Source organism: Chanos chanos, chromosome 7 (genome assembly GCF_902362185.1).
Source record: "Chanos chanos chromosome 7, fChaCha1.1, whole genome shotgun sequence".
NCBI classification, from domain to species: domain Eukaryota; kingdom Metazoa; phylum Chordata; class Actinopteri; order Gonorynchiformes; family Chanidae; genus Chanos; species Chanos chanos.
In genome coordinates this window covers 37,607,530-37,679,618 of record NC_044501.1, presented here as the reverse complement: position 1 = coordinate 37,679,618, position 72,089 = coordinate 37,607,530, and the positions used below count along the sequence as shown (strand labels likewise).

Here is a 72,089-nt window from a genome sequence, read left to right as displayed (position 1 = left end):
ATAAGCTTCATTTCCAGAGCACCAGAAGTCTGTCAGACACACTTCAGCGCCTTCAGGGCTGGGTGGACGGGTGGTCCAGAACTTTATCACAGGGCCACAGCCCAACTGTCTACAGACCACAGAGGCTTCAGGAAGACCAAAAGAGTCCAACAGAACTCTCCTCCAGGCTTGACGGATATAAACCTCAATTTCTCCCTCACACTCTTTCTCTCCAATCAACCGTAGCAATCCATGCTGAATGGACTTAGTGGAATCTAAAGAAGAGAACTTAAAATTATCAAAAGGACCCAATGGATTTATGTCTCATAATAGTATTAATTTAATTAAAGCTTCTAAATCATGCATCTATTAAATCTTCATAGTAGACAAATCATCCCTCTCAAAACTATGTAAGCTCACCAGAGCAGACAACTCCAACATCTTGTTCATGAGAACATAAAGCTCGACTCCAAGAGGAGATGACACATTCTGACAGGTGGGTCTCATTCCCCTGGCAATCAAACACATCAGACCTGATTTGGCCACTCCCCTGTCCAAAATGATCCAACCCCACGACGGCCAGAGCACTCCCACAATTCAGCTGTCTACAGAGGACACTGGCGGCTCTCATGTCCCATGATGCATCACACACTGTGCCCCACTCATCCAGGTACCGCAGCTCAACTCGACCGGCACAGGCGTAAGGGCCTCCAACCAGTTTGAACTCTGTGTAAGCTGTGCATGAAAAGTCATCCATTAGGGTCACAGACACATTCACTCTACATGTAAGAGAATGTATTAGTGAAGGTTTGACATTCTATCAAATAAAAATACAATACACTTGTCAAATATTCTTCTAAGTAATCATTAAATTAATTAATGATGAATAAAATATTGCATAGAAGAAAACCAATATGATTATTCTACACATTCATTGCAGTCATATTAAAGTAAATGTTTTTTGCATTGCAGTTGTGAGTGTATGGTTGTACAAAGTTTTTAAAGGAAATGTTTTATTTTCAGACATAATGATTTACTGAAAGGTGAGAATAAAAAAAGAAAGAGACAAAAACAGAAAGTTTACCGGTGCATGTAAGTCCCACATCATTATCGTGAGAGCAATTTTGTTTTTGTGAAGGTGATTTTGGACAAAGGAAAATCTCAGATTCATTTCCTCCACACTGAAACTCATCTGACAACACATGGCCCTCCCCTCTGCCAAAAGCTGCTCCTCCCAGAATTTCTCCAGGAGCCCCACAGCCCAGCTCTCCACACACAACCTCTGCATCCTGCTGGTCAAAGGCAGCATCACACACTGTGCCCCACTGGTTTCCACATAGAAGCTCTAGTCTCCCAGAACACAAGTTAAATCCATCAACTAGTCTGGTCACACGACCTGTCAATTTAAGACAATGTCTTCATTTTCCAAATGTAATTAGAGGAAATTGCCTCCACATTTAATGAACAGGTTTGAATAACTAAAGCAATAACTAAAACGCAACCAATAATAATGGCATGTAAACATATCATACTTTAAATAATAACAGGAAAGTGGTTCTCAGAAAATTGAAACCCGTTCTAGAGATGATGTTTTCATGTGTTATATGCAGTGGCATTTGGCTGATAATACACAGGGAGAACTCAGCACAACATAATACCTATTTGGGACATCTTCAGGACTAGCAATGTTTTTAAGCGTTTTCTGGATGTTAATACAGTCCAGAAAAAAACATTTAGAAGACGGTGTGCCAGAAATCTTAAAAATAAGTTGTAGGTATGAAAACTTGTTGGTAGGAAAGCGGGGGGGGGGGGGGGGGGGGGGGGGGCTCTCCTCCAAGGCCTGTGATGTAACCACTGAGCAGGTGCAAAACCCTGACTGACACTCCACACTGAGGAAGCCCCTCTGCTGCCATGCTACTGAACTTTTTAACTGAACCATAGAGACATCATCTAGTTCTATCTTCCACATTACTGACACTGTGTCTGCTTCCTGTCATTTTTTTTCTTTTTAATACAGACTCCATATATCTGTTATGACAATTTAATAAACATTAGTTCAACATGCAAATAAGACTAATACTCATTATTAAAACTCATATGACAGTTTGCTCCCCTACATACTTGCTTCCTTATATATTGTATAATGTATATTGTATATCATATACTGTATACGCAGACACACACAGACACACACACACACATTTTTTTTTAAAATAAATAAGTGTGATATTCATCCCGAACAGAACAGGCAAATACTGTTCTATACGGCTGGAGTGTACAGCAGAGTCATATTTTACGTTGTAAATACAGTACCAGTCAAAGGCTTGGACACACCTCCTAATTCAGCGTTTTTTCTCCATTTTCATTGTTTTTATTTTCTACATTGTAGAACAATGCTGAACGCATCAAAACTATGAAATAACACATATGGAATTATTCATTCATTCATTCATTCATTCATTCATTCATTCATTCATTGTCTAAGCTGCTTATCCTAATTAGGGTCATGGGGGGAGCTGGAGCCTATCCCAGTGCTCATTGATCAAAAGGCAGTGAAACACTCTGGACAGGTCAGCAGTCCATTGCAGGGCAGACACACAGACAAACACATTCATGCAAACATACATACCTAAGGGCAATTTAGTATCTCCAGTTCCCCTGACCTGCATGTCTTTGTTCTGTGGGGGGAAACTGGAGCTCCCGGAAGAGACTCACACAGACACAGTGAGAACATGCAAACTCCACACAGAAAGGACCCTGGTCAAATTGAACCCAGGACCTTCGTGCAGTGAGGCAACAGTGCTACCCACTGCGCCTCCATGCCACCTTTAAGGAATTATGTCGTAAGCAAAAAAGTGTATACAAAGCACAATGTAGAAAATAGTAAAAATTTAAAAAAAAAAAACCTTGGATGAGTAGGTGCGTCCAAACTTTTGACTGGAACTGTATATCATTTACGGTCTGTGCGGAACGCTCTGAGGTTACCGAGATATTCACGATGACATCCATGGGCCACGAAAACGAATTTTGTGTGGTCCTCCACAAATGGCACAAGGACATTAATTGGTCATAGATGAGGAAGGCGGGAGATGATCGGTACCTTAGCCAGCTGACAGCTGAATACTTACACAACAGTTATAAATAAGTCAATGCTGTGAATAATATGCAGCTGGAAGTGCTCTTAGAGTTCATCATGAGTAACCAATAATTCAACACCTTTGCTCCTTATTTTTCATTACTGATGCTAAGAACCACCCGCCAGCATGCGGCAGCTCGACTTTTTTTAAATTTCAGAAAATAATAGTGATGAGAAAAAAGAGGGAAGACATTTTAATACTATTCATATGCTGATTTTCTTTCTTTTTTTTTTTTTTTTTGCATTTTATATATTTAGTTCTATCATTTGATATGCGATACAATAAAATCGGTCACTGCTGCTTAACGGGTCTTTTTCCTTTACAAACGTGTAAACAAAAAAACAAATGCGTACGATTATCTTTGTTTCACTGTTTGATCATCTGATCATTTATCTATGTTTTAATGAAAACGCTTTAGCTGTTGAACATGCCAAGTAGAGAGTGACTTCAGAACCCATATGCAAATGCACTTGTCTTATAAGTGAGCATGTCAGTATAGTCAAGTAATAATATGATGAAATTATGACCAGCCTACCTGAACAGATGACTCCAGCATCATCAGAATGAAGACAGTTATGTTTACCCCATTCTGTTGATTCACAGTTCTTCAGTGTAGACTCTGACCCACTACAGCCAACATCGTCCATCCAGATTGGTCCTGATCCCTCTCCAAAAACAGCAGTAATCAACACCTCTACAGCCTCCCCACAGTCCAGCTCTCTACACACCACTGCAGCATCAGTCATATCCCAGAAATCAGCACACACTGTTCCCCACTGTCCCTCATGAAGAACCTCCACTCTCCCAGCACAGCGCTTACCACCATTCACCAGCCTCACACTGTCTGGAGCTGAGAGAGAGAGAGAGAGAGAGAGAGAGAGAGCGAGAGAGAGAGAGAGAGAGAGAGAGAGAGAGAGAGAGAGAGAGAGAGCGAGAGAGAGAGAGAGAGAGAGAGAGAGAGAGAGAGAGAGAGAGAGAGAGAGAGAGAGAGAGAAAGCGAGAGAGAGAAAGCGAGAGAGAGAGAGAGAGAGAGAGAGAGAGAGACAGAGAGAGACAGAGTACAAAGGGAGCAATTGGTAAAATTGCTTGCGACCTTTTGCATATATTTTAAAAGATCCTGTTTCAAACTGAATTAAGTGCATTTAAACGGTATGTAATTTGTGCGCAAGGAATTGTCTCAGTGTCATTTTCAAGTGATTTCCAGCCATGGATGATTTCAAAATAGACAAATATTTAAAATCTAAATATTGACCATCCATCTGTAAATTTACTGCTGTGAATGTCTCAACACTGTACAACATCTGCACATATTTTTATAAAACTCATTAAATGAATGAGTGGATTCGATCTCTCTCTTAATCACATCATTTATTACATCTTAGACATTTTTTCTTTAATTCTGTCTCTACACTATACAAACTCCATTTTAGTGACCGCTTGACCTTTTGACCATAAACCTGCACTTACCAGCTGTGATGACCTGAATGATGGAGAAGAGAAAAATGATCCACAGGCAGCTCTCCATCTCTCTCTCTCTCTCTGCCCCAGACAACACTCTGTTTGAACAGCTCAGCACAGAGAAGAACCTTCACCTCTGATCTCCCAGAGTGACTGAAGTATCTGTGCACTTTCAACCCCCCTAGAGACAGCACTTCCTGTCCATAAACCAACCAGTCGTCTCCTAAAATGTTCTCCAAGTCAGAATTTTAAATTGATCCGTTACTAAAAATACAGGAAGGTGTTATAAAAGTGAATTTTGTTGTGTTTTATCGAGGCCAAATGAGGCTCCTAGGAGTGATCATTTCTTACCCAGTAGAGGTCATAACAGGTCACAGACATTTAAGCTTTGCTCACCGTATATGCTACCCCCTAGTGGCCAGAAACAGCATCTGCAACATGAAAGAAAGGCAGGCAGACATGCAGACATGCAGACAGAGGCATAATAAGGGAACATTTACCTGTTAGACACATTATTGAACAGTGAAATATAAAAACACACACACATACGCGCACACACACACAGAGACACACACACAGTTATGGCCGAGTAAGCAATAATTTTCTACTTTTCAATTTTGTGCATTTGCTCTTGTGCTGTAGATATCAAAAAGAGATTAAAGATACTCTATATCCCTATGCCATCTATTCTGTATTAAACTGTTAACTGTTTTTCTCCACATTAGTCTACTGTGTCCTCTGCTGTTTGCAGCATAGTATGTAATAAATAAATCTTCCTGCAATGAATTAGATATCATTTCTCTGCTCCCCTTTATGAACTTACATGTGAGGATTTGAAAAAAAAAACAAAACAGGGGCATTCCTGTGTTAAGAAGACACTTTCTGGGGTGCAGTTCTCAAGCTCATATAACTGGGTACTTAAGTTCCCCCAAGTCCAAGTTGGCCTGGTTACATTAACAAACAGTTTATTTTGGTAGAAATGAAAGCTGAGGCAAAAAGAGTGTGTCTGGCTGAGATATGTTATCAGCACTGGCCCACCCATGTGTAAATGACTGCGTTTTAACTGTTGGCTTCACAAATATGAGTGCCCTCAGAAATACATCCCTTTATTTTGCTGCCCCTGTATGACAGGAGGAGAGTTCAAGATTCAGGATCAGTGACTAAAACTGAGAAAAGTATCATTAGCTTGGAAACCTCTGTATATTTTTATACGAAATGAAGTCCATTTTGGTTATTCTTCTGTTTCTTCAGGGAACTACACTGTCTAAAAGTGGTAAGTCTTCACAGGACATCTTAGAACTCTATGTATGTCTGAATGTGAGCACATATATGGGCTGTCTTTGAATAAATCTATGTTTGCTTATCTGGCCAAAGGTAAAGGATGTTAAAGATAACTGTCTAACTGATTTATCAGGTTGTATGAAAGATGCATTATTTTACTCTGTCTGTCTGATTCCAGATCAGTTTCAGGTTGTTGGTCCAGATGGTCCTCTTGTTATTGGGGCTGGTGAAGATGTGATTCTGCCCTCTTCTCTCCAACCCAACATCAGTGCTGTGGACATGACAGTGGAGTGGTTTAGACTCCATACATCAGACTCACTGGTGCATTTGTACAAAGATGGTGTTGACAGGAATGAAGATCAGATTCAGTCTTACAGAGGGAGGACATCACTGTTTAAAGATGAACTGCAGAAAGGCAACACGTCATTGAAATTATTCAAAGTGAAAGTCTCTGACGAAGGAGAGTATAAATGTTTGATCCGATCTGAAAGCTGGTATGATGATATTACTGTTCAAGTCAGTGTTGAAAGTAAGATTCATTCACATTTTCAAACATAATCCTTATAGCTTTTTTGTCTTTTTAGACTTAACTAACAATGTCTCTGCAATCTTTGCTCTTAATAGCTTTGGGAACCCAGCCAGTGATCTCATTGGAGGGCTACAGTAAAGGTGGGGGACTCAGTCTACTGTGTGAAACTAAAGGCTGGAGGCCTGAACCTGAAGTTGTGTGGCTGGACAGTAAAGGAACCAGACTACCTGCTGAAGATACAGAGACACTCAGAGACACAGAAAGTTTCTCTGTTAGACATCGCATCACAGTACAAGACAGTAACACCTACTACTGCAGAGTCATACTGGGCAACCACATGAAGGAGACAGAGATTGTCATCTCAAGTATGTCAGACAACATTTTGAATTAATTAGCTATTTTGGTGTCGTTTTATTTAATTCATTCATTTTCGCATCACGTACATGCTGATTATCCTCTCTGTTTCAGGCAATATTTTTCAAACCTGGAAAAATCATGTCATCTGGATTGCCATTTTATCCTCAGTTATTGGTGTGATATTAATAATAAGGATTAGGTACATGATAAGAAAGAAAGGTAATTCAGATTTTGCTTTTTAATAAAAAAAAATACTCTGTTTGCGCTGGATGAACTGATAGATTTAAGGTTGCATCAGTATAATCTTTGTTTGTTTGTTTGAGACTTTAATAATCCAAATATTTTACATTCTCTTCTTTCAGAGATTGAGAGGAGACAAAAACATAAAGGTGAGCTTTTGATTTGAAGGATTTTTTCTCTTATGATGAAAAGCATTTTTTTTTTCTTTTTCAGTTGTTAGTTGTTCAGTCTTTATGTTATAGTTTTACACAATATCTATCTACAGTTTGTTTTTTGTTTTTTTTGTTTTTTGTTACGTGTTTTTATCTAAAAGATTTTTGCAGAGGGTAATCAGACAAATAATGTTCTGATTTCTTGACTTATTCCAAAACCACAACACAGCTCTGATTCTTACTGGACGAGAATCTACAGGAAGCAGATTTGTGAGATGATGAAACATTTGTCTGGTATACCTCAAGGATAAAAAGGGATGTAAAGTGATGTATAAATGAACAATTCAGTGATTTAATATATTCAAATCAGTGAATTCAGTATATTTAAATCAGTTATTTATAATGTTTATGATGCCCAGGCACAATCATTTTAATGTTCACTTTAAAGCAACTCTTAGTAAATTAACTGGTATTTCTGTAGGACATGTTTACATTTGTCCTCTTCGTTTTCACAAAGATGAATCACATGACTACATGCTTCTGGCCTGGCTGACTCTACATCTCTTCACAAATGAGACAATGAAATTTTCATTGCTGCTGCCTGTTATTCAGTCTTTAAATTGAAATCCAAATTAACCAGCTATTATATTCTCTAAGGATGGCGCTGTGTATTTTGTTTTGTTTTTTTTTAATAATTTTTGAATATTACCACTTTTCAAACAATTTGACGTTGCTGCCATTCTGTACTGTCATCCACGTCATGATATTTTTCCATATGGCCAATAACAAGGCACATGTTAGATCAGCTGACCAATGGTTTTCACTTGTCCAGTTTATAAGCATCTCCAGGTGAACATACTGTGAAGGCATGCCATCAAATTTATGAGCAAGGGGAACCTTTCAAACCGAATTTCTCTGAAGGTCTCAGTTTCGTATCTTAGTTCACATTGTATTAATTAAATGTTTAAAACATTTTAAATGTCAAAATGTTTAAAGCATTAAAACAGTTGTAAAATATCCTTTTTATTGAATACATTCATGTCTTTCCAGAGTTTGCTAGGAGAAGAAAATATGACGGTAAGTCTGTGTTTGCTCCAGTGAGTACCACTATCTCAGTTTATATCACAAGACAATACTTTCACTGTTCTGCTCACACACACACACACACACACACACACACACACACACACACACACACAGACTTTTAAAGCAGTATTCTCTGCATTTTCCACAGTGGATGTGACTCTGGATCCTGAAACAGCTCATCATGAACTCGTCCTGTCTGATGACGGGAAACAAGTGACACATGGAGACAAACAACTGGATCTCCCTGACAACCCAGAGAGATTTGATTATTGGTTCAGTGTCCTGGGAAAGGAGGGGTTCTCCTCAGGGAGATTTTACTATGAGGTGGAAGTCACTGGGAAGACTGAATGGACATTAGGAGTTGTCAGAGAGTCCATTAAGAGGAAAGGGGAAAACGTACAGAATCCTAAACATGGAATGTGGACTATGTGGTTGAGGAATGGGAATGAGTATAAGGCTCTTGATGATTCCCCTGTCCCCCTCTCTCTGAAACAGAAACCCCAGAAGGTGGGGGTGTTTGTGGATTATGAAGAGGGTGTGGTCTCCTTTTATGATGTGGAGGCCAACTCCCATATCTACTCTTTCATAGGTCAGTTGTTTGGTGAGAAAATCTATCCATACTTCAATCCCTATTTTAATCGTAAAGGTGAAAATTCTGCTCCACTGGTCATCACTGCTGTCAGTCACACTATATGATTTTACAATTTCATTTTTATCTAAAACACTGGTCTAGGTCAGAAAAACAGATAGTAAATTGAAGAAAGATTCAAAAACTGTTTGACATGAGGACACAGGACGCCAAAGGCCGATGGCTTGCACTGCTCACACACAGTGAGGTTTGGAATAACAGCTTCAAGGTCCAACTGGATTGAGCGATTGTGTCCGTCTGTATTAGAAGGTGATCTCCATAGCCAAAAAAAAGCATAGACCCTCACAGACACTGCACACATTACTGCACTCAGAGTCAACCAACCCAACCTCAAAATATGATATATCATATATATGTTCAACTGTATAAACTGATATGAGGGCAGCATTGTGGTTCCTGTCCGTTGAGACGTTGCTGACCTGTCTTTGATGGAGAAGTGGTCACTGGGGAAGAAAGCTACAGGGTGGGAAAGCAAGTGACTGACTGGAGGAGCGACAGTATAAAAACGGTGAAATATCTTATTTGAATAGAAAACGTCACCATAGTAACCAGAAACTTATGAGAATGAGTGAGAGAGAGAAATCTGAGAAATCAAATAGAATATGGTTAACAAAAACAAATCTAATGGAGTAATGGGGGAATTATTAGGTCATTCATAAATCAAACATCACAGTCTCACTTTATTGCCTCAGTAGCTCCACCCACTGGGCAGTACAGCCAATCAGAGCCAAACCCCAGGTTCTGATACCTGTTAATGCCAGTGCAACTGTGTCTATAATAGTGACTTTTTACAAAGACACTGTGATTTACATCATCAAATGTTTATATGGTTTTATTTAAAATAAAACTCCTCAAACGGACAGACTTTATGAGGCAAAGGGCAGTTTCCTCTGAAATAATCACCCCTTTATGATAACATCTATTTAGAATTTTAAAAAAAAATGTACGGATGGCAACGAAAAATCTACCATCACCATCAAACCGCCACAAGTGTCACTATCAGAAATTAGATGAGACCTTTAAAATATGTGTAAATATGTTTAAACATGCGCATAATGGTAAATATGTGCTATAATAAACAACTCTGTTGAGAAACATCAGTTGTCTGATTGACAGATCAGTTGTCTGATTGACAGATCAGTTGTCTGATTGACAGATCGGCTGTATGATTGACAGATCTCTCCCCTGCCCTTTTCCTCTTCATCTCCTCCATTGTTCTCTTCTTTCCAGCGTTTACCTGAGTGCATTTGCTAGCAGTGTGTAAATGCCAGTTTTTCAGGTGTTTATCATTCTGAGCCTGCCCCTTGTGGAAATAAATGTAATGACAATCAAGGTCTTTAAGACACGCATGTGAACACACTCAACAACTGATGCCAGTTCAAATTTCTTTCTTTCTTTCTTTCTTTCTTTCTTTCTTTTTAGCAGTTTGAATACAGGCACATGCCAGGTATTTAGAAAACGCTGCATTAAAAAGTAATGAAAAATGTAATGTCTGAATGTTAGAGAGGAAACATGTCACTGTCACTACCTGCCTTTCCAGAAGAGGGAGGAGATGTTGTGACAGGTAGAGAGTGATCCAAACAGGGCTCTTTCTAATGGAGCTGGGAGAAACTGAATTTTTTAAGTCCTTACACATAACAGCAACTCTGTTCACACAGACTTACCGTGTAAACAAAATTTTGAGAGAGCAAATATTGAGTGGTTGTAGCTACACCACACTCTGTGTCCTGCTGAGACTGACAGAGAACCAGCCTGTGTCTTCCCCAGGCAGATTCTTGTCCATCTCATCAGTTCAGTATTTAACTGGACTTTCTAACAATGACATGGGTCTTATCTGCTTGGAAACCCTTTGTGTGAAGTATTTTCATAAAACAGTGAGGAATGTGTTGGTGAAGGCTTTGAGTTGGATGGCCGCTTCCACTGAAAAGAATAGCTTATTGAACCAAAGTGAAGATTTCATCTGACTTTATTCTGTTTTACTTGGCCCAAATATGCAACATTTATATAAACAACCAATTATTTCAGCATTGTCAGCAATTTCTCATAACTCTCATGTCTGAATAACAGGGACATCCCCATGCAAACTCTGTATTTAATTATATGCACTGACAAGCAGTTTATGTGTTTATACATGTATGTAAAGCAATGGCACAAAATCTTCCAATGTTATTTTTTTTATCTCTATATTAAGCTAAAAATTCCAAGTACCTGTAAATCATATAGTAATTCAGGTCACAGTAAGGAGAACAGTAAGGAATCAGCAAAAAATGAACAAATGCATACCATATTATCTGATATGATAAAAGTAGCAACATTAAAATAAAGATTAAAATCAGTCCCAAAGACGAGAGCTTCTACCCAAAAATGACCAAAATGGATATCAACCAAGGAACAAGGTTTAATTTTTTTTTTTTCTAACCAAGCTGTTTTTTTCCCCCTGAAAAGACGTGAAAAGGTTATAACATTACAGTCTATTAAAAGTTCATCATTACATTTCCTACACACTTTACACTTTCTTCTCTTTCTTCCAACAACGTTTTTTCTTTTGTCATGCATGAGTTGTCATAAACCGTCTTCTTTTTAACTTATTCACTCACTTTTGCCTCATTGACGTAAACTTCAGAGAGGTTCCTCTCTCTTTTTGGCGTCTTTTCCAGAACGCTGTCATATTCCAAGTCTAATGGAGCAGGGAGAAATACAGATTTTAAATTTCTTACACATAACAGCAGTTCTGTTCACACAGATTTACTGTGTAAACAGAATTTTAATCTCCCTGTCAATAAACCAGTCCGAAGAGTACACTGTGTTTTTTGGAAACTGGAAACACATCAGCCATTACTAAACTCATGACCAACAATGTCCCTTTTCTCATCATCAACTTTTTTTGTCTTTCTTTTTTTTAAACAGAGAAAACTGGCCATTTTTATTTCCTTGCCAGACACCAAGTAGTGGTTGGAGTAGCTCAGTGGTCTAAGGTCCTGTGATCAAGTTGCAGTCCCCCTTGGAGCTGTGGGTTTTTGAATCCAATATTACTCCATATCAAACTTGTCAAACCTATAAAAGGGCCAAATGTCTAAGACATTCAAATGCATTGCTAACAGAAAATATCAACTTGACATTTTCAATCTGTATTAAGATTTTTCATAACTTTTACATATTATCAATTACTTAAACTGATTTGACACAGCTATAAATACTATAAAAATTCTCTTGAACATGTTTTTAAGGCTAAGTGTTGAACATTTTCAGTGACAATCCACGCATTAAATTTACTCAGTGAAAATCCCCAAAAATCAGTGAATATGAGCTAGCTGAATATTGACTCAGCTGTGAAAATCATACTTTCCAAATCAAACTGTAACAAACTGACAGAACCAGAATGTAGAAATTTAAAATAATGGCAATTATAGCTCAACTGAAATACAAGTCTGGCAGTTTGAAGTAACTGATACAACAGTCTCATTTGTCAACAACAGCGAATTTCTCCTCTCAGATACTCTTGATTTTTGTCCAATGAAAATGCTCAGAGTTAAAGTCTCATTAAACAAGAATGATAGAAGTGCTCACTCACCAATCACACTGATCTCATTTGTCAAGATATGTTTTAAAACGTTAATGACAAAAAACACTTTTACAGACATCCAGAGTACTCACCCTGAACACTTTGCGGTATATCTCCAACAGAAATGACATCATCATAATCCTCTGGTGTAACCGCATTCTCACGTCCCTCTATGTTAAAATACAGAAAATTTCACCCCATTCACAACATGCACTCTTCTCTCAGGTCACCATTGGTTTTCTCATCATTATGTTGCTCTTGACCTTTTCCTCTATACGAACAGAGAAATCTAACTGAGAGACTACTGCATGAGAGGACAGCTCCCTTTCATATTTCTGCCTTTTCATTAACTCTTGTTAAAGTAGAAAAAAAACACAATCAGCCTGAAGTTTCATTTGCTCTTTCAAACAGTTAGGGGTGCACCTCGTTAATGTATCTGTTGATGCATCATTCTGTTATTGAACAGGTGTCCCATACTCATTCTCCTCAACTGTTTCCAGTGCTTCAGCATGAGTTTTAGTGACAGTGCAGAACTAATGACCCTAATTCTGTATCTTTTCCATTACCATTCTAGTTTCCTCAGTTTCAAATTCTGCCTCTCTCTCAGCATAGGGTGCACGAGCAGATGCAGTCTGTGCCCTGGTGTGGGCCTTAGCTATGACGCCAACATATGATGCCATCCTACATTTGCCCACAGAGTTGACTTGAGAGCAATCGTCATGCTCATCCATGATCCAGAAGTAAATTACAAAAAATGACTATATGCTGATTCACATAGATTCCACATATGGTAAAAATAGCAAATTTTCAACATATACAGGCAAAGCCTTGCATATAACCAGAACAAGGCAAACTATAACATTTGGATGCAAACTACAGCGTTACGATGTGCTGGCTGTCGTAAACCAGCTCAATGCCATCTACGATTTAAACCAACACAAACTCTGTTTAACAAAGTACATGGACATACATTCATATAACATCTCGCCAATGTAAACTATTACCCAGATCTATCGCTTTGATGGAACTTTAGACACAGGGAGAAGAATGAAAGGAGCTATAAGTTTTCACTACTGATTAAGGGTGAATTCTCTACCACTTCCTGTTTTAAAGAAACATGTACACTGGAAAACAATCATGTCATTTACTAATGTTGTAACATTAAAGCACATGTTTTATTGGCTGTGAAGGCGAGGGGATGATGTCACGCAGACCATTTTGGGGTGATTTTTGGAAGATCCACTTTTTTTCCACAAAGATATTTTGCGTTGAATGGTCTTTCTTTATTTCCCTGTTTTCGTGTTTGTGTACCTTTCTTGGACATGACTCGAAACTGAGACTAAGTTCAGATTCAGATCAAGAGAAGAATTTGGGGAACTGATTTAAGATCTGATGTTGGGTGCAGAAAGTTATTGGAGATGCTCTGGTCCTCATACCTGAGAGCAGATCTTCCCTCAGGTTTTCATAGCTTGAGTTCTGTCCTTCAGAGAGAGCTTGATCTGGTACAGGAGGACAGAAACATGAAAAAGAAGCTCCACACACACACACACACACACACACACACACACACACACAAAGGCATCCTCACCTACACACACAAACCACTCACACCACTCATTGTGTATTTTTCTCACTTTGTCCCCCACACACTCACACACATACATCATATGTGACTGTGTTTTATGCATTTTATGCAGACAATATTTACAGGAAGCATCACAGCAAACATTAATCATGAAACTTGTTAACACTTTATATCAACAACCTATACAATGTGTGTATTACACACACATTTCTATTTTCAAGGTGTTCATAACATACGTGAGGCTTCAGTTTAGTTTTGCCAGAAAGAAAAAGAAAAGTAAACTGAAATTGTAAAATATCAAGAAAATATGTAAACACACTATTGGACATCCCGACCACTCACCTTGAACATATCGTTGAATCTTTCCTACAGAAGCAACATCATCATAGCCCTCTTGTGTAATCTCTTCCTCTGTTTTCTCTATGTCAAAATACAGAACATTCCAACCCATTTACAACATACACTCATGCATTCGGCCACCAGAGATTTCCATATCATCATCACAATCATCTTTTGATCTTTAAAATATCCCTTTAAAATAAACTGAATGACTACTGTATGGGGTCCACACACCTTCCCCCTCTCTTCAGCCCATGACAGCATCATGACTTTGCTATTTAAAACACAGGGATTCTGGGTGTACATAGTTCAGAGTGAGAAGGGACAAGTGATAAGATTTCATATCACGGGTATAGTGGGAAAGGTCTTGAGCCCACCAAAATGTCAAGTCAGTGTTGGTCTGATGGTCAAGAAAAACTTTTGGATAAAAGGAGCTGACAGAAGATAAAAATGAGTTGTTCAGATGGATTTCATTCAGTGAACTAACAGCACAGAACACTGTGTGAGTGTTGCGTCAAAAAGGCTTATTAGAAGGCATATCTTTTCAAACCATATCATAGAAGAAGAAGAAGAGGAACAAGAACAAGAAAAGGAATTTGGGGTTTTTGATATCTGTAAATTGGCTTCAGGGTAACTTGCTTGAAATAAACTCTTCCTGCAGACCAGGGAAGGTGCTCTATATTTATGAGAGTCCCTCCTGGGGCGTATTCCAGATAGTTAGTTTAGTGAAAATTCTGAGTTGGCTAGCTTCCAGAAGTTAGCATCTTAGACAGTTAGCAGGTTAGCATCACAGCACATTATATTAGCATCTTACATACTTTATGATTGTTTTATACAGTACAGAATCACAGAAAACATCAAATGAATTACTTCTCTGTTTAGAAAAAAAAATATGACTAAGCATATGCCGCTAAGTACACGGTACCTAATGCCAGGTTCAGATGACACGAATTCAGCCTGATTTCGTCGCAGACAAACTTCCAGCATTGGGCCCGAATATGAACTTCAGGAACGAAAAAATGGGCATTGTTACCCCTTGTAGTGTGACATAATCTAAGAACAGCTATTTGGCATCTGGGACATGCCACGCCACCCAGACGAAAAGTCTAGCATGTCCGAATTTTTCATATTTTCCTGCTACTTTGGCATCTCCTACGACATATTCCGATTGACAACTGACAATTGACAATTTCTTGACCCACCTACCCGATGACCTTTGAACACATGCAAGATTGTGAAAGGCAGCATACGATGATTATTCGGGCTCATACTTGTAGTGTTGCCATTCTCCTGGCCAAGACTTTGCAAGAATTTATGGCACTGTAATTGCCTAATCTGACATGGTGACCGTCATGAAAGACAGCATGTAGTCTGATCGCGGCATAAGGTCGATATTTAATCTCTATCTGTTAACCTGATGACTTTATCCTCGTCCTTATCATATAAAATTATTTCGATGTGTTTGATTCACCAAGTTCATACCTCCCTGATAGAAGAAGTGAATGCCGAGTTATGAACAGTTAATAAACTCGCCCTTGTTATGCCGAGTTCCAAATGGCAAATTTTTGTGCCCAGGAGTACAAATTGACATCTGTACCAGCAGCGCAAATCCCAAAGAGACTACATTCCTCTGTTTACAATAGAAAGCTGTATTCTAAGCCTATCAGTGGACAGATTGAGGAAATCATTTGCCCCACCCATAGACATAAACCTCATTGAGGCCTATAAACAGGTTAGACAGGTTATAGCCAGATATTGATATCAAATGTCCAGTTTCCATGGGAGGTGAGGGGATTCAAGGAGACTTATATAACAAGAAGAGATTATCTTGCTTTGTGGTGATCCAGTTTTTCTAGGATAAGCCAGAGTCCTAAAGAGTTCCTATCACAGTTGGACATGCATTAAGAGGACCAATCAGTGAGTTCCCATCGTTAGAGAGGTGCAGCACACAGGTGTTTCACGTTCCAGAAACAACAAATAGGGGCTTGAAAACTTTCACTGCCTTCAGCTTTTAGACAGCCCCATTCTGGTCAGGTTGGAGATACTGTAACTTAACTCTTGTACAACCTTTACTCCAAGTACACAGATAAGCATAGCATCTTATTCCAGTGTGGCTAGTTCTCTGGGCCTGACCCAAAAGAGGATAAATTTAAGTACAATACACTTGCTACTTTAAGTTCTTCAGACTAAAGTGCTAGGGCAATACACAGGTTAATTACACATGTTCTTCATTTCATTGCTGAGCTGTGGACATTTCATGGTTATCCCACACAGCCACAGAATATAGGTTACATGTATTCTCAGTAAATTACAATAATATATGTAGCACTATATATCACAACATACACTACATCAATATATATTGTGATATTTTATTGTATCGTAATCTGTGTAATCCATAATAAACAGTGTAACACAAGGCCCTTGCCAATAAAAAAGTTTTGCTTATGAGGAAGGTTGGTTACTTCTGAATTAATTCATGTTATTTTACATGTACATGTATTCTACCAGTTTGCAGTATGGTTTGAATATGTGTTTGGAGAACAAATCATACATCCCCCACTTCAGCCTAACTCACCCCTCTGAACAGTGTTACTGGTTCTTTTAGTGATGAATCTGTCATTAATCTCCTCATAGACCACCTCAGTCACAGTCATGTTTTTCCTCTTGGAGATGACTGAGTGAGAGAAGACAAAAAACAATGGTTCATATTTTATATATCGACCAAATGAAGACATAGTGAGTGGTATATAATGGCAGAGATGAAGCAGAGGGCTTTTTGTTCGTGTTCTGTTTGTTCTTTTCTTAGTAATAAAAAATCTACAGAGACTTGATCTCTACAGTCTGACCTGAAAGTTTCTCCTACCTCTCCTCATTGCTCTATTCTGGTAAAACATCACAACCAGAAGCACCGTCAGCAGTAGGAGCAGTGTTCCTAGAACCAGGAACACCACCAAGGGAACAGAAAGACTAGGAGCTGGAGACTGAGTCTGAATATGTGATGGCATGGTCTGTCTGGGGACAACTGTAAGTGGCCAGAAAAAAAATTATTACCACAGCAGAATGAACCATAAAGATTTATTGTGTCATTTTAACAAGGCATCCCACCACTTTGTTTGCCAAAGTAAATTATTGGTCAAGAAAGTGTAATTCTTCTCATAGCCATTTTCAGTGCTTTAAACATGTAAAGTTTAAGGATTTACTAAACTTTGAGGACTCTACTCTTGGTGACCAAGAATAGAGTCAGGAAAACATATGGGTAATCACATTACCTGATGTCATTAAGGATGTAGTAGATGCCATTATTTTCCCTAGAAACACAACACACACAAGGGCACATGTGTAAAATTTAATCACAAAGAGAATGGATCATTATGCCACTACATGGATCATTATGCCTCTTGTGTATGGTACCATTTCTCTTAAATTTTTAGCCTATAATAATGATCTTTAAAAGGCAAACAAACAAAAAAACATACGACCCACCTGTGGTGCTTTGAGGTTGAGAAGATAGATCTGTAAAAAGAGAAAGTAGATCATCAATGCTGCACCTGAAATGAGCTGAGTTTCTTCAACTTTAATACCAAATGCATGTGATATTTATGGATGATGTACATGTTGTGTTATGTCGCAGCTAAAATGAATAGCACCATCCATAACAGAATGAAAATTAATGAAACAGTAGGAAACCCAATAAATGTTTAAAAGGTCAATGTAATATCTACACATGTACAAACATGATATATTTGACTATGTATAAGTAGATCGGGTTTTCTCTTTCAAACCTGTACAGGTGACCTTGGCGTGTCTCTCTTTGGAACAGTCAGTGTGGTTCTTCAGGGAGAGAGAGCAGTCCCACAGCTGGATCTCACTGCCTCTGCACTCCACTCTACTCAGCCACACAGTGTCCTCTCCATGACCAGAGACAACACTCCCATCAGCCCTCAGTGCCTGACCACAGCCCAGCTGCCTGCACACCACCTGAGCATCCCTCATGTCCCACAGATCATCACAGACTGAGCCCCAGGTACCGTTATGATAAACCTCCAGCCTCCCAGAGCACTGGCCCTCTCCTCCCATCAGTCTGAGGGGTAGACGGTCTACAAAACACGTGATAAGTGTCCCCATGACTTATTAGAATAATCAAAGACCCCATAATGTATTTGCATTTTCCTCACGGATGCATTGTGTTGTACCACAGATTAAGGCCTGACTTTGTGACTTTCCACCTGATATCCAGTTGAAAAAATTTGCTTCTTTGTTTCTTTCTTTGGGTTGGTGTATGCTGATTTGATCTTTAATCTGCTGTTCCATTGTATTTTTATGCTTTTTTATACTATTTTTATGGGCATATATTTTTTTTCTATAAATTAAGTAATGTATTTACTTTCTTGAACATCAGTCCAACTTGTGTTCACACGAGAGGGGTTTCTCATAGTGATTTCTGAACATCTGTCTTAACTGTCTGGCATTTCTAAACTGTTTGACTGTATAGCCTTTGCTGTTTTTTTCCCCCATACAGCACTTAAGCAGTTTCTTATTTTTCGTTTGTTTTAGCTTTTGAAACTCTCTAGAGCTTTGTGTTAAAATCATCAGTATCAGTATCATCTGTTTATATAATTATCATAAACACAAATACTTTTCTGGAATGTAGAATATTTTGTAATCTTCTCACAGAAATAAGGTAAATAGCAGGATTGCTAGGTTATATAATGAATTTCTTATGGGGAAGAGCAACCTGTCTGAAACATAAGAGAAACCTGAAAGAGGTATGGGAACATAACATAAAACATATCATATCATATCATATCATATCATATCACATCACAGCATATCATATCATAACATATCACAGCATAACATAGCACATAACACAACAAACAATGGTCCAATTTTCTTACTTGTACATGGTCTCCGGGTTGGAGATGCTGAGCAGGTCAAATGACTTCGTGGATTGAAACTTTTTTCTTCTTTATATAAAATAAGAGCAACATAATGCCACTGTCAGTTTATAATATGGTGAAACCATAATCATAAAATTATTTTTAAAGTAATAAAAGTACTCATAATTTTAAGAAAGAATCATTGTGTCCCATCATTTTCACAGCAGAGATGTTCGTGATCTTCACCACTGATACACGGACAGCATGTTTAAAAAAAATATATAGCAAAATGTAACTACAGGTAAGATTAAAATACCATGCTGTCTTACCTGAACAGGTAATTTGAGCCACTTCAACATCAGTGCATTCATTCTGACCCCAGGGTGAAGATGGACACTGCCACAGAGTGACGTCATGTGGTCTGCATTTCATTAAATCAAGCCAGTTTGGAGCTGAAGCCACTCTTGGTCTGGCCCAGTCAACACTGCCACTCTTTCCACAGTTCAGCTCTTGGCAGATTAAAGAGACTGTGTCTGAGTCCATCTGGTTCATGCAGACATTACCCCAGGTCCCATTATAAAATACCTCCAGGTTCCCTGAGCAGCCTTCAGTAAGTCTGACCTCTTTGAACTCTGAAAAAACAAAGTGTCATATTTAAGATTGAGTAATGGTGTTATGTCAGTCTAGTTGTCTGCAACTGACTTCTATGATGGAAAAAGTCACAATATTTATAAAAGAGGATCAGTCCCAGACATGAAAATCAGCACAGATTTCCAAGTGCATTTTTTTTCAGACTCATCAGTTCTACTTATAATCCAGTACAGTAATCACAACCATTGTTAAATTCTAATGCATTATCACTTGAAAATACAACCATTTGGTGAAAAGAATATATATTCACAATAACCTTAGTTGCTGATAAGCTATACATTCATGAACACAAACACAGAACATGGGATGTGTCGCAAGTTAACTGTTTGCTAGCACAGGCCTTAACATAGCATCAAACAGATGAGTAATTAAATGTACATTTACTAAGGTCTTTCTATGACAGAATACCTGAACACACCACTCCCACATCCTCACTGTGTCCACAGTCATGTTGTCCCCATCTCTTTGAAGAACAACTCAACAGGGACGTCTCATTCCCCAGGCACTCCACCTCATCCAGCCATATGGGTCCAGTTCCAGGACCAAACCAGGCTGGAACTGGGGCACTCAGGGCCTCTCCACACTGGAGCTGTCTGCACACGACCTGGGCATCCTCAATATCCCAGGAATCATCACATACTGTCCCCCATGAGTTTTTGTGGAAAATCTCCAGTCTCCCTGCACAGCCACTCCCAGAACCCACCAGCCTGAGGGACTTGTGACCTGAGTTTAGAAACAGACAATGGAATCAACCATAAGAGCAGAAAAAAAAATAACTAATAGTGAATAGTGAATCTAAATTTCAAGGCCAGTTTAGATCATCAAAATGTCTCACCAGAGCAGATGACTGATGGGTGTTCATTATGACTGCAGTTTGTACTATGTCTGATATTGCATTTTAATACATGAGCTTCATTTCCAGAGCACCAGAAATCTATCAGACACACTTCAGTGCCCTCAGGGCTGGACGGAGAGGAGCTCCAGAACTTTATCACAGAGCCACAGCCCAACTGTCTGCAGACCACAGAGGCTTCAGGAAGACCAAAAGAGTTCAACAGAACTTTACGCCAGGCCTGACGATAATAAACCACAATCTCCCCCTCACACTCTCTCTCTCCAATCAGCCGCAACAGTCCATTCTGAACAGACTTTGAGGAATCTAAAGAGAAGAGCTCATATTTATCAAAAGCACCCCCTACTTCAGTGGATTTATGTGTCATCTTAGTACTAATTTAATTAAAGTTCCTAAATCATATACCTATTAGACATTCAGTTGTAACCAGGTTTTCACTTTAAAATTACAGAAGCTCACCAGAGCAGATGACTCCAACATCCTGTTCATGAGAACATGAAGCTCGACTCCATGAGGAGATGACACATTCTGAGAGGTGAGTCTCATTCCCCTGGCAGTCAAACACATCAGACCAAATGTGGCCACTCCCCTCTCCAAAATGGTCCAACCCCACGACGGCCAGAGCACTCCCACAATTCAGCTGTCCACAGAGGACACTGGCGGCTCTCTTGTCCCATGATGCATCACACACTGTGCCCCACTCACTCAGGTACTGCAGCTCAACTCGACCAGCACAGGAGTCAGGGCCTCCCACTAGTTTGAACTCTGTGTAAGCTGTGTATGAAAAGTCATCCATTAGGGTCATAGAAACATTACTGTACACACAGGAGAATGTAGCAGTAAAGGTTCGACAGTTCTTTCCTAGTAAATATATATACAATACATATACAGTTAATGAGAGATAAAATATTGCATAGAGGAAAACCAAAATGATTATCCTACACATTCAATAAAGTCATATTAAAGTAATTGTTGTTGTACTGTAATTGTGTGTATAAAGATGTTCAAAGTTTCTTAATGTTTTTAAAGGAAATGTTATACTTTCAGACACTTGTGATGATTTACTCAAAGGTGAGGACAAAAACAGAAACTTTACCGGTGCATGTAAGTCCCACATCATTAGCATGGGAACAATTTAGTTTCTGAAACGGTGATTTTGGACAAAGGAATATCTCAGATTCATTTCCTCCACACTGAAACTCATCTGACAACACATGGCCCTCCCCTCTGCCAAAAGCTGCTCCTCCCAGAATTTCTCCAGGAGCCCCACAGCCCAGCTCTCGACACACAACCTCTGCATCCTGCTGGTCAAAGGCAGCATCACACACCGTGCCCCATTTGTTTCCACGTAGAAGCTCTAGTCTCCCAGAACACAAATTAAATCCATCAGCTAGTCTGGTCACATGACCTGTCAATTCAAAACACATTATAATTTCATTTTAGAAATGTAATTACAAGAAATCGCTTTCACATTTGATGAAGATGTTGAAATAACGCAACGTCTAAACTCTTACAATAGCATGGGAACACATCATACTTCAAATTATAACAGGAAACTGGTTCTCAACAGTGAAAGCACACACACATACACAAAGAGAGAGAGAGACAGAGAGAGACAGACAGGGAGAGAGAGGGGGAGAGAGAGGGGGGGGGGGAGCGAGCGAGTGGTGAGGGGTGCTTTTCTTCCAAGGCTTGTGGTTTGACCAAAGAACAGGTGCAAAAAACCGAAGGCCCCCTGCTGCCATGTTACTTAACCTTTTAACTAAACCATAGAGACATCATCTAGCTTTTTTCACTTTACTGATACTGTGTCTGCATCCTGTCCCAGAATTTTTATTTATTTATATTGGTTAAATACAGACCCTTGAGATGTCTGTTTTGACAATTTAATAAACATTAGTTAAGCATGCATACAACAATAATACATGATAAATAATAATAATAATACTCATGATAAAAATGTATATGACACTTGTAAATGAACTTATTACTGATCTCTGCATCTTATTCCTGAGGAAAATTTGGCCAGACAGACAAATTTCTAAAATTTCTAACTCTGCTTGAGCTTGCTCCCCTACCTACTGCGACAGGCTAAATTTTCTACCCTCTGTATCCTACCTAAGCATTTCTCGGAAAATTAAATGCAAGTTTAATGTATTCATAGTGCTTACTCGTGGTGTTCCAGACATGGTTTTCAATGAGAAATCCTGAGTTGTCATCCTGATTTCAAATGGGACTTCTTGTCCACCTAAATGACTAACCGTGTCCTTACTGTTGGAAATTTAACATCTAAAATGACGCTGACATTACCCCTATGAGGACAGAGGTGCTAATTGATTACCATGGCTTTGAGATTTTTTTTTTTTTTTTTTTGAAGAGTGGGGTGTTGTTTTGTACAACTTCAACTCTGTAACACTGAAAAATACCACCATGTTACTTTTAAAAATAAATAAATTTACAAAAACAAGTCTTATAATTATCCAGAACAGAATGATTGCCTCTGTTTCTGGTAGATCCAGTTCTTTTACGGCTGGAGTTTCCAGCGGAATTATACGGGAAATATATCATTCACGGTCTGTGCGGAGAGTGCGGAGCACAAAGAGATTACTGAGCTATTCGCGATTGCATCCATGAAGCCCGGAACTGAATTTTGCGAGGTGCTCCACAAATGTCAGGAGGACGCCAGCCGTTCACAGATGAGGAAGGCGAGAGACAATCGATACCTTCACCAGATGACTGCTGACGACTTACGCAATGATTATAAACACATCAGTACTACGACTGACATGCCGCTAGGAGTGCTCCGAGAGTAAATCAAGTATAACCGAAAATTCAACACATTTGCTCCTTATACTTCATTATTGTTACGACGGACCACCTACCGGCGTGTGCAGGCAGCTCGTTTTTTTTTAATTCTCAGAGAGTAATGGTCATGGAACAAAAAAGAAGACTTTTTTTTTTACTATTGATACTCTGATTTTCTTTTTCTTCCAGAGTTTTAAATTCGTAGTTCATCTACTCTGTTTATTTTTTATTCATTTGAAAAGCGATTTAATAAGATCAGTCACTGTTACCAAACGAGTCTTTTGTGTTTCCATTTGAGTACAATAAATCAAAACAAATGCATGCGTTTATCTTTGTTTCACCATTTGATCTGATCATGTATCTATATTTTAAGAAAAAGGAGCAAAAAGGTTCATGCTAACCCTTAATGTACTAATCTGATGAATGGGCAAGGATTGCCCGTGTAATAATATGATTTTTTATTCGTCAGATGTACGATGCAATAAGATAAGTCACTAGTGGTCTTTTTTGTTTACATTTGAATTTAATACAGAAAAAACAACACATCCGTGTATCCTTATTTCACCATTTGATCTTTTGACCATTTATTTGCAGTTTTAAAACTGTTTTAGCTGTTGAACATGCAAGTAGAAAGTAGTGTGTGTCTTCAGAAAACATTAGTCACAGGGACCAGTGAGCAAAAAAGTTAATGCTGAGCCTTAATGCGCCAATGAACTTGTCTGATAAATGAGTATGTCAGTATATCCATGTAATGATACAGAAAAATTGTGTCCAGTCTACCTGAGCAGATGACTCCAGCATCATCAGAATGAAGACAGTTATGTTTACCCCATTCTGTTGATTCACAGTTCTTCAGTGTAGACTCTGACCCACTACAGCCAACATCGTCCATCCAGATTGGTCCTGATCCCTCTCCAAAAACAGCAGTAATCAACACCTCTACAGCCTCCCCACAGCCCAGCTCTCTACACACCACTGCAGCATCAGTCTTATCCCAGAAATCAGCACACACTGTTCCCCACTGTCCCTCATGAAGAACCTCCACTCTCCCAGCACAGCGCTTACCACCATTCACCAGCCTCACACTGTCTGGAGCAGAGAGAGAGAGAGAGAGAGAGAGAGAAAGAGAGAGAGAGAGAGAGAGAAAGAGAGAGAGAGAGATAGCCAACAGACAGGAACTTTTATTCTATGTTGAAAAATTGCTTAATTTTTTCTTTTTGTTGTTGTTTAAAGCAATTTAAAATATCCTGTTTTAAAACGAATTAAGTGCATGTAAACACTATGTGAACTGTATGCAAGGAAATCCCTCAAGTGATTTCCAGCCCTGCATGATTTCAAAGTAGACAAATATTTAAAGTCTAAATATCAATCAACAATCTGTAAATTTACTGCTGTGAAAGTCTCAACACTGTACTATATCCGTACATATTTGTATAAAATTCATTACAGCCATTAAAAGGATTCTATCTCTCTTAATCACATCATTTATTACATCTTAAACATGTTTTCTTTTGTTCTCTCTCTACACCATACAAACTCTTTTTAAGTGACCGCTTGACCTTTTGACCATGAACCTGCACTTACCAGCTGTGACGACCTGAATGATGGAGAAGAGAAAAATGATCCACCTCTCCATCTCTCTCTCTCTCTCTGCCCCAGACAACACTCTGTTTGAACAGCTCAGCACAGAGAAGAACCTTCACCTCTGATCTCTCAGAGTGACTGAAGTATCTGTGCACTTTCAACCCCCCTAGAGACAGCACCCTCACCACAACCACCAATTACGCTCACTCTTACCTTATTAGAGAAACTACCACAAATCATCAAACAGCTACAGGGACAAATCAGAGACAGGCGTTTAGTTTTTCTCCAAATTGATCAAATCTATAAGATCAGTGCTGCTGAACAGGACTCCTCCTCTCAAGATCTGAAGACACGTCCATGTGAGGAGAGGAAATACACGACTGTATAGACGCAAACTGTGAGGGAAGAGACGGCCACCGCTAAACTCTCAACTTCAAAGATATTCGACATCTCTGCTTAATCTACACAGATCCTTTATATGGTCTAAAATGACATGAAGTATATGGATAAAGTATTTTTTAGGTAATACAGTATATGAGTTGCTTTTAAAAAAAAAATGTTATGTAATCTGTTTTAAATGTTTTTTGTATGGTGTCACTTTGTTACCAACACGAGAGACATGAACAGAAAGGAGGAATTCGCAGTACTGTTTCCACATACCCCCACATACTTAAACACATAGACAGACCGATGGATAATACAATAGATAAATAGATATGTACATACATACGTACATACATGCATAGATCACACGTAACTATTCACACAAACGGTTCATGCTTAGGAAATGAATGAATGAATGAATGATTGATATTGCAGTATGTATTTATCAGATATCTGATACCCCTATGTCTCTTTCTCTTTCTTGACATCAGAAAAACAGGGAGAGAGAGAGAGAGAGAGAGAGAGAGAGAGAAGGGGAGTTGTGATGTTCACATGGTGTGGTACCGTCCTCCTTCATCCTGTGCACCAGAAACAGCAGATACAGAAAAAAATTGCTTTAGTTTTCTCCTTTTAATTCATATTTTTAGTATATTGGGTTTTTTTTTTCATTTTTATTTCATCCTGTTAAAATTAACCCTACTAGATCTCTCTGAAAAGAAATATTGCTCTATGTCTCTTATTTACAGAAGACAAGTTTTGTAACTCTCTCTCTCTCTCTCTCTCTCTCTCTCTCATGCACACACACACACTCACAAAGCGAGTGAGCAAGAGAGAGAGAGAGACCCCACTTTTCTTCCAGGGCTGGTAGTCTAACCACAGAGCAGGTGCCAAACCCTGTCTGACACTCCGCACTGAGGGAGCCCTGCTGCTAAAATGTTACTGAACCTTTTAACTAAACCATAGAGACATCATCTAGTTTTTTCACACATTATTGACACTGTGTCTGCTTCCTGTCCCAGAGATATTAGACATCCAGGATTGGAAGCACCTGTTCTCAAAAGTCAAAAAAAAAAACCTGAGTGTAATCTACAGATAAAAGTAGTGCTGATGATAAAGTGTTATGTTTAGGTTACTTATTATAAGATCACTGACTCCAATGACACCCATTAGAATATTCAAAGTGTTTGTTTGGGTGTAATCAGAATTTAGATCTGATTCTGAACTATGGCAATTTGAGTTGAACATGTAACTGTCCTTTTCCCGACATATCAGATTATGACTGGTTCTCTTAATATTTCCTTAGTGAATAAATTATGTTTATCATCATTATTAATGCCTTATGCTTGTTCACTGAAAGTCTTTAGTGTGGTATCAGGTAAAGCAATTTTTCTGACAATGTCCTTTTTAAGCAAAGATGCGCACACATAAAACTGAACTGAACTGAATTTTCACCTCGGGAAGGATCACTGACCAATAATAGCAATCTCTGTGATTGCACACACACAGTGAACAGTGAGCAGTAAATTTGTCCTCTGCATTTAACCTATCCAACACACTGGTAGTGAACACACACACACCAGACACAGGAGCAGTGGGCAGCATTCCTTGTGCCCAGGGGGCACTGGGGCTAAAGTGCCTTGCCCAAGGGCACACAGCCATGGCTGTCAGTCCTAGGAGTCAAACTGGCAACCCTTCGGTCACAAGCCCAGTTCTCTAACTGCTAGACCACAGCAGCCCATGCTAGGCCATGGCTGCCCACTATAATAATAATAATAATAATAATAATAATAATAATAATAATAATAATAATAATAATTGGCTCATCATTAACTAGTCTTCTGGGTTTTTTTTTATTTTTTTAATTTAGTTTTAAATTTATCATATCAAGTAATTAGCAACTGTGGAAATGTGATTTCTGCTTAACCCAGTAGAGGTCTTGCGGTGCTGTCAGTATGGATACGCTTTGCACGAAATGGACACGTTATCCACACAAAAACAACTGGAAAAACAGAGTGAAGAAAGAGTCAGGGGCTACAATAAGACACTATACACTATACACTATACACTATACTCTATACAATGTACACTGTACACTATTCACTATACACTATACACGATACACTGTACACTGTACACTGCACATCATACACTATACACTATACACTATACACTATACACTGTACACTGTACACTATACACTATACACTATACACTATACACTATACACTATACACTGCACACTATACACTATACACTATACACTGCACACTATACACTATACACTATACACTATACACTGCACACTATACGCTATACACTGGCATCAGATCCAGGCAGAGGTTTCAAAAACACAAGGCAAACACAATGATCATGAAATTTGGCGAGATAATCGGGCAAGTGAGAGGAGATTCTAGTAATGGGAAGCTCGTTTCACTTTCTGAGAGCATACTTATTCGAAAAATTGTGTTGAAATTGCCATTTCCACGTGACTAATGACATCCGACGCTTCGTACGTCACTGAAACACCAGAAAGAATCTGACCGATTCCTACCCCATAACCTATTGGGGACGTGAACGGACCGGTCATGTATTTCGTAGTGAGCCAGCTACTAATACTAAGAGTCACAAAATGATCAGATTCTCGTACATTATGGGACTTTTGGCATTATTGCTTGTACATTGTGCAGAGGGCAAAAGTACTGAACAAACACGACAATTATCATACATCTGGCAACGCTGTATGGTTACCAAATGTAAAAACCCTAAAACATGATCCCAGAATTCTGTTTTGTATAGTGTGGTGGAAATGACAGTGAGCCCAAAGGAACAGGGGTTCTTTTTATAAAAATACAAGAAAATGTGAAGAAATATTACAATAAATAATATATTTCATTAAAATAGACATTAATGTCTAATTTGAATTCAACATTATTTCAGTATTAAATTCAAAACAAAGCAGAGTTGAAGGTCCAAAGTCTGGCTTAGGGACAAAGGCAATGTAGTAAATACCATATATAAAAGGCCTCTTAATATATAGTAAAATTAATGACTGAGCTATTTTTTTTTTTTTTTTAAAGTTCCTCTTTGTGTGAAGTAAGTGGGGCAACAATAAAAATGCAGAAGTGTTTTTGTTTGTTTGTTTCTTTTACTTATGTCTTCCAGGGACACAAAAATTACCTTAGTTGAAGACTCACCTGTGCATTCTTTGTCTGCAGTCTCGAGTTCATAGCTGCTATAATTTCTGCAAACCACCAGATGTCACTGTGCTGTCTGAAGCTGCTTCGAAGCTTCAGATCTTCTTTCGGCACAATCAGGAAGAAGCCTCAAAAGCTTCACAAGGCTTTGTCTGCCCATGCCTAGAAGGAAAATTGGCTGAACTGTGCATAATTTCAAAGTAAGAATAATATCCATCTGTAGAAACACTCGGTTGTACATAGGATACCATTCAGACTTATATCATAACCCCTGTGACCATCTTCACCACCTGCAGTAGAGTGAGTTAAATCCCCAAATATCACACAGTGTTTCATTACATTCGGTCCGTAATACATATATATGATACATAACTGTTCAGTGTACTATATATAATCCACAACATATCATATCTGTCTGTAGGAGATGTAGACCAACACTCTCCTCTAGTTTTCTCTCAGTGTGAGAATAGTGAACAAAGTTAATGAGCAGACGAAATATGCCCCCATCACAGAACTGTTGAACGTGTGTCAGTGTTTAGGTGTTTGTGAGTTTTTGCAGGTCACTCTGTCTGTGTGCTATCAAGTCGTAAATACTCCTTAGCACAATCTTTTATAGAGTTATAAACAAAGATTAAGGGCATTGATTCAGTGTTTGAAAAAAAAAAAAAAATCTGAAGTACTTCCTGTTGTTGCAGAGTTGATTGATTGAGTTTTATAATACGTTTAGGTGTGTGTGGCAGTTCAAAGGTGTCTGTGTGTTTCTGTGTGTGACTGAATCTGTTTACTAACAGGTTCTACAGGTTAAAAAAACATCATGAAAAGATGAAAATAAACTTTTCTCTCTGATGGTTCTATATCAATCTAGTATGAAATATAATCTGAAAATAAAAATTAAGATCACACGAATGTGATATGTAATTGCTCATATAATTTTACATATAAGAGATAGTCATATAACTGAACAAGAATGTCAAGTGCACCTTAATTTTGTACCTTAACTGTAATTAACTTTGCTTTCGCTAACAGATGTGAGTTGCGTCGTGCCTACAGAACATCTGATGATTCTGAAGTCAGTTAGAAAAGTAGGAGAGGTCTCTGTCAGCAGCAAGTTTTCTGAAATTTGGTTCAAATGTCAAACACTCTTTTATGAACGGCAGGTTCTGCATTAATGTATGAAACATCTAAACGGGGAAAATGAAAATGCTCCTCAGGACTCATGCGGCCCACGGGTTACCTATCAAATAACCTCTTCTTTAGACACTGACGTCATTAAGAGGCGGAGACAGAGGATCAAAGTAAAGTTAATAATATACTGTTTATGGGAGAGGAGCAGCAAAGTGATCACCATTAGCTATGTATGAAACAGAAAGTGCATTTGAGACTTCTCTTAACGCATCGCGAAGCTCTGAATTTTTAAGTTTGAGTTGTGAGGTTAATCGCTGTAAATGTCCTTAAGAATATGTGCTTCCAGTTGGGAATATAGTCTGTCATTACGAGATAATTGCATTACTTGGAGGCAGTAAAAAGGGTTTTAGTTTGGCAACTCGTACGTTCAGTTGCATTTTATAGAACCGTTTCTTTCAGGAATGAATTCACCTCTTGCAATCTTTCTCTTCCTTCACTGCATTCCTGTGTCCAAATCAGGTAAACCATTCATTTAATTTCTACATCTGTGTATGACGTTTTGTGTGTGTGTGTGTGTGTGTTTGTGTGTGTGTGTGTGTGTGTAACAAGACTGTGTGTGTTGGGTTGACATTACTGCCAAAGTGCCAAAGAGGTGGTTATGCTACCTTAATAGCTCATCACTTTGCATGAGGACTGTTTTTATTTCAACACTGTATGTGTGATTCCAGATCAGTTTCAGGTTGTTGGTCCAGATGGTCCTCTTGTTGTTGAAGTTGGTGAAGATCTGATTCTGCCCTGTTCTCTCAAATCCAACATCAGTGCTGTGGACATGAGGGTGGAGTGGTTTAGATTGTGTATGTCAAATTCACTGGTGCATTTATACAAAGATGGTGTTGACAGGAATGAAAATCAAATTCAGTCTTACAGAGGGAGGACATCACTGTTTAAAGATGAACTGCAGAAAGGCAACGCTTCATTAAAACTCTCCAGAGTGCAAATCTCTGATGAGGGAAAATATAAATGTCTAATCCAGTCCGGAAACTGGTATGATGACATGACTGCTGAAATTACAGTTCAAGGTGAGAAAAATGTTCATTCCAAACGTAATCTGACTGATTTATGTGATAATATCCTTCTTTTGTTGCTTACTGATGAAAGCATTACGCTGTAGAATCCTACTCCTTTGTAGTATCCTCAGTCATTCCTGTATCTGATTTTTGCAGTAGTGGGAACACACCCAGTGATCTCTATGGAGGGCTACAGTATTAATGGGGGACTCAGTCTACTGTGTGAAACTAAAGGCTGGAGGCCTGAACCTGAAGTTGTGTGGTTGGACAGTGAGGGAACCAGACTACCAGCTGAAGATACAGAGACACTCAGAGACACAGAAAGTTTCTCTGTTAGACATCGTATCACAGTACAAGACAGTAACACCTACTACTGCAGAGTCATACTGGGCAACCATATGAAGGAGATAGAGATTGCCATCTCAAGTATGTCATGTTTACTGTCTATCTATCTATCTATCTATCTATCTATCTATCTATCTATCTATCTATCTATCTATCTATTTATTTCAGCACGATTTAGACTTATCTTTATTTTCAATTTTGTTTTTCAGGTAGTATTTTCCAGTTCTGGAGGACTCGTAGCATTGGGATTGCTGTTTTAGGTTCTGTTCTTGGCATTGGATTAATTGCAATGATCTGCTATATTCTTTGGAAGAAAAGTAATTCATATATTTATGATCTTCATGGCTTTTTGTGATAAAACTGCAGTTTGAGTTAACTGTAGAATTACAGCTGCACTGGCATAATTACTTCTTGGACATGTATTGCATTGCAAAAAAAAAAGATTTTAATTAACTTGTAATATTTGACATTCTGCTCTTTCAGAAATTAAGAAGAAAAAAATGTATCAAGGTGAGTTCATATACATACATGTATATATTATGACAGATTGATAGATTGATTGATTGTCATATAAACGAATATGTCTACATATATGTATATTTATCTCCTTTCAAGTCGCCCTAAAGCTGTTAATTATAACCCTGCCAGTATTTGGTCACATGTAACACCATAAAAATAAAGAGAGATAAAAATTACTCTGTTTCCTGTTTTAGCTCAAATGCTGTACATAGATTAGAATATTCAGTCATACCCTCTGACCATTCACAAGGAGTAAATGTTCATATTTATTCATATGTTAGATATTTATTAACTTTCATTATAAATGCAACAAAATCAACTTGTGAATAATGCATCATGATTTGTGGTATTGTTTTAGATCCATACCTCTTTCTAGAGTTTGAGAAGACAAGGAGAAAATTCAAAGGTGAGTCTCTGTTCCTGTACCAGATCACATTACATTGTTATATTTTCACTCTTCTGTTCATGTGGACTTTTCAGAGCGCAGCTTGAAAACAAAAGGAGTAATATGTACAGATATATATATATATCAGGATTTTAGTTTAACTGAGTATGACCAGAATATAGATTTTCACAATTGTAGCCTTTACCACAACATGAATGAGGACCCAAATGAAGTATTTATCATATGTGGGACTCAACTAGCTCTCAGTCAGCAAGCTTAAAATGTCTTACTTATGAACACATACACACACACACACAGACACACACTAAAATCTGTGCTCTCATTGTTCTTCACAGTTGATGTGATTTTGGATCCTGAGACGGCTCATCCTGAACTCATCCTGTCTGCTGATGGGAAACAAGTGAAACATGGAGACACACGACAGGATCTCCCTGACAACCCAGAGAGGTTTAAAATCCTGTTCAGTGTCCTGGCAAAGAAGGGGTTCTCGTCAGGGAGATTTTACTTTGAGGTGCAGGTCAGTGGAAAGACTGACTGGTCTACAGGAGTGGTCAGAGAGTCTGTTATGAGGAAGGAATATACTCCACAGAATATTACAACTGGATTCTGGACTGTTTGTCTGAGGGATGGGAGTGAGTATAAGGCTCGAGCTGATACCGATGTCCCCCTCTCTCTGAAACAGAAACCCCAGAAGGTGGGGGTGTTTGTGGATTATGAGGAGGGTCTGGTCTCCTTTTATGATGTGGAGGCCAGGTCTCATGTCTACTCTTTCATTGGTCAGTCTTTCACTGAAAAACTCTATCCATACTTCAGTCCCTATTTTAGTCACAGAGGTAAAAACTCAACTCCACTGATCATCACTCCTGTCAATCCAACTGAAGTTAAACTTGAATCTTAAATCACCTAAATCTTATTTTCTTGAGTTATTTCAAAAACAGAAATTTGTGACACAAATGTGACGCAAATCCAAGGAACAACCTATATAATAAATATCATGTTATCATTCTTGATAACAGACCATCCACTTCATAATACAGTGACCAGGCCCCTTTAATAACTGCTGCACTCAATGTGCAGAAAGGAGAGATTCAGGAGGTCCTTTGTGCGTACCACTACCAGACTATCAGTGGTGGCTGCATAGCGAGCCACGTATATAAGCAGCTACATTAGTACTGAAACTGGTGTTATTTTATCTAAATTAGAGCTGATTTAGCACATCTGTCTCATCTGTTGCATGTTTTTTTCAAGCATTTAAGTATTATTTTTTATTTGTTCTCTATCTATTCACTTTAGCGTTTCCCTCTCTTAGTTGGTGTTTTTTTCCCCAATCAGCCTCTACCTGGTTTAAGAAAATCCCTAATATTTGCACTACCACTTTTGTCTCTGTGCCCTTTTCTTCACTTGTGCTTAACACTATTCAGTAATGAGTAAAATAGCACAGTCTCTGTACATTTCATCTCAACTGCAATATTTCTGCACTGTTCCCGGCTCCAACACTCTGCTATGAGTTTTCACTGTTTACTGTTGTGTATTGCATTGCACAGTTTTTAGCACTATACTGTGGAGTACTGTATTATAGTGCCCTGCACTGTACCGTGTATGCTGGTTGTATTGGAACACGTATGTGTTGTACAGCGTATGTTGTGGTCTACTGTGAAAAGAGAATATCAGTTGGTTTAATGTATATTGTACAGTGCATAGTGTACATTGGTGTGTATATTGTGTAGTGTATAGCATACAGCATATAGCATATGTTGTATAGTGTATTGTGTTGTCTGTTGTTTATTATTCACTCTGTTCTCTGTCTCTATGTTCATGCCTGTGTTATCTCTTTAAATCCGTTATGATGGGGATGTGATGATGGCGAGCATATGCACGTGCACGCACGCACACACACACACACACACACACACACACACACACATACACACACACACACGTAACGTGTAAGACAGTTTAAAATTACGAGTAATCTGTTCCCGATATATCTAAAGAATGTTAGCCAGCAGAAGTTAATCTCCAGGTATAAGACAGACAGTATGGTATGGTTGATCGAGAGCAGGGGTGGGCAAATCCAGTCCTGGAAGGCCGGTGTCCTGCCGGTTTTTGTTTTCACCTCTTAGCTACCTGTTGATTTTCACTTTGAAAACAGGTGTGCATGCTCTTCAGCCAATCAGAGACTGTATTTAGTTGGCCGACAAGAAAAACAGCAGGACCACGGCCCTCCAGGACCGGAGTTTGCCCAACCCTTGGTCTAGAGTGTACCCCTCTGGTGATGACGATAGAGAGCTGCGTCACGAGTGTCCTTATTGAAGCGCTCCACCAGGCCGTTGCTTTGTGGGTGCTGAGAGGAGTAGAAAAGGTGAGGAGTAGAAAATTCTGCACCTGAAGACAGCAGCAGGTCTCTTCCATCACAACTGCCTCAAAGTTTCACTGTGTGGCCCCTGTGGTGTACTGTACTGGTAGAATCTCTCCTCCACCAGTCTCTCCACTATTATAACCAATTAAACAATCATTCTCTACTTTTCAGTTTTGTACATTTGCTCCCAAGCCATAGATATTAAAAAGAGATTAAAGACAATCTGTATTTCTGTGACATCTAGTCCACTGCATGTTAATGTTTATGTAATGTAATAAACAAATTTTCCTGCCTTGAATTAAATCATTTCTCTGCTCCTCTGTACAAACTTATGTGTGTGGATATGAAAAAAGGGGGGTATTTTCTGTTAAGAAGACACTTTTTGGGGTGCAGTTCCCAAGGTCATGTAGCTGGGTACCCAAGTTACCCCATGTCCAAGTTGGCCTGGTTATGCTAACATTTAGTTTATTTGGTAGAACTGAAACTGATGCAGAATAGAGTGTGTCTAGCTAAGATGTGTTATCAGCACTGGCCCACCCATGTGTAGACGACTGCGTTTTAACTGTTGGCTTTACAAATATGAATGCCCTCAGAAATACATCCCTTTATTTTGCTGCCCCTGTATGACAGGAGTAGAGTTTATTTAACTGAAACTAAGACAAAAAAAACCCTTAAATTTCTTTGGAAACCTCCATGTATTTTTTATTAGAAATGAAGTCCATTTTGGTTATTCTTCTGTTTCTTCAGGGCACTACACTGTCTAAAAATGGTAAGTCTTCACAGGACATTTTAGACCTCTATGTATGTCTGGATCTGTTTGTGTAGGAATGTGAGCACATGTGGGCTTTCTTTGAATGCCAGTAAATCTCTATTTGCTTCTCTGGCCAAAAGTCAAGTATGTTGAAGATAACTGACTCACTGACTTATCATGTTGTATGAAAGATGAATTATTTTACATGTCTGATTCCAGATCAGTTTCAGGTTGTTGGTCCAGATTTTACTATGAGGTGGAAGTCACTGGGAAGACAGACTGGACATTAGGAGTTGTCAGAGAGTCCATTAAGAGGAAGGAGGAAAACATACAGAATCCTAAACATGGAATATGGACTGTGTGGCTGAGGAATGGGAATGAGTATAAGGCTCTTGATGATCCTGATGTCCTCCTCTCTCTGAAACAGAAACCCCAGAAGGCTGGGGTGTTTGTGGATTATGTGGAGGGTCTGGTCTCTTTTTATAATGCGGAGGCCAGGTCTCATATCTACTCTTTCACTGATCAGTCTTTCACTGAAAAACTCTATCCATACTTCAGTCCCTATTTTAATCATAGAGGTAAAAACTCAGCTCCACTAGTCATCAGTCCTGTTTGTCACACTGGATGAATTCACAGTTTATTTTTCTCCTTAGTCTAAAACACTGGTCTGTGTGAGAAGAAATAGAGTAGATTGAAGCAAGATTCAAACCCTGTTTGACATGAGGACACAGGAGGCCACAGAGTGAGAGATCTGCTTTCCGCGACAGCCACATCGGCAGCTGGTCTCACCTTCAGTCTTAAGTGAAGCAGTGGTCCAGTTGTACAGCTACACCATATTCTGTGTCCAGCTGAGGTTGTCAGAGAACCAGCCTGTGTCTTCCTCAAGCACATTCTTGTTCATCTCATCAGTTCAATATTTAACTGGACTTTCTAACAATGAAATGGATCTTATCTGCTTGGAAACCCTTTGTGTGAAGAGCGTAGCTTATTAAAGCAAAGTGAGGATTTCATCTGGCTTTATTCTGTTTTACTTGGCCCAAGAGCAAGAGGCCAGATTACCTCCAGGTGTTCCTTGAAAAGTATCTGTAGGCCTATTCAAGATGCATACTCTGATTCCCTCACATTATTCACACTCCCTCTGAAATGAATTCCAGGAGGCTTTTGAAATTGTTAATTGTAATTTGAGCTGTGTACACTTACTTTGTTTATGTTTCACCTCCAAAATATGCAATATTTAATACAGACCAAGTACTTCACTCATCAACTTTTTTCCATAAAAATTTCACATTTTCAATTACAATTTGAAATTGAATTGTCATTCATTACTGGTCGTGCAACTGCTGCTTTCTTGGTCTGGTCTAAATTGAAACTGAGATTAAGTTAAGATTAAGATAAGGAAAAGGAATTGGGAAACTGATATTACCTGAAATTGAATATTAGGAATGGTCTTGAACCCAGACAAAATGTTCAGTCAGTGGTCATCCAATGGTCAAGAAATGTTACCTATGAAAGAGGCCAGGGGAAGCTGACATGACCCATGCATGGACCACAGTCAGTAAAGTAACTGCACACTGTGTGCCAGAAATGGTTTATTAAAAGGCGAATCTTGACAAGCCATGCCCAAGACGGGGTGTGGAAGCCAACAGCCTAATCGTCAACCGAGTCAGACTAACTAAGTCATCCACCCTGTGTCAAATCTAGTCACATAAGATTCCATTTAACATGCATTTTATCATACTCATCTGAGTTTATTCAGCAATACAGGTCTGCTCGCATATTCGTTTCACGTTCTGTGAGACGACAGCTCGATTTCATATTAGTGTGTCCTTTTCAAGTCTTATAAAAATTGGCAACGTCTGCAATCAAACCTCGTACTTTAAATTTTGAGCCCACAGTTTAATAAGGGGAACGCTAGGCTGCTCTTCAATACAATCTTCCTGGAACGTTTGTCAGAGGTTTGTTAAATAAAGTCATTTTCCGTGCACTCATCACTTTGATGTTGCCCCCTTGTGGCAGAGAAGGTAATGACACCCAAGTCCACAGAGAGAGACATGCAAACACAAGCTTTCGAAGCTTTTCTCATGGTTGAGTGTGTGAGAGAGGGATGTAATCACTGCCCTTACCAGCCTGTGCTGAACAGGGAGCACCTGATTGTTTTGATTATTCTGTATTTCTTTCTGTAGGCCTGTCCCTCTCTACAGGAGACATAGACTTCTCCTCTGGTTTTCCCTTAGTGTGAGAACAAAGTCAGAAATAATCAAACAAAAAGCATTCACTCTTATCACACAGCTGTTGAATGAGTGCCAGTGTGTGGGTGGTTGTGTGTTTCTGCATGACACTGAATCTGTGTACTATTACAGTCCTTAGGACGTCATCTGCAAAGATCAAATGGCGTTTATTAAGTTTTTGCAAAAACAAATATAAAATTAATTGAAAGGATTGATGCTGCCAATACAGTTGTGTACTGAGATTTATAAGATTGTTAAATATGTGTGGCAGTGTGAAAGTGCCTGTGTGGATTTGTATGTGATTGACTCTGTTTACAAACAGGTCCGACAAGTTAAATTACATCATGAAAAGATGAAGATAAAACCGTGTTCTGTGTCTCTTTGTCTTTAAAGAAGAGTGTTCAGAATGCAAGTTTGTCAAGTAAAGTCAGGACTCATTTTTGCCGTTGGAGTTTAAAGTATTTTTGTGAGGTAGAAATTGCCGAGTTATGGATATCGCTCATTGAGGAATGAAGTCTGTTTGTGTGATTCTTCATTACACGGCTCTGTCCAGATCAGGTAAACCTTCACTGAGACATTTATACCTCTCTCTTTTGCTTTTCTCACTGCCTTAAGTTTGGGAAAGTAGTTTCACCTATCAGCTCAGTTATTTGACAATGCAACAACAGAATATTAAATTTTTAAACAAACAGTGATTTTTCATTTACTGTGAACTACAAAACAGCGGGTCGTAGATTCTACAACTTATTCTATAACAACACTAGAGGTCAAGGGCCATACTTTAGGCATAAAACTCAGGAAAAGGTGGAGACTGAGAATCAGGGTTAAGATAATGTGGATGCAGGAATGTGAAATAGAAAGTACATTGGAGGAGGTTATTTATTTGCTTCTTGCCAACCACTGAATTCTCAGTTTTAACTTTTGAGTTTAGAGGTATAAACATACTGATATATATGCTGTTCTCATGTGATATATAGCAGCCTTGTCTTTGATGCTGTCCCCTGACAGAGAAGGTAATGACACCCAAGTCCACAGAGAGAGACATGCAAACACAAGCAGAGTGAACTGGGACTGATTCCTTCATACTCAGTGAGGTTCAAATTTAGAAGCTTTTCTCATGGCTGAGTATGTGAGAGAGGGATGTAATCACAGCTCTTACCAGCCTGTGCTGAAGAGGGAGCACCTGATTGTTTTGACTATTCTGTATTTCTTTCTGTAGGCCTGTCCCTCTCTACAGGAGACATAGACTCCTCCTAGTGTGAGAACAAAGTCAGTGTGAGAACAAAGTCAGTGTGAGAACAAAGTCAGAAATAATCAAACAAAAAGCATTCGCTCTTATCACACAGCTGTTGAATGAGTGCCAGTGTCTGGGTGGTTGTGTGTTTCTGCATGGCACTGAATCTGTGTACTATTACAGTCCTTAGGATGTCATCTGCAAAGATCAAAGGGCCTTGTTTTTACAAGAGATGTGTTTTACCTGAAAACAATAAAAGGCATTTTATCTTGGTAATCTGCATACATGGTTATTCTTTTTATGAAACTATTTCTTTCAGGAATGAAGTCGTTACTTTCAGTTTTTCTTTTCCTTCACTGCATCACGGTGTCCAAATCAGGTGAACCATCATTTGAATTTTTTCATCTTGGTATGTCTGTCTGTGTGTGTGTGTGTGTGTGTGTGTGTGTGTGTGTGTGTGTTTGAATATAGTCAGACTGTGTGTGTGTTTGTATATAATAAGACTGCATGTGGAGGGTGGACATACCTACCAAAGGACATGGATGTGGTTTGTACAAGTTCTATTGTCACATTAAGCTAATGCGGAATGTATTTTTCAACTCTGTCCTTGTGATTCCAGATCAGTTTCAGGTTGTTGGTCCAGATGGTCCTCTTGTCGTTGAAGCTGGTGAAGATCTGATTCTACCCTGTTCTCTCAAACCCAACATCAGTGCTGTGGACATGACAGTGGAGTGGTTTAGACTCCATACATCAGACTCACTGGTGCATTTGTACAAAGATGGTGTTGACAGGAATGAAGATCAGATACAGTCTTACAGAGGGAGGACATCACTGTTTAAAGAGGAACTGCAGAAAGGCAACACTTCATTAAAACTCTCCAGAGTGAAAGTTTCTGATGAAGGAAAATACAAATGTTTTATTCAGTCAGAAAGCTGGCTAGATGATATTACAGTTCAAGTCATTGTCAAAAGTAAGATTCATGTTCATTTTCTAACATAATCCTTATAATTTTTCACCTTCTGTCTTTTTAGACTTAACTAACAATGTCTCTGCAATCGTTGCTCTGAATAGCCTTGGGAACACACCCAGTGATCTCTGTGGAGGGCTACAGTAAAGGTGGGGGACTCAGTCTACTGTGTGTAACTAAAGGCTGGAGGCCTGAACCTGAAGTTGTGTGGCTGGACAGTGAGGGAACCAGACTACCTGCTGAAGATACAGAGACACTCAGAGACACAGAAAGTTTCTCTGTTAGACATCGTATCACAGTACAAGACAGTGACACCTACTACTGCAGAGTCATACTGGGAGACCATATGAAGGAGACAGAGATTGTCATCTTAAGTAAGTCAGACAACATTATGAATTAATTAGCTAGTCTTAGTGTAATGTAATTTTACTTAGGTGATTCATTTTTAGTGTCATGTACAATTTATTTATCTTTTCTATTTCAGGAAATATTTTTCAAACCTGGAAAGATCACGTCATCTGGTTCGCAGTTTTATCCTCAGTTATTGGCGTGATATTAATAGTAATGACTGGGTATGTTCTCAAAAAGAAAGGTAATTCTGATTTTGCATGGGTTTTTTTTTAATACTCTTTCTAATGGTTTGCACTGGATGAACTGATAGATTGAAGGCTGCATTACTATAATCTTTCTTTTTTTTTTTCTTTTTTTTTTGAGGCTTTAATAAACCAAATATTATACATTTTGTTCTTTCAGAGATTGAGAGGAGACAAAAACATAAAGGTGAGCTTTTGACTTGCAGGGGTTTTTCTCTTATGATGAAAAGCAATTTTTTTTCCTTTTCAATTGTTACAGCCTTTATGTTATAGTTTAGTTTTTTACGTGTTTCTATCAAAAAGATTTTTGCAGAGGGTAATCAACCAAGTAATGTTCTGATTTCTTGACTTATTCCAAAACCCAAACCCACAGTTCTGATTCTTACTGGACTAGAATCTACAGGAAGCAGATTTGTGAGATGATGAAACATTTGTCTAGTATACCTCAAGGATAAAAGGGATGTAAAGTGATGTATAAATGAACAATTCAGTGATTTTATATATTCAAATCAGTGAATTCAGTATATGTAAATCAGTTCTTTATAATGCCTATGATGCCCAGGCTCAGTGGCTTTTGTGCACAGTCATTTTAATGTTCACTTTAAAGCAATACCATGAAAATTGAAGGAAATATGACTCTTAGTAAATTAACTGCTATTTCTGTAGGGCATGTTTACATGTGTCCTCTTCGTTTTCACAAAGATGAATAAAATGACTGCATGCTTCTGACCTGGCTGACTCTCCATCTCTTCACAAATTAGACAAGGAAATTTTCATTGTTGCTGCCGGTTATTCAGTCTTCAAATTGAAATCCATATTAACCAGCTATTATATTCTTTAGGGATGATGCTGTGTATGTTTTTTTTTGTTTGTTTTTTTAATAATAATTTTTGATTACCACTTTTCAAACAATTTGGCATTGCTGTCGTTCTGTACTGTCATCCAAGTCTTGATATCTTTCCATATGGCCACTGACAAGGCACATGTTAGATCAGCTGACCAATGGTTTTCACATGTCCAGTTTATAAGCATCTCCAGGTGAACATATTGTAAAGGCATGCCATCAAAATTATTGCAAGGGGAACCTTTCAAACCGAATTTCTGTGAAGGTCTTAGATTCATATCTTAGTTCACATTGCCTTCAAATTTTAAAACATTTATAAATCCGAAAACATTTAAAGCATTGACACACTTGTAAAATATCCTTTTTATTGAAAATATACATCCCTTTTCAGAGTTTGCTAGGAGAAGAAAATATGACGGTAAGTCTGTGTTTCTTCCAGTGAGTACCACTGTCTCAGTTTATATCACAAAACTATACTTTCACTGTTTTGCTCTCATGCACACACACACACACACACACACACACACACACACACACACACTTTTAAAGCAGTATTCTCCACATTTTCCACAGTGGATGTGACTCTGGATCCTGAAACAGCTCATCCTGCACTCGTCCTGTCTGATGATGGGAAACAAGTGACACATGGAGACAAACGACTGGATCTCCCTGACAACCCAGAGAGATTTGATTATTGGTTCAGTGTCCTGGGAAAGGAGGGGTTCTCCACAGGGAGATTTTACTATGAGGTGGAAGTCACTGGGAAGACAGACTGGACGTTAGGAGTTGTCAGAGAGTCCATTAAGAGGAAGAGGGAAAACGTACAGAATCCTAAACATGGAATGTGGACTATGTGGCTGAGGAATGGGAATGAGTATAAAGCTCTTGATGATTCCCCTGTCCCCCTCTCTCTGAAACAGAAACCCCACAAGGTGGGGGTATTTGTGGATTATGAGGAGGGTCTGGTCTCTTTTTATGATGTGGAGGCCAGGTCTCATATCTACTCTTTCACCGGTCAGTCTTTCACTGAGAAACTCTATCCGTACTTCAATCCCTATTTTAATCATAGAGATACAAATTCAGCTCCGCTAGTCATCACTCCTGTTTCTCCTAAGTCTAAAACACTGGTCTGTGTCTGAAAAAATAGAGTAGAATGAAGCAAGATTCAAACCCCAGAGAAATAAACCAATGCACACTACATTAACTGTTCCAAAAAAGTTCCAAAATTAAAATGAAGTTCAAATCTAAACCAATGGCAGAAGAACTTCCAGCAAAAAATGACCAAGATGGATCTCAACCAAGGAACATGATTTTTCCTCTTTTTTTTCCTTTTTTTTTTTTTTTTCTAACCAAGCTGTTTGTCCCTTGTGAAAGTGAGAAAAAGGCTGCAACATTGCAGCTTATTAACAGTTCACCATTATATTTCCTACACGCTTACACTTTTCTTGTATTCCTTCCAACAATGTTTCTTTCTTTTTTCATGCTTGTGTTGTCATTCACCTAACCTGCATTTCTTTGGAAATGTGGGAGGAAACCGGAACTCACAGAGGAAATCCACCCAGACACAGGGAGAATATGCATATACCACAGAGAAAGGACTCTGGCCGCCCAGCTGGGGAATTGAACCCTGAATATTAAAACTGAATATTAGATCCACTCTTGAGCCCAGAAAAAAATGTTCAGTCAGTAGATCTGACAGCTCAATTTCATATTAGCGTGTCCTTTTCCAGTCCTACAACAGTAGGCAAAGTCTACAATCAAATCTTGTACTGTATTTTTATTCTGTACTTATTCCTGTAAGACTAATAAAGTTTTCTTCAGTTTCTCACAGACGAAACAAGTGAGAGTGAATACTGCATACTGGCTTTGACTTCTGAACACTGAGTGTTACTGAATACTGACTTTGGTAACTGTATCCTAAGAGTCATGCTAATAAAGCAACTTGAATTGAGTGGGTGAGTGAATGAGGTGCCTGAGTGAATGAATGAGTAAGAATGAATCAGTAAGAAAAGATTGTGCTACCACACTGAGTTTGTCGAGAGCTAACTGTTTTAGGTTGCTTTTTGACTTTGTAATGGTGCGAAAGCGATACGCATTTAGCAGAAACCATACTTCGACTTCGATTTTCGACTTACGGTATTTTAAACTTAAGATGGATTTATCGGGACGCAACCCCATTGTAAGTCACCCCATCGAAGCACCTGTAATTATTAAAGTATCCTTAATTTACCGGTTTTTGTGCACCCTTGCACAAAGTTGGACACTGTTGCTTCACCATCTGTAATCTGAAACCGCATGCAATAACCAGAGGTATCATTTTCTTTTCTGCGCGCCAGTGCCGCTTTCTCTGTTGTCCATGCAACGTCATCATTGTTCATTGTAGGCTTTGCTAAAGTCCCGTGTAGGCCAGAATATCAGGAAATAGCCGCACACTTTTTTGATAAGATGAACAAATGTAATATTTTTACCTGTGAAATATGTCAAATCCTTACATGTCAAAGACGTAAAATCCGAGTGAAGTCTCGAGTCACTGGTATTAAAATCAAATTCGTATTGCAAGTCATTTTTAATTTTGTCGAGTCGATTCTGAAGTCATCAAAATCGTGACTCGATTCTGACTCGAGTTCAAGTCATGTGACTCGGGTCCACACCCAGGGAAATACACAAACAAAAACATTTGCTCTTGTCACACATTTGTTGAATGGGCCGGCGTGTAGGTGGCTCTGTGTTTCTGCATGACACTGTATCTGGGTACTATCAAGATGTAAACTGTCCTTAGTACAGTCCTTAGGGGGTTATCTGCAAAGATCAAAGGGCATTAATTAAGTTTTTGCAAAAACAAATATAAAATTAATTGAAAGGATTGATGTTGCCACACAGTTGTTGACTGAGATTTAAAAATTGTTAAATATGTGTGGCAATGTGAAAGTGCCTGTGTGTCTTTGTATGTGACTCAGTTTGTTTACTAACAGGTTCTACAGGTTAAGCTGCATTATGAAAAGATGAAGATAAAAACATGTTCTGTGTCTCTGTCTTTAAAGAAGAGTGTTGAGAATGCAAGTTCGTAAAGCAAAGTCTGGACTTATTTTTGCCCTTGAAAGTATTTTTGTGAGATAGAAATTTCGGAGTTGTGGATGTTTCACATTGTGGAATGAAGTCTGTTTGCGTGTTTCTTCATTACATGTCAGATCAGGTAAACCTTCACTGAGATATTTATACCTCTCTCTTTCTCTCCTCTCTGCGGTGTTTGACTTAGGTTTTTTTTAGACCTGTATGTTACAACTGGTGTGTGTAGCACGGCTGGTGCTGTTTGGGTGCCTTAAGTTTGAGAAAGTCGTTTCACTTTTCAGTTCATATTAAAAATTTTTAACAAATTGCCATTTTTCATTTACTGTGAAATGTAAAACAACTGATCACAGATTCTACAACTTTATAACAACACTAGAGGTCAAGGGCCATACTTTAGACATAAAACTCAGGTAAAGTTGGAGACTGAGAATCAGAGTTAATAAGATAATGTGGATGCAGGAATGTGATCACCATATATGAAATAGAAAGTACATTGGAGAAGGTTTTTATTTTCAATTTGCTTTTTGCAAAGCACTTGATTTTTCAGTTTTAACTTTGGGGTTTACAGGTATAAACTTACTGAAATGTATGCTGTTCTCATCTGGCATATAGCAGCCTTGTCATTGCAAGAGATCTGTTTTACCTGAAAACAATAAAAGGCATTTCAGTTTGGTAATCTGCATATTCCATTGCTTTTTTATGAAACTGTTTCTTTCAGGAATGAATTGGCTATTTTCAATTTTTCTTTTCCTTCACTGCATCATGGTGTCCAGATCAGGTGAACCATCATTTGAATTTTTTAAGTTTGGTATGATTGTGTGTGTGTGTGTGTGTGTGTGTGTTTGAATATAGTCAGACTGTGTGTGTGTTTGTATATAATAAGACTGCATGTGGAGGGTGGACATACCTACCAAAGGACATGGATGTGGTTTGTACAAGTTCTATTGTCACATTAAGTTCATGCGGAATGTATTTTTCAACTCTGTCCTTGTGATTCCAGATCAGTTTCAGGTTATTGGTCCAGATAGTCCTCTTGTTGTTGGAGCTGGTGAAGATGTGATTCTGCCCTGTTCTCTCAAATCCAACATCAGTGCTGTGGACATGACAGTGGAGTGGTATAGACTCCATACATCAGACTCACTGGTGCATTTATACAAAGATGGTGCTGACAATAACAAAAATCAAATTAGGTCTTACAGGGGGAGGACGTCACTGTTTAAAGAGGAACTGCAGAAAGGCAACGCTTCATTAAAACTCTCCAGAGTGAAAACCACTGATGAGGGAACATATAAATGTTTTGTCCAGTCTGAAAGTTGGCAAGACGATGTTACTGTTCAAGTCAGTGTTAAAGGTTAGATTCATGTTCGTTTCCATTGTAATCATTTTCCTTTTTTTCTTCACTAACAATACCACTGCAAACTCTGCTCTCAATAGTCATGAAAACCCACCCAGTGATCTCTATGGAGAGCTACAATATTCGTAAAGGACTCAGTCTACTGTGTGAAATTAAAGGCTGGAACCCTGAACCTGAAGTTGTGTGGCTGGACAGGGATGGAAATCCTCTCCCTGCTGAAGATAAACAATCATTCAGAGACACAGAGAAATTCCACATTAAAAAACGTGTCACTGTACAGGAAAGTGACATCAACAGGTTCTACTGCAGAATAACACTGAGAGACCATATGAAGGAGACAGAGATTGTTATATCAGGTAAGTGACCCAATATTCAAATACAACACAATAAGACCTCTTTTCTGCACTTAAGTCACTCCAAAGTTTACGTCTGCATTTATTTTGTTGTTTCTTTCTTTCTTTTTTGAATAACATCTTTTTTTCTGTTTCATTTCTACCCCCCCCCCCCCAACTCCCTGTACTTCAGAGAACATCTTTCACATGTTTAGGACTGCTGTTGTTTTCATATTAGCTGCGAGTTTTATCATCATCTTTGGAGTATTTGGAGTTGCCTTGAATATTCGCAGGATGAAAGGTAATTGATGGACTCCTGCTTTTTTCATGTATTTTCCCACATTCTGTATGAATCCACACAGGAGGAGGGGAAAGAGAGAAGGAAGGTAAGGTCCTGTTTAAACAAAAGTAAGAGAAAAGTATAGGATCAAGATACTGGACTGACGCATTTTCTGCCCTTTGGGTTTCATTCTCTAAGCGGTCCTCGGCAAACTACATTTAGCTGTAATGCATGAAAGAGAGAGAAACAGATGGATAGAGAGAAAGAGAAAAAGTGAGAAAGTAGTTTTAGTTTGTCATTTCTGCATATGAGTGGCTTTATAGTCTACTGTGGCCATTTAATTTCATTGTAAAGATTCAGTATTAGATTGATATGGTTCTTTAATCTGCCCCATTGTTTTCTTGTTAAAATGACATCCGTAAATGCTGAGTTACTGAGTTGTTGAAGGAGCTGTGCTAACGAGGAAACTGATGTTGATGGAAACACAGTTTTATCAACAATATTGCTTCCTGTATGCAGTTACATGTTACATGTGTGAACATTCCTAGAATCCTACAGTAAAATACCACAGTAATGTGGAAAACATAGAGAGTGAGTGTGTGTGTGTGTGTGTGTGCGTGTGAGAGAGACAGAGAAAGAGAGAGGGAGAGAAAGAGAGAGAGAGAAGAGGGGAGGATGCATGCAGTGCTGGTTCTGGTGTGTTGCAGCATGCCAGAGGTAAAGGTGGAGAGCTATTATCACCCAGTGGTATTATAAACTTGTTTTGATCACATGATCGTTGTAAACAGATTGTCACTGTTTGACCAGTCAGTGAGACCAGAGCCATAGCCCCCTTTGCCATGAAAAGGAGTATACAGCCACCATCCTGAAACATCACCAGCCATAGCAGCAGAGCAGAACCAGAGATTCATAACTATGAACGCCTGGGTTTTATTCATATTATTCATATTAGGAGACCCCCCTCCTTCTCTTACAGCAAAAGTAGTAAAACCGTTAGAACTTTTGTGTCCAAATATTATGTAATATAATACTATGTGAATAAGATGAAAACTGATGACTTTTCAAGCAGTCACATACTGTATACATCTCAAATATTGTTTTTATTGAATTATGAAAAGGTTTGATCCATTTCTCCATGTGACTATTTTAATAATTTGAATAGTATAGCATTTTATAAAGTTGTGTTTTTCTCTCAGACTCTGAGACAACATTGTGAAAGGTCACTTACGCCCCACAACATACAGATTATTCAGGGCTTTACTCTGTTATCTAGAGAATAGCAGGTCTTGAAAAAACTACAACATTGTAGTGAGGGTACACGGGTTGATATGTTCAGTTAACAGACAGATATAGTTGTGTACTGCACACAGACCAATGAGCTATTTACCTCTTATTAAAAATGCACGTCTGTTTACAGAGTTTGACAAGGAAAAACAGAAAGCAATACAAAATGGTGAGTGATTGTGATTTTTCTCTAAGACCTTGAAATAACGCCTCACCTCATATCAATGTCTTGTTAACTTTTTATAAAACACAGTGTATGACAGGGTTATTAGAAATCCTCTCAGTGATCTGGGAGAAAGAGAGTGGGAAGGATATACGATATACACAGAATATCAAATATGAAAAGTCACACGCAGTTCAGATAATAAATAACCTGTAAAGAAAGTGTGTGTCCAACCGACTCTTTCATCTGAGTCTAAAGTTTCTTTTAAATGAACTAGTTTGTTATTTGACCGTGAACACTTGTATTACTACTTTTTCATGTGAGTGATTTTTTTTTTCATTCTACTCCCTGGTAGCTAGCAACTGCTGAACTACAAACAATTCTTTAATAATAATGAAAACATTTATCAAAGGCAAAAAAAATAATGCTGGAATAGTGTAATGCTGAAATGCTCATTGTTTATATACAGAACTTGACTGGAGAAGAAGAAGATATGCTGGTGAGTCTTTGTTTGTTTGTTTGTTTGTTTGTTTGTTTGTTTGTTTGTTTGTTTGTTTTGGTAATGAGTGTTACCCCAGGCTCTCTGCCCCTCCGGTGACCTGTTACAGTTCAGTTTACATCGTTTAGTCAGTGCCTTGTATTATTGTATTCAATCAGTTAATCATTCAATCATCCTGTTCACTTGTTTTGAGCAATCAAGCCTGCTTTTCTTTTCGTATAAATACCAAAGCTTCTACTTAGTTCACACTGTGAAGTCTTTTCCTGATGTACATTTGTGACACAAGCAGTTCTGAGTTTAATTCTTCCTGTCTACCTGATATTCTTGCCTTGTTGTGTCTAAGCCTTGCTCAACCTGTAACACTGTATTCCATTCTGTGAGAACACGGCTATGTCATTAGTTTGTGAGTCCGCCTTGTCCTTGTCCCATGTTCCTGTTCCTTTGTTTCCTGGTCTGCCCTGTGGTTAACTGCACATGCATCCAGTCTCTCACCCAGTTTGTCACAATGAGAGACAAAGTTGACATGAGCATTACGTGTGATCCAGTAAGTGTCATTGTTCATAAGGGTGAAACACTGATATAGATGATGCTGAAAGAAAATGTCATTTCTGTCTCTGCTTTTTGTATTTTCCACAGTGGATGTGACTCTGGATCCTGATACAGCTCATCCCAGACTCATGGTGTCTACAGATGGGAAAAGAGTGATGTATCAGCCCACGCAGCAGGATCTCCCCAATAACCCAAAGAGGTTTGATCATCATCTTGGTGTTCTGGGAAAGGAGGGATTCTCCTCAAGGAGATTTTATTATGAGGTGGATCTCAGTAGGAACGAGGTCTGGGAATTAGGAGTCACCAGGGAATCGGTTAACAGAAAGGGGAAGGTTATACTTAATCCTGAGAATGGATACTGGACTCTGAGACATATCTGGAGATGTTTAGGCTGTAAATATACAGCTCTGGACTCAACCAAAGTCCAGTTCTCCCTAAAGGAAAGCCCTAACAAGGTGGGGGTGTTTGTGGATTATGAAGATGGCCAGGTGACTTTTTATGAAGTTGGGACCAAATATCTGATCTACTCTTTCACTTGTCAGACTTTCCTTGAGAAACTCTATCCATACTTCAGAATCTGTGAAGATCACTCAGGCAGTTCACCACTGATCATCACTCCTGTCAAACAGACTGAATAACAGACTGAATTTTCACTGTATTAGGCCACTTTACATAATTTAATTATAATTAATTTATCAGGAGAGCCTAATATGATTAGAAGTATTGTTTGTAACACTATAGGAATTAAAAATTAAAGAATAAAATTTTGTTAATATTTTGCTGTAGTTGTCAAACTTTTTCTTTTTTAAGTTCAGTTTCACTAGTCATTTTAACACATACCTTTCATCTCAGTAAATGTTTTCATAGGAGTGAACTGGTCCTGAATCAAGAAGAGAGAAAAGCAGCAGTGATTTTAGATTCAACGACCAGAACTCATATATTCACATTTACTGACATAGTTTTACCATTCCTAACCTGGAAAAAGTTATGTAAAATTTCTTAAACTGAGCTCAGATGAACACTTTCAGAATTCCAAAGAATGTCTCCTCCCTCTAAGCGGTGATACCCCCCAAAAAGCTAGCGGCACTACCCATTTCCAAATCTGATAAAGTGCTAGACCCCCCCTTGCCTACGGTTCAGTCGAGCTTCACCTGAGCTTTGTGTATCAGTCAGCTGTCATGTAGTCCATCCATTCCATCCTACTTGCAAAGAATCAGCCCAGTCTCACCTCTTAGGAGAATCCGCAACAGTTAAAGACTCCTCTGCTGTCGACAAGAAATCTTAGTCATGGTTTCCTAAAGTCAACCTCAATAACTCTAAAGTCTCTCATACCTGAACGCGGTTGGGCCTGCTCTTCTCCCTTTCCTGTCCTTCCCTCACTACAGTTAGTTTAAGTAACTCCACAACGTCACTCAGATAGTTTCTCTTTGGTTAAGTGTGCCTCTTTGTGAGTAATAGTTCATACCCACGTAGCTCTTTCATTCAGGTCTACCTAAGGTAGCGAGGCTGTTGTTATTGTCTGTCATTCGTTGTTAGCCTTCTTGTGTGTAGCTTGGATGTCATTGCATGTTGTGTGTGTATGGCAAATGTGCCTTAGTTTCGCCTGAATCCCAATTTATTCAACATTAGATACAGAAAGTTACATCAGAAACACAAGAATCAGACAAAGAGGGCCTGGGACTGAGTGCTATGGATGGATGAGTCCAAATTTGAAGTGTTTGGGCCCAACAGGTAAAGTTATATGAGATGGGGCGGGAGATACCAAGTTATCATAGTTCCTCACACTTACTATCAAGCATGGAATAATTTAGTGCTATATCATTTAAATAACACAACTAGTTCGTGATATAGGAATTCTTCATTATTTTAAGGAATTCTTCATTATTTTAATACACGTTAATCTGAAAAGGTACATGCAGACAGATACTCACTCTGTGTCACATGTAACTCTGTATTATTTTATGAATTCATTACCAATTTTCTTTCACTACCATTTTACCTTTACCATTACCAAGTTTCCTTTCCTTGCCTTATGATAAATGACTGAGGGTCAGTGAAGAAGAGAGACCTGGGGGGGGGGGGGGGGCATCCAGGGAGTGGGAGACAGACTCAAATGTTAACTGCAGTTGTGGAGTAGAAATCTGAAGACTTTTTCCTTCATCCTGTTGTCTGATAACAGAGGCAGGAGTTCCATTCACCTCATCTCTATCAGATTTACTACAGAGATTTACTACAGAGATGCTTGTCTCCTGATTCATTTATATTAAATTTACGTTGGAGTTAAGATCAGCTGGACTTTAATGATTGTTTCTACCTTTGCTGGCACCATGTTACTGAACCTTTTAACTAAAACATAGAGACATCATGTAGTTTGCTCATATTATAGACGCCTCCTGTCCCAGAACTACTAGAACCTCAGAACCCAGCCAGGGCATGTATGTTGAACATGTAACTGTCCTTTCCCTTTGCAGCTGTCCATTTTCTCTCATTATTTCCTTGTTTCCTGTTAAATACAGTTCCTGATCATTATATATATCATGTCATTACTCCCTTCACTGCTGCAGCTCTTATTGTTAATGTCACTTAATTGTTCACATTTATAAATAAACCATCTAATCTAACCACTCTTTACCAGTGAACTGAGGGTTAACATGTTACTTTATGTGATACCCTAGATATGCCTGTGTGGTGTAAGAATGAAAGAGTGAAGAGAGAAGAAGTCAAACAAGCTTCTCCTACTGGAATGCAGATGATGCTTGAATGAACTCCAGGAATGTGAGATCACCTGGATAGATTATATTCTTACCTCTCTAACACTGATTGGTTTTCTCAAGGTTTCTATAGTAAACAAAGCATGTTTTTCCTCAGGATTGTTGTCTTAGGCCTGCCCAGTGAAAGTTTCAGGTTTGGTATCTGGAAAAGCAGTTTTGTGAGCATGTCTGTTGTTAAAAAAAAAAAAAAAAAATCTAAATCTAATTTAAACTATTGAAATGAGCTCCTGGTCTATTTTATTGTAATATTAATTTTATTTTAATATTAGTTTATTTTATTTTAATCTGTAAAACAGTTTTCAGTGGGGAAAATACAGTGTTTACCAGAATAGTTCATGTCTTATCCAGGAGAGGTTACATTGGGTCAAGTTTCTCTCGGCTTTGCTCACTGTAATTCACACTTCCCAGTGGTAAAAAGCAGGAAGTGCAAGACAAACAGAAAAGCAGACAGGTATCCAATAAGTGATTTGTTATTTTTTAACAGGGGCTGGGGCGCAGTGGCAAATGGGGGGGGGGGGGGGGGGGGATTCGTAAAGACTCTCAGATCTTGTCAGAACTTTAGGAATACAGCCTCTTCCTGTGTACTCGTGATGCTGTCCCCTTGTGGCAGAGAAGGTCATGACACCCAAGTCTGCTGAGAAAGACATGTTTTAGAGGGAGAGAGAGAGACAAAGACAGAGAGAGCAAGACAGAGCGACAGAGAGAGAACAGAGAGTTTATATAGAGTACTGCATACATCTAGCATTCAAATCAAAATACAGAAAATGAGATTATATTCTAACCACATGAGTGTATATACAATAAAGATCTGGAATATTCCATGACGTGATCCCATCATTACTTATGTTGTACAGTGCATAGCCTCAGTCTTCAGAAATAATATAGAACTTGTTTTCAGAGGTAGATATTAAATGTTTGCTTATATTGATACGTTAGAGCTGATTCTGCCAATAGGAGAGACGGTGAACAAAATCAGATGTGAAGAGAAAAGATTTCATCTTATTACACTAACTGTTGAATGTGTGCTAATGTGCAGGTGGTTGCGTGCTTTCTCATGTCACTGTATCTGTGTGATAAATTGTTATCTATCCCTAGTAAAGTCCCTAGACAGTTAATAGCAAAGGACATCAATTAAGTGTTTAAAAAATTTAATCTGCTCCCGCATAGCTGAGTAATGAGTGTGTATGCCATTGTTAACGTGTGTGTATGTGTGTGTGTGTGTGTGTGTGTGTGTGTGTGTGTGTCTGTGTGTGTGTGTGTGTGTGTGTGTGTGAGTGGTAAAAAGTGTGTATGCCCATTACCCATGAGAGACACATATTTAACCTGTTTAAAGTACATTTACGGTTGTTTTTTGTTTTTTGCAAAACAAATTTTAATTGTGAGGCTCATAGGTATAAATGTCCTTCAGACTGTGTGCTTCTAGTTTAGCATATTGTCTTTTCATGACAAGATAAGTATTTTAACTGGAAATAGTAGAATGCATTTTAGTTTGCTAAACTGCACATTCGGTTGTGTTTTTTACGGAACTGTTTCTTTTACCAATGAAATCCCTACTTGCAGTGTTTCTCTTCCTTCAATACATTACTGTGTCCAGATCAGGTAAACCATACTTTGAATCTTTACACTTTGGTGTGATTATGTGTGTATGTGTATCTTGACTGCGTGTGTGTAGAGTTGACTTACTTACCAAAAGACATGGGTGTGTTTTGTACAAGTTATGTTGCCTCATTAGCTCATCATTTTGAATGAGGAATGTATTTTTCAACTCTGTATGTCTGATTCCGGATCAGTTTCAGGTTGTTGGTCCAGATGGTCTTCTTGTTGTTGAAGCTGGTGAAGATCTGACTCACATCAGTGCTGTGGACATGAGAATGGAGTGGTTTAGACTCAATACATTAGACTCACTGGTGCATTTATACAAAGATGATGTTGACAGGAATGAATATCAGTTTCAGTCTTACAGAGGGAGGACATCACTGTTTAAAGAGGAACTGCAGAAGGGCAACACTTCATTAACACTCAAATGTTATATCCAGTCAAAAGACTGGTCTGACGATATTACGGTTCAAGTCAATGTTGAAGGTGACACTCGTTCCTCATTTAAAGCATAATTAATGGTTGCTACTTCCACCATCTTTTCTGACAATGACTGTCTTTGCTGTCACTGCTTTTAACAGCTGTGGGAACCCAGCCAGTGATCTCTATGGAGGGCTACAGTATTGGTAAAGGGGTCAGTCTGCTGTGTGAATCAAATAACTGGTGGCCTGAACCTGAAGTTGTGTGGCTGGACAATGATGGAAACCTCCCTGCTGAAGATACAGAGACACTCGGTGACCCAGAAAGATTCCATGTTAAAAAACGTGTCACTGCACAGGACGGTAACACCAACAGGTTCTACTGCAGAGCAATGCTGAGAGACCATATGAAGGAGGCAGTGATTGTCATCTGGAGTACATAACTCAATACTCATATATCCAGCTTCTACAGTAAAGTGAAATGAAAACTTTTGTTTGTTGGGTTTTTTTTTCACACTGCAAATATCTCTTAAAATGTATCTCAGGCACAGTTTTTCATACCTGGAGGGCTCCTATCATCTGGACCTCAGTTCTTTTTCTTGTCTTCGCTGTCGGACTAATCATTATAATGATATTGGGGTCCCACAGAATGAAAGGTGAGGTCTTAGACTTTTCTTTTTTTAAATCATTGTGTGACTTTATAATGAAATGTTGACATTGTGTCTGATTGCACTGTGTGGTATATATTTTTTTCCCCTTCTCATTTGATTAACAAATTCAGATTTAATCAAATTCAGTCATTTTGTAAACATCCATTTGAATTACTGGACTAAGACACAAGGAATATATACTAGAATCCATAACTTTTTTTTTTTAATTTTCAGAAAGAGAGAGAGAGAGAGAGAGAGAGAGTGAGAGAGGCAAATTGATTAAACTGATGTTGTGATATCAGATCTTGTTTTAACACTTTGGCGTCTCTTTTATTAAAAGTAATTGTAAGGGAATCGTGTTACACTTCCACTAAATTAGATTTAGTTTAAATTCTCTTAGCAGTGAAACAGCCCAATCTGCTCCACCAGAAAAGTCTTCAAATCAGTAGAAACTATTTATTACTGAAAATGTTTATTGTCCATTTCCAGAGTTTACCAGGTCACGAAGAGAATATGCAAATAAGTCTCATTTAATCACTACTGATCCTTGATCCTGTTAGTATGAACATGTGTGTGATGTGTGGTTGATAACAGTTCGATACACACACATTAACTGAGACCTTGGTGTTTTGTTAAAAATACGATTCAGTTGTTCAATTCAACAATTCAGTCTCATCATCTCAAAAGTAAAATTGTTGATCACAGTCTATCACATTAAAAGATTAATGTGACTCACTAAGCTGTTCAAATTTGAAGAGTATATTAAGTTTTTGGTTGTTTAATGTTTTGATCTAAAAGAAAAAAATTAAGATATAGACATAATTACAACATAACTTACAAAATAGAAAAAAGATTCATGTCTGTTATTAATAACTATATTACTGCTTGCAATGTGTATTTACAGGATATCTCAAGGACAAAGAGACACAGATACAAGAGGGTGAGTCTCGTTCTTCTCTCAGCTCTGATTTCTAGATGTATTTTTGCCTAAAATGATACTTCAGCTAACTTTGAAGTCCTTAACTTTTCAACTTTTCACCATACTAAACTTTATGGGTAGAGAACTGATGAATGACTGCCTATAGACTTTTTTAAAAATTATCAAAACCAGGCCCATGTTAAATGAAAAGAGTGTTTGTTTGTGGAGAGAGATAAAATGATTGTTTTAGTTTTTTAGTAGATTACTGTAGAAATAGTGAATAGATGTGGAATGAGATGAGCAGAAGGGCAGTGAGGGAGAATTTGGGCAGGTCACGCACCTCCATAGCACCTCCAGTTGCTTGCAGTGGTAAAGTCTGGAGAACACAAATGGCTGTTTTATGAGATGGGTGATGGCTAGACCCTACTGATGTTCAGGAGGATATAACAAGCTCTGGTCGTAACAGTGATCTGAACACAGAAGCTTGTCCACGAGAACTCTGAGGTTCTTGGTGCTGTTGGATGAGTTGCCTGTCTGTATGGAGAGGTCCTGCAGCAGAGTAGGTTTAATGGGAAACCAGGTGAGCTCTGTCCTGTCCAGGTCATCTTTAAGGTGACAATTGGACACTTGCAGTATGTGGATATATCAGCCAGACTGAGATGTGCTCTGTTAACTGAGAGGAAAAGAGTGGGAAGGAAAGAAAGTGTTGGCTGTCGTCAGCATAGCAACGATTTTGGACAGATCTAAAAGAATAAGGATAGAAGATGACAATATCCACAATATATGCATAAAAATTGAAAATATATGCATAAATGCTGAGAATTTACTGAACAGTAGGCTGTGTTCTCAGAAACTTCTGACTCTCTCATAGTACCACGGCCGAGATTTTCAATTTATAAAGGGAACAATATTAAAATCTTAACACAGCTTATTAACATCAATGATTTCAGTTCACTCGTTTGAACTCTGGTTGCGATGCCTAACATAAGGCACTTATACTGGGTGAGACTTTAGTTGTGCTGAATCTCCACTTTTAATCTTAATCCCATGGTGATGCTAGTCATTTCATTTAGGTCTAAATTCTGGATGAGCCAGTTTATTGTTCATGTCATTGAGTTTTTATTTACCTTCTCAACACCGGCCAACACGAGTCACATTTACAATGATAGACTGTTTATTGTATACATATGACATAATTCTATTACAGTCATTCTATTACATCTCATTCTATTACATCTCATCTCATTCACCAAACTACCTCAGCCTGATGTTGATGTTGATGTTGATGTTGCACAGCTCACTACCTTGCACATAAACTGCACATATCTGCACTTTACCTCCGTTTCTACCTTCTCTTATATACACACACACACACACACACACACACACACACACACAGACATATACATATACATGCACATATTTTATACTGTATTTTTAAATTCTCCCTTATTTTACATTCTTATATTACATTCTTTATATTCTGTTATATTCTATTAATGTTCTGTTTATTAAGTTATGTATATTCTTTTTTATCCTTATCTCTGTCTTGCTCTTTTTATCATTCGGACAGTTAGAATAGGCATTTCACTGCACGTTGTATTGTGTATTGCTGTGTTGTGTGGCAAGCAAAATTTGAATTTGAATTTGAATTTGATAATAAAATACATGACTTATAATGTTCATTATCTGTTTTCAGAGTTTAACAGGACAAGAAGAGAATATGCAAGTGGGTCTCTTTTTATCCTTTACTTTCTGAATCATTTACTAAACATTCTGTATCACTGCTATAGAAACAGTGAGTGTGTTGATACGATGTAGTAACATTTCTGCTGATCTGGTCCGTCGTGCCAACGGTATAGATAAGCTCTAGGTAACGGATCGCCATGAATATTGGAGTAAATAATATCCTCACTTAGCCATAACTGTAAACTAATTTAAGAATCTGAACCCAGTTATAACAGTTATTCTCAAAACACTATGTATTGCTCAGTGCTCTGAACACAAAATGGATGGATTTAGAAATGGACGGACAATATGACAGCTAACTCGCTGAATGCCAATTTGAGGATAGCAGCGTTTTATCTGATTTTGGGATGGGGGTTGCTGCTATGCACGTGTTTCCTGATGTTGTTTAGAGTGAATCTGCAGGATTCTCTCTATCTATCTCTCTGTCTTCCTGCTCTATGAGCAATATTTCATTTCAGAATTAGTAAAACAGTTACTGCTCCACGTACTGCAACGTAGAGAGTCTTTTCTCCATATGATTCTGTGAGTGTAAATGAGTCTAATCGTGAGATGTTAGATTAACAGTTGAACTCTATACCTGTTTCATGAGGGCTTTAGTAGTTTATTCAAAACTTCCTGATTCAAACAGTTATTAACCTTCATAATAATTATCTATGATATTATAACACGTTTAAATCGTTATTGTATACATTTTCCTCAGTGGATACAAAAGTTGATCATTTAAACATGTCTAATGGCCCAGTTCTACAGCTGATAGACTTAACCAAAGAACCTTATGAATATGACTTTCTATGTCACACACACTTCTGGAGTAACCATAGGGTTCAGTGTCTAACTCACACACACACCAGCAATGAACCATTATGCTTGGGATTCAAACCTACAACCATTAGTTTTCTTGTCTGTTTCACTATGTCATTGCCACGACATAGGGTTCACAACACACACTTTGTTTTAATAAATACTGTGTACTAAAACAAATAAAACTTTAAGAAAGATAAAGCTACAATCTATAGCTGAATTGTATTAATACACACATCTACATTATTTTCTGTATTTTTCACAGAGGATGTGACTCTGGATCCTGATACTGCTCATCCCAATCTCTTCCTGTCTGATGGTGGAAAACAAGTGATGCATGGAAACAAACAACAAGATCTCCCTGACAACTCTAAGAGGATTACCAACCGGTTCAGTGTCCTGGGAAAGGAAGGGTTCTCCTCAGGGAGATTTTACAATGAGGTGCAGGTCAGCGGGAAAACTGAGTGGGATATAGGAGTGGTCAAAGAGTCAGTTAACAGGGAGAGGTTTATTACACTGAGCCCTAAGAGTGGATTCTGGACCGTGTGTCTGAAGAATGGTACTGAATATATGGCTCTTTATGATTCTCCTGTCCTCCTCTCTCTGAAACAGAAACCCCAGAAGGTGGGGGTGTTTGTGGATTATAAGGAGGGTCTGGTCTCCTTTTATGTTGTGGAGACCAAGTCTCATATCTACTCTTTCACTGGTCAGTCTTTCACTGAGAAACTCTATCCATACTTCAGTCCCTGTAGTAACGACGAAGGTACAAACTCTGCTCCATTGGCCATCACTCCTGTCAGTCAAACAGAATGAATTTTCTGGTCTAAAAAAAAAGTAAATTAATATAAAATGGCAGCACGGTGGCACAGTGGGTAACGCTGTCTCCTCACAGCAAGAAGGTTCCCGGGTTCGTTTCCCTGGCCTTTCTGTATGGAGCTTGCATGTTCTCCCTGTGTCTGCGTGGGTTTCCTCTGGGAGCTCTGGTTTCCTCCCACAGTCCAAAGACATGCAGGTTAGGCGAGACACTGAATTGCCCCTAGGTGTGAGTGTGTTTGCCCTGTGACGGACTGGCGACCTGTCCAAGGTGTTTTCCTGCCTTTTGCCCTATGAGCGCTAGGATAGGGTCACAGGGGGTGCTGGATCCTAACTAGGTTAAGCAGCTTAGAAAATGAATGAATGAATGAGTGATAATTCAGTACATATTAATCAGATATCTTATACCGCTATGACTCTTTTGCTTTCTTGACATCAGAGAAACAGAGAGAGAGAGAGAGAGAGGAAGACAGACAGACAGACAGACAGACAGAGACAGTGACAGACAGAGAAGGGGATTTATGATGCGCACATGGTGTGGTACCCTCCTCTTCATCCTGTAGACCAGGAACAGGAGATACAGAAAAAAAATTACATTAGTTATCTCCTTTTAATTTATATTTTTATTATATCGTTATTTAATTTTTTATTTGAAAGTCATTTTTATTTCATCCTGTTAAAATGAACCCTACTAAATCTCTCTGAAAAGAAATAGTGCTCTATGTATCTTATTTACAGCACACAAGTTTTGTAACTCATTCTCTCTCTCTCTCTCTCTCTCACGCACACACACTCACACACTCACAAAGTGAGTGAGAGAGAGAAAGACAGAGAGAGAAACCCCACTTTTCTTCCAGGGCTGGTAGTCTAAGCACAGAGCAGGTGCAAAACCCTCTCTGACACTCCACACTGAGGAAGCCCTGCTGCTGTCATGTTAATGAACATTTTAACTAAACCATAGAGACATTATCTAGTTTTTTCACACATTATTGACACTGTGTCTGCTTCCTGTCCCAGAGATATTAGACATCCAGGATTGGAAGCACCTGTTCTCATAACTAAAAAAAACACTGAGTATAATCTACAGATAAAAGTAGTGCTGATGATAAAGTGTTATGTTTAGGTTACTGACCGTGAGATCAATGACTCCAAAGACAACCATGAGAATATTCAAAGTGTTTATTTGGGTGTAATCAGAATTTAGATCTGATCCTAAACTATGGCAGTTTGAGCTGAACATGTATCATGTAACCCGACATCTTCCAGACATATCAGATTATGACTGGCTCTCTTAATATTTCTGTGGTGAACAAATAATGTGTCACGGTCCAGCCCTGCTCTTCCAGATCCTAGCCCATGTTTTCCTTGTGTCCTGTCATGCATGTCTTGTCTGTCTGTTCCTGTCTCTCTGTGCCTGACCTTCTCTGCCTGTTTTTGACTACTGCCTTTGTCTCTGCCTACTGGTACCGTCACCGTGATTCAGTCTTTTGGATTTTTTGGAGAATAAGACTTCTTTAAACATCTGCTATGATACATTCTGTCCTCTGAGTCTGCTTTTGGGTCCTCAGTCTACCAGGCCTCACCGGCCCTAACATAATGTTTATCATCATTAATGCCTTATGCTTGTTCACTGAAGGACTTTGGCGTGATGTCAGGTGAAACAATTTTTCTGACAATGTCTTTTTTAAACAAGGATACACACACATAAAACTGAACTGAATTTTCACCTCGGGGAGGATCACTGACCAATAATAGCAATAATGTAAATCTCTGTAATCGCACACACACAATGTGAACAGTGAGCAGTAAATTTGTCTTCTGCATTTAACCTATCCAACACACTGGTAGTGAACACACACACACCAAACGCAGGAGCAGTGGGCAGCATTCCTTGTGCCCGGGGGGCATTGGGGCTAAATGCCTTGCCCAAGGACACGCAGCCATGGATGTCAGTCATAGGAATCAAACTGGTAACCCTTCGGTCATGTGCCCGGCTAAAATCTGATTTCTGCTTAACTCAGTAGAGGTCTTGCGGTGCTGTCAGTATGGATACGTTTTGCACAAAATGGACACGTTATCCACACAAAAACAATTGGAAAAAAAGAGTGAAGAAAGAGTCAGGGGCTACAATAAGACACTGTACAGTATACACTGTACACTATACTCTATACACTGTACACTGTACACTATACACTATACACTGTTCACTATATACTATACACTGTGCACTATATACTATACACTGCACACTATACATTATACACTGTACACTATACATTGTACACTTTTCACTATATACTATACAATGTTCACTATACACTGTACACTGCATACTATACACTATACACTGTTCACTGTACACTATAGACTGTACACTGTACACTATACACTGTTCACTGCACACTATATGCTATACATTATACACTGTACACTATACACTGTTGGACAGGCACACAGTATGAGGCACGGAGAGGCAGAAAAACCAGACAAATCCCCAAATCAAACATAAATGAGCAGATGAAATCTGACCCTATCACATAACTGTTGAATGTGTGTCTGTGTTTAGTTGTTTGTGTGTTTTTGCAGGTCACTCTATCTGTGTGCTATCAAGTCATAAACGCTCCTTAGCACAGTCTTTTATAGAGTTATAAACAAAGATTAAGGGCATTGATTCAGTGTTTGAAAAAAAAAAAGCTGAAGTACTTCCTGTTGTTGTAGAGTTGATTGATTGAGTTTTATAATACGTTTAGGTGTGTGTGGCAGTTCAAAGGTGTCTGTGTGTTTCTGTGTGTGATGGAATCTGTTTACTAACAGGTTCTACAGGTTAAAAAACATCATGAAAAGATGAAAATAAACTTTTCTCTCTGATGGTTCTATATCAATGTAGTATGAAATTTTATCTGAAAATTAAAATTTAGATCGCACTTACGTGATATGTAATTGCTCGTATAAATTTATGTATGAAAGATCATATAACTCATATAACATATAAGTCAGATAACTGAACAAGAATGTCAAGTGCACCTGCATCAGAGACGATGCCTGTGATACCTGAAACAGTAGGATGAACCTGAATGACCTTGAACAACTTGAAATAAACTCTTTATTTGTTCTTAGTAACAAAAAAAAAAAAACTCAGAAAAGAAGTGACACATGAGAGAAGGACCTTTGAAAAGTAGGAGAGGCCCCTGTCAATGGCGAGTTTTCTGAAATTTGGTTCAAATGTCAGACACTATTTTATAAATGGCAGTTTCTGCGTTAAAGTATGAAACATCTGTAGGGGCTAAATGAAAATGCGCCTCGGGATTCATGTGGCCCACGAGTTACCCACTGAAAACCTCTGCTTTAGACACTTCAATCATTAAGAGGTGGAGACAAAGGATTTAGGTAAGGTTAATGATCAACTGTTTATGGGAAACGTGCAGCAATGTGATCACCATAAACTGTATGAAACAGAAAGTACATTTGAGACTTCCTTTAACATACTGCGAAGCTCTGAATTTTTAAGTTTGAGTTGTGAGGTTAATGAATGTAAATGTCCTTAAAAACATGTGCTTCTAGGTGGGAATATAGTCTGCCATTACAAGATAATTCCTTTACTTGGAGACAGTAAAAGGGTTTTAGTTTGGCAACCTGTACATTCAGTCGCATTTTATGGAACCGTTTTTTAAAGGAATGAATTCACATCTTACAATTCTTTTCTTCCTTCACTGCATTACAGTGTCCAGATCAGGTAAACCATTATTTAAACTTTTACATCTTGGTGTGATATTGTGTGTGTGTGTGTGTGTGTGTGTGTGTGTGTGTGTGTGTGATTGTAGCTTACAAGACTGTGTATGCCAAGGAGGTGGATGTGTTTTGTACAAGTTACACTATCCTAGTAGCTCATCACTTTGCATGAGGACTTTCTTTTTTTTCAGCTCTGTTTGTCTGATTCCAGATCAGTTTCAGGTTGTTGGTCCAGATGGTCCTCTTGTTGTTGGGGCTGGAGAAGATCTGATTCTGCCCTGTTCTCTCAAACCCAACATCAGTGCTGTGGACATGACAGTGGAGTGGTTTAAACTCCATACATCAGATTTACTGCTGCATTTATATGAGGGTGGAGCTGAAAGTAAAAATCAGATTCAGTCTTACAGAGGGAGGACATCACTGTTTAAAGAGGAACTACAGAAAGGCAACGCTTCATTAAAACTCTCCAGAGTGAAGACCACTGATGAAGGAGAATACAAATGTGTGGTCCGGTCTGAAAACTGGATTGATGATATTGCATTCAGTGTCAGCGTTGCAGGTCAGAAATATATTCATTTAAAAAGGATTAGTGTCATGGTTATATTTATGTTCGTTGCTAACAATGGCTCTCTTTGTAATTTTGGCTTTTATTAGCTGTGGGAACCTACCCTGTGATCTCTATGGAGGGCTACAGTACAGATGGGGGACTTCATCTACTGTGTGAAATTAAAGGCTGGAACCCTGAACCTGAAGTTCTGTGGCTGAACAGTGATGGAAAGCTTCTCCCTGCTGAAGATACAGAGACACTTAGAGACACAGAAAGTTTCCATGTTAAAAAACGTGTCACTGTACAGGACAGTGACACCAACAGGTTCTACTGCAGAGTAATACTGAGAGATCATATGAAGGAGACAGGGATTGTTATATCAAGTAAGTAATTCTATATTACAAACAATCAGCATCAGATATCGAATCCACAGACACAAACAATTAACAGATAATTAGTGAACACAGTGATACACACAAAGAATCTTACTTCAACCAGACATTACTTTTTCTTCAAGAAACACCTCATCCAAAACATACAAAACTGAAGAATACGAAGTGCAGAGGATATAGAAAGGGCTCCACTGAGATGACCAGAAAGGAGGAACAGCTAACCATCATTATCATTTCAGATACACACATTACCTATACTCAGTAGGGCGCACCGAGCAAAAAGCTATTGGAAAATGAATCAGATTAAAGACTGACTTTTCTTAGTCAATGACATTATTTTTTTTCCCTTCTTATTAGACCTCATGTATGGTGCAAAACCCAAGATTTCAGTGATAGTGTTGAGTGTGAAACCATTCGCTGGAAATAGACAATTTCAATAACTCTTAGCATTAGCCCCTCCAACTATGAATGTCTGACAGAGTGGGACTTCAGAAAGGTTCCCTTTACAACCTCTCTCCTCAAGACAGACAAGCAATGACTGAACTATAGGACAATAAGGACATCACCATAAAATGTGCTGAGAAAGGAGGAGGCATCATCATCTGTTCCAGCAATTCTAAATGTGATTTTTTAAAAATCAGAAATGCTGATTTGCTAAGATTTCAGAAAATGCCATTTAGATTCCTTCAGGTTTTGTATCCTGTTACACAAGTTATATACAGTTCTCCAAAAATTCTCACTAAACAAACAAAACAGACCGTCCCTAATGCCATTTTAACTGTAGATCAGATGCACAATATAACCCAGAGTCTATGGCACACACAACTGTGATGTAAATCTTTTTCTGTTTTGTATTACAGGTCAAGTTTTTCATACCTGGAGAAGACATATCATCTGGATTTCAGTATTAGTTTTATTTATTGGTGCTGGATTAATTATTATTGTCTGGAGTTTTCTTAAATTTAAAGGTGAATGCCTGTATTTGTGTCTTTTTTGATTGTTCTGTGTAATTGTGTTATATTTACGCCTTGTTTTTTGTTGTTGTTGTTGTTTTTAAATCTTTTTCTACTACATTTGTTTAATGAAGTAAGATTTGATCAAATTTAGTTATAGATGAATGTGGCATCTTTGAAATAGAGCAACATGACATTTACATTTTTATTACAACAGTTATTTCATGAACTAGAGTGCCTATGCTCTCAGATCAGAATAATGAAATTAGCATACAGTCATATGTTGTAAACTTTGGCATCCACTGAAAAAATATAATGACATGAGTAATACACTAATACTCAGTATGTGTTTTTTCATTTTCAGAGAAACAGAAGCAAATTGATGAAGGTGAGGTTCCTTTTAGTTCAGTTATGTGACACCGTATCAGCTTTAATGACTCTGATTTATCTCACTAAAAACAGATTTATTATTAATTAAAGGCAGCTGCATGTCTGTTGTCAAGCTATTAATATGTTACTGTAACTCAATAGGGTAAGCAGACATCTAGGCCTGATGAGAGAAATGATGCAGACACCAGTGTTTTGAAATGAAGTCATTGTCTGTTTAATTGGCTAAATAATGTTATTGGGAAATTTGATTATGAAATACAATAAATAAGCAAATGAAATGCATAAATAATCAAAATTACTACAGTGCAGTTCCACCAAGCAAACATAATGTAATACAACAAGTGGACAATCATATCACAATCAGAATACTCAAACAAAATTTCATTATTAGTAATGGGGCTATGTTTTATAACACAGGCTAGCCTAGCCTTCTCACACACTGGCCCCTTTTAGTGAAAAGTATCCTGAATAAACATTTTAAAATATATATGAGCAAGCATAATGTAAATCATCAATGTAAAATTATGAAATAATCAAAAATATTCATTACTACAGCTGTGTAAGCATTATGAAGCTCATGTCTTTCATGAACATTCTGGAAATTATGATGCCGCCAGCAACATCAAATTAGATTACCTTCTATCAAAAGTAAAGTTTACTCACACATAATAATATAAAATAATAATCAGCATATGATTTACAATAATTCAACATCGATGCAAACACTTGATAAAGAGGATTAATATGCACCACTAGACCAATCAAAGAGCTAACAGAACAGAACATAGCCTAACTGAACTAGTTTACTGAAGGCTAATTAACTCGACTCAAACGAAATTAAAATATCCAAGAAAATATCATCATGAATGTCGTCACAGAATCTTTGTTCCAGAGTGGTTTAAATGTAAAAATGGGAATTAATTATGCTTTAACCTGCAATTTATGGAATTGCTCCCCTTTGTGTCACGAACTGACCATTTCTACCTACCTTGTCAATCAAGCAGGAACTTAACAGTCACAGTCACTGTCAGCCAGTAGTATACCAGCAAGTAATTTCAGTGACATTGCTCATCAGAAATGTTAAAAGAAATTAATCACATGGAAAATTGATGAGCTATGGATGTTTTCCATATCTTAAAATAATATGAAAGTCACTATCTGGTGTTTTCTTCCGTTTCAAAACAAAAAAAAGTTTTAGTCTTAGTACCTTACAGTTTGGACTCAGTGCCTCCCACTAAAATTAAATCAATAAACATCCATTGTAAGTGCCTGCAGTCCAGTCATAAAACTGAAGTCTTTGTTGATTAAATACCATGTCAATTATGGTACTAAAGGGAGATACTGGCTTGTTGTATGAACAGTGTTTGTGAAGATGTTAATGATTATTTTATCTATGTTGTGAATTAGTGTAAAAATAGTGAATACATGTGGAATGATCAGAACAGAGGGACAGTGGGGGAGAATTTCAGCAAGTCACAGTCACATTAATGAAGCCACCTTACAGCAGAGTTATAGCACCTCCTATTGTACCTCCCATTGCCTGTAGGAGTCTAGTCTACATATCATCAATGGCTGTTTTTAGGAGCTAAGTGATTCAATTGATCAGTAATGGCCAGAACTTCCTGATGTTGAGGAAGAAACAGCAAGTTCTCCTCTCACCAGTGATTTGTCCAGAAAAGTTTGTGAAAAGTAAACTCTGAGGTTTTTGGTGGTGTGAGAGGGGTAGTGTACGACAGACAGATGGTCACCTATGTGGATATATCAGACAGGCAGACAGAGATCTCCTCAGTTAACTGGGAGGAAGAGAGTGAGAAGGACAGAAAGTGTTTACTGTCATCAGCTTAGCAATAGCTTTGGAAAGATCAAAAAGAATGAGAAGATGATAAGGCCTCTCCATAACATATCTGTAACAGTTATAGAAGACGATAGGTCTTTAGGGTACATTTTCAGACATTTCTGGTTCTCATCTAGTAAGACTGCCAATATTGTCTAGTCATACATGGAAAAATATTCGAATCTCAACATGTGTACACATCAGTGATTTCAACTCACTCACCTTAGCTCGTTTAAGATTTAAAAACAGATACTTACTCTGTGAAACTGTGAGTTGGATTTATTCCTTCTCTTTAATGTAAATTCCATTGTGTTACTAAACCAGCTTATTGTTCATGTCATTGAGTGTTTATTAATCTTCCCAACACATAACTGTAAGAGTCACATTTATAACAGTCAAGACTAATTATCATAGACATATGACACGATGCTCGTATTGACATCAAATGCATAAAACTCTTAACATTTATCATCTGTTTTCAGAGTTTAACAGGACACGAAGAAAATATAAAGGTGAGTCTCATCATATCATTAAATTCAATATTAAAACACTGTGTATGATTATATCATTCAGTAATATTTTTCTGATCGATAGAAAATCGATAATTTGACACAAAATATTGATTTAAAAATTATTTTTTTGATTTAAGAATGATTTTTAGTGCTTCCACCAAAAGAAATAGTTCCATAGCAACGGTATGTTACATGTAGTAGCCAGCGGTGCCGGAACGAGTTTAAAAGGGGGGGCAAGAACATTGGGTAAACTCAGACCTATAGGGGGTTCCAGGGGCATTTCCCCAGATGCCCCAGGAAAATTTTCTTAATTCCAGCAGCTAAATGCACCGTTTTCTCGCCATTTGAGATAGAAACAGGAAGCCTAAAGGCGGTGGCACTACCAAGATATCATAGCGTATGCTGCATATGACGGAGTACTAGGGCCACATTGAGGGAAAAAAAAATTCTAAGATTTCAAGAATAAAGTCGTCATTTATCGAGAATCAAGTCATAATTGAGAAAAAAAATCATAATATAATGAGAATAAAGTCGTTATTTAACGAGAATAAAATAGCAATTTCACAAGGGAAAAAACATCATTTTCAGGAAAATACATTACCAACAAAATGGGCGAGAAGACAGTCTGAACCTAAGCCTGCTGTTTGAAGATTCCAGAACTTTATTGCCATAGTGCAAGTGTGGCATGCATAGCAGAAACTGGGAGGGAGGAGTTGGTATTTGTGTTAAAAATTTGTAGTGTCGACAGCGCCACCAAGGGGAATCTAACCCCCAGGAAATTATTAAAAGGTTTAACCACCTTAAACCCAAAAAGGTCACACAAGTTCAAAAACACAAATTCTCTGCATCTGTACTCGGATAGTAGACTGAAAGTGGGCGTGGTTTATAATGGAAGTCACATTAAATCGGGCAAATGTTGTATTTTCTAACCTAATATTCATTGACAATGCAATTTCTGTGCCTTCACGGCATCCAATTGATTTAATATTGGTCATATGAACTGTCTGAACCCCACAACCACCCTTTAACTGGGGGGACGCTGAACAATCAGAAACTTAAAAAAATGTTTTATAAATCAAAAGATTCTGTTTTGCATTGGAAATAGAAGATATTTACAGATAGAAAAGATATATAGAAAAACATCCTGCAGTTGAAGGGAGTAATCTGAAATTCCAGTGATGCTGCATTCGCGATTCTTGATGTGTTAATGTTACTGCAGTTCGGAAGTTATGTGCACTGACTCAGCAGGGGATGACTACAGATCATAGCAATCACTTTTCAATAATGTGTAGTACATGAAATGACTTTCCACTGTTTTTAATGGAGGAAATTAGCATTTACAGCTAAAGACTACAGGTTGGGGGGGGGGGGGGGGGGCAGATGCCACGCCAGGCTTTTGTCTCAGTGGGAGCGGCTAAAAAATACAGCGATCACTTTTCAATAATGTGTAGTAAATGAAACGACCAGTTAGTGAAATCAGAGTCCTATATTGCAAACAGAATGGGCATTTTTATCTTGTGGCCATCCACAATGATATGTATCGATCTGAAGAAACATAATGGCTGACGCGCATACAATCATATTTTTTTCCCCGAGTAATAACGAGCAACTTCGGACAGAAAAAATATCTGTTTCCATTGCATAATTTGTGCTTTCCTGAATGTTGTGTTCGTATTCGGGTACACACCTAGTAGCTACACTAGAACCTGCTTGGGAAGAAGCCCTTTCCTGAAGTAGCCGCTCCTTACCTGCCTTCAGCTGTAGCTCTAGTATTACATTCCATCTGCCTCACAAGTCAGAACTCGGAGCTGAGAATGACGTCACACCTGAGTTGATCGGTTTAGCCAGGTTAGCTATTGTTAGCCATTATTAGCAATACCAGTTGATAACAACACATTAAGTGGTATTTTGCGCATAGAAACACCGTAGCAACATGTTTACAGTCGTACTGTATGAACGACTGATTTAATGAGACACAACTAAGACAGAGGTGCCAATAAACAGTATTACAGCTTTCACTACTTCACCACTGGGGGCAGCCATCTTGGATTTTTAAGTCAGGGTTGGTGAGGTTCCTCCGACTTTCCGAGTTTGAAATCCGACTTCAGGGGACGTTGCCGTTGAAATGTCCGTTTGGGAACTTGGAAAATTCCAACTTCCGGGTTCAAATGGAACACAAAAGTCTCTGAGCGGCTGCACTTCCTCCCCCATACTAATGGTGGGCAAGCTACACCACTACTAAACACGACGTTGTGCCATGCAACACAAGTTGAAGTCCTTATACTTATGATAACGTGGTGCTGGTGTGCCAAAAGATTAAGCATTCCATTATTTGTGAAACCTGTACTTAAGTATAACTTCATGATATGCTCAACGTTTCTGCTGCTCTACTAATATTTCCCATCTAAAACAACATCCTAAAATTACAGCTTTATTCTCGTTCAATTACGACTTTATTCTTGCAAAATAAAACCAAACCAGAAAGTCTGATTCTTTACTTTTCCAGATTGATAATTTGGTTTGCCAGCGCTTTCGCTTTTTTTCAGTGGGTTCAGACATTCTGCAGTATGAGGTAGGGCTTTTTTTCCCCAGACTAAGGAGACTGCATCATATGTAGTCGAAATAGCCTGTGTCTGAATACAAAGAGAATGCTAACTTGTCGAGTTTAGCAAACAGAGTGATGGGATGGTTAGGTAGGTTTGTACAGATAAACAAATATTACAGAATAAATGCAGACATAGTTTATGACAACTCTTGACTGTTTGCCATGCCAGCTATCCAAGTGCAGATGCTGACATGCGATTTCCCAAATCAACAAAATACATTGCACAGCCAATGTAATCTTCTTAAACATTATCACGTGAAGTACCTTGCGATCTAGACATAAGATTGATTAGTGGTATGGAGTGACATCATAACCAGAAGTCAAACATTAATGCTGCAACAGTGTGGATTGGGCTGGCTCGCTTATGAGCGAGAACTTGTTTCTGCCTATTCTCATCCAGAGCATTCATGGATCAGCTAAAGAAAAGCAGGTAACCCTCCTGGGGGTTCAAAGCTTGGGATTACTCTTATAATCTGTAGTTAATTAATGTTAACACACACAAATCAATATTCTCTTCATTTATTTTCCACAGTGGATGTGACTCTGAATCCTGATACAGCTCATCCAAAACTCATACTGTCTGATGATGGGAAAAAAGTGAGAGATGGAGAAACACAACAGAAACTCCCTGACAACCCAGAGAGATTTAATTATTGGCTCAGTGTCCTTGGAAAGGAGGAGTTCACCACAGGACGATTTTACTATGAGGTGCAGGTCAGCGGGAAGACTGACTGGACTTTAGGAGTGGCCACAAAATCAGTCAACAGGAAGGAGTTCTCTACATGGAGCCCTGAGAATGGATACTGGACTATCAGTCTGTGGAATAGGAATGAGTATAAGGCTCTGGCTGATACCCCAGTCCTCCTCTCTCTGAAACAGAAACTCCAGAGGGTGGGGGTGTTTGTGGATTATGAGGAGGGTCTGGTCTCCTTTTATGATGTGGAGGCCAGATCTCATATCTATTCTTTCACTGATCAAATTTTCACAGAGATACTCTGTCCATACTTTTGCCCCTGGCCTAATGATGGAGGTAGAAACTCTACTCCATTGATCATTACTCCTGTCAATCACACTGAATGAATTTTCAGCGAATTACTATAATCTAGACTTGAAATATTATATTACAGTGGAGTGATGCATTTTTCTCTTTTTCATTATTTGAAAATAATAATTATTTTGATTATTGCAAAAGTACTTTATAATTTGTGTTAAAGTTTTAAAAACCAAAAAACCCACTCAGGAAATATTTGAGTGTGGTCTCAATCACATATGTAGAGAGGGAATGGAGCAGAACTCAGTTAAGGAAAGACAAAACATTAAAATTTAGAGACATCCACTGAAGCTACAACAACGACTTCAAGATGACATTGGTTTACACTGTTGCTTTTTTCTCTTGCTATTTTTTTCCTCAGTTTCTTCTGGCATGCTGCACTGTTCAAAGCTCTCTCTCCCTGTCTCTCTCTCTCTCTCTCTCTCTCTCTCCCTCCATCTCTCTCTCTTTCTCTTTGTCCCTCTCTCTCTCTTTCCCAACTTTCACTGACCAAGTCATTCTGCAGTAGTGTTTAATCACAATGCAATCTTAACATTCACATTCATTCATATTTGATAACTAAACTTATTAACTTCAAATAATGTCTGTAACACATGACCATCTCAATGATGCAGTGTATTTAATAAAATTATGCTTCCTTCAACATCATTTTCATTCGTAGAGTAGCTCCTTTAGTATCTCATCATTTAAATGGGTTCAGTAGTACTAGCAGTAAATAAGAAAACAAGTATCTGAGTTGAAGTACAGGCTGACAAAGGTTAACAGACGTATGTCTTCATCACTCTCTCATCTTGGTTTATTCACCCTCTCAATTCTGGTGTAGCAAGACAAAAGATGATATGACCTGTCTCTATGTGTTACATGTTAGTGTCTAAATGAGATGTGATGTCCGGTAATGTGTATATATATATATATTTTTTTTTGTTTGTTTTTAACTCTCATTTTGATTTACTCTAACATACTCCATATATGTCTTACTGACATTTTCAAGCATGCAAACATATATTCTACTGTAAGTTTATTATGTTATTATAATGATACTCCCTGTTTATGTTATCAGATTTGTTTGTTTTAACTTTGATGCAGTAAACATGAAATGTGAAAGATCTGAAAAGTGCAACATAATGTTTGTTACCACATGGGTTAATAATGACATTTTTAGCTCATTTTTTACTGGTGAAGCATCCGGCTGGTTGCAAATGTACACAGTGGCACCATGTACTCTTATCTCATCTGGAGGGTACTTCCTGTAGACACTTATTAAAAAAAATCAGGAAAGAGAGAGAACAGTGACACCCGGGCTGCAGTCGAATAGTCTTTTTTGCTTAGGAAGGTTCCTAACTGAGTGAAATAACCCGGAAGTGTCGAAGTGGCAGCCATGATAAGAGCTGGTCGTATTCTCTAAATGCTAAGGAAAGGTGTTTCAATGCCTCCCTTCTAATCTCCTTTAGCATAGGGTACACTGGACCATCCTTTATGAAAGGAAAGGAGATAATGCCATCTCACAATTCCTTGTGGTGGCAACGTTTAAAGCAACGCAGCATTCAGCCGTTCACGAAAACAATCAACATGATCAACAAGGGATATCAGGCATTCTTAGCCAGATGATGTTTTTAATTCAACATGCTTGAAACTTAAGAATGATGATATGGACAGTAGTAGATTTGTAGGCCTAACATGTT

The 72,089-nt window shown here is 38.4% G+C and overlaps 4 protein-coding genes across 4 annotated transcripts in view; 3 read left to right on the top strand and 1 right to left on the bottom strand.

The window, feature by feature from the left end:
* LOC115816327 (antigen WC1.1-like) overlaps window positions 1-736 on the bottom strand; it is a 6,601-nt gene extending 5,865 nt beyond the window's left edge. The window contains exons 1-2 of the mRNA XM_030779283.1: window positions 400-736; window positions 1-254 (exon numbers count right to left, since the gene is read on the bottom strand). The exon at window positions 1-254 is cut by the window's left edge and continues 70 nt beyond it. Of these exons, the coding sequence (XP_030635143.1) occupies window positions 1-254; window positions 400-736 (591 nt within the window). The remainder of the gene's footprint in view (window positions 255-399) is intronic.
* Window positions 737-5,789: 5,053 nt separating this feature from the next.
* On the top strand, window positions 5,790-8,915 carry LOC115816326 (butyrophilin subfamily 1 member A1-like). Its single transcript, XM_030779282.1, has 7 exons — window positions 5,790-5,847; window positions 6,034-6,384; window positions 6,480-6,749; window positions 6,853-6,960; window positions 7,104-7,130; window positions 8,184-8,210; window positions 8,368-8,915. The coding sequence occupies exons 1-7, from the start codon at window positions 5,790-5,792 to the stop codon at window positions 8,913-8,915; spliced, it is 1,389 nt and encodes a 462-aa protein (XP_030635142.1).
* Window positions 8,916-21,773: 12,858 nt separating this feature from the next.
* LOC115816325 (uncharacterized) lies at window positions 21,774-51,913 on the top strand. Its single transcript, XM_030779281.1, has 14 exons — window positions 21,774-21,839; window positions 30,573-30,912; window positions 31,057-31,326; window positions 31,455-31,562; window positions 32,123-32,170; window positions 32,506-32,687; window positions 32,952-33,003; window positions 39,362-39,712; window positions 39,814-40,083; window positions 41,879-42,106; window positions 45,728-45,925; window positions 48,791-49,255; window positions 51,352-51,395; window positions 51,869-51,913. Exons 1-14 carry the CDS (start codon window positions 21,774-21,776, stop codon window positions 51,911-51,913), a joined length of 2,667 nt encoding a protein of 888 aa, XP_030635141.1.
* Window positions 51,914-53,650: 1,737 nt separating this feature from the next.
* Window positions 53,651-70,436, top strand: LOC115816324 (butyrophilin subfamily 1 member A1-like). Its single transcript, XM_030779279.1, has 7 exons — window positions 53,651-53,897; window positions 57,847-58,140; window positions 62,335-62,682; window positions 62,778-63,053; window positions 63,923-63,985; window positions 64,380-64,403; window positions 69,889-70,436. Exons 1-7 carry the CDS (start codon window positions 53,651-53,653, stop codon window positions 70,434-70,436), a joined length of 1,800 nt encoding a protein of 599 aa, XP_030635139.1.
* Window positions 70,437-72,089: the final 1,653 nt, after the last annotated feature.

Bases quoted from the DNA above. Each gene is read 5' to 3' on its own strand.
- LOC115816326 (XM_030779282.1), top strand. From the start codon at position 5,790: ATGAAGTCCATTTTGGTTATTCTTCTGTTTCTTCAGGGAACTACACTG. The intron at 6,385-6,479 runs GTAAGATTCATT...TGCTCTTAATAG, and splicing joins TGTTCAAGTCAGTGTTGAAA to CTTTGGGAACCCAGCCAGTG. The intron at 6,961-7,103 runs GTAATTCAGATT...CTCTTCTTTCAG, and splicing joins GTACATGATAAGAAAGAAAG to AGATTGAGAGGAGACAAAAA.
- LOC115816325 (XM_030779281.1), top strand. From the start codon at position 21,774: ATGTTATACTTTCAGACACTTGTGATGATTTACTCAAAGGTGAGGACA. The intron at 30,913-31,056 runs GTGAGAAAAATG...TGATTTTTGCAG, and splicing joins TGCTGAAATTACAGTTCAAG to TAGTGGGAACACACCCAGTG. The intron at 32,171-32,505 runs GTGAGTCTCTGT...TGTTCTTCACAG, and splicing joins GACAAGGAGAAAATTCAAAG to TTGATGTGATTTTGGATCCT.
- LOC115816324 (XM_030779279.1), top strand. From the start codon at position 53,651: ATGGAGGGCTACAGTATTGGTAAAGGGGTCAGTCTGCTGTGTGAATCA. The intron at 53,898-57,846 runs GTACATAACTCA...TATTTTTCACAG, and splicing joins GGCAGTGATTGTCATCTGGA to AGGATGTGACTCTGGATCCT. The intron at 62,683-62,777 runs GTCAGAAATATA...GGCTTTTATTAG, and splicing joins ATTCAGTGTCAGCGTTGCAG to CTGTGGGAACCTACCCTGTG.